The 72,089-nt window shown below is 46.7% G+C and overlaps 2 protein-coding genes across 3 annotated transcripts; both read left to right on the forward strand.

The window, feature by feature from the left end:
- Positions 1 to 2,524: 2,524 nt before the first annotated feature.
- LOC135918660 (uncharacterized) lies at positions 2,525 to 22,629 on the forward strand. 2 transcript variants are annotated; one of them, XM_065452298.2, is made up of 3 exons: positions 2,534 to 2,847; positions 16,739 to 18,593; positions 22,064 to 22,629. In XM_065452298.2, the coding sequence occupies exons 2-3, from the start codon at positions 16,801 to 16,803 to the stop codon at positions 22,359 to 22,361; spliced, it is 2,091 nt and encodes a 696-aa protein (XP_065308370.1). In that variant the 5' UTR covers positions 2,534 to 2,847; positions 16,739 to 16,800; the 3' UTR covers positions 22,362 to 22,629. The 2 variants fall into 2 exon arrangements, 1 of the variants encoding a protein (XP_065308370.1); XR_010569714.1 differs by lacking the exon at positions 16,739 to 18,593 and having other exon boundaries at positions 2,525 to 2,847; positions 22,064 to 22,202.
- A 6,242-nt stretch (positions 22,630 to 28,871) lies between these two features.
- Positions 28,872 to 29,474, forward strand: LOC139047022 (uncharacterized). Its single transcript, XM_070520958.1, has one exon. The coding sequence runs from the start codon at positions 28,872 to 28,874 to the stop codon at positions 29,472 to 29,474; it is 603 nt and encodes a 200-aa protein (XP_070377059.1).
- The last annotated feature ends 42,615 nt before the right edge of the window (positions 29,475 to 72,089 follow it).

The raw sequence follows: 72,089 nt of genomic DNA on the forward strand, positions 1-72,089 counted from the left end.
ACTTTCCAACGTTGAGGTGTGTTAAAAAGACGCCTCAAGCTGAAACGACAGACAGTGAAATAGTGGTCTGCTAAGCGTTGCGTAATCACGCATGAATGCAGATCATGATTAGGCGCCCGTGCGGCGATGTGGTCTAAACAAGAATGCGTTATTCGGCCATTCACAATTTCTTCACGTGTGAAGGTGGTGACCATGCTTTCGAGGCCAAAAGCAGAAAGGGCAGATAAATAGTCTGACACTTGAGCTTTACCTGGGCATAATACGTCAATATTTAAATCACCGGTGAGGCAAAACACCTCCTCATAACTGAAACGCTTCAAAACAGTCTCTAATTCTATTATAAAGCGACTAACGCTGTTTGCAGGAGGCCGATAGATCGCTAACAAAGTAAGAGTGGTCTGAAGAAAGCTTACATTTAAACACAGGCATTCAGCATGAGCCAGATCTACATCAATGCATGATACTGTGTACTTTTCATTCACAAAAACTGCAATTCCACCCCCTCGACGGTGTAAACGAGTGATAAATTTTTCACTATAACCTTTTATGACAAAAAATTGTGTGCTTGATTCGGGAATATTTATTTCGGTTAGCACAAATACATCTACAAAATTTCTGGCATCTTCTGCAATATGTTTAAACTCGTCCCAGTATTTACGTAGACTGCGAATATTTATATTGACCAAAGTAAAGTCTGATTCGGAATTCGGACCGAAGCTGTCCTTAAAAGCTCGAAAGCTCGGAAAATCAAGCAAAACAGACGGATACATATTCATTGGATTTTTTCAACATCCATTTCATTGGTAATGCGAATGAGTGGAGAGACTTCGTCCTTCTTAGCGAAGATTTTGCCTGCTCTCACCCACACGAACTTGTACTTGTGTAGCTTGCCCGCGGCCCGGGCAAGCCAGAACAGATGCCGATTTGCCTTGGTTAGATTGTCATTAAAGTAGAGCTTCGGAAGTACTTTGGATTCACAGAGCTGTCGAAGCTTAATAATAATAATAATAATAATAATAATAATAATAATAATAATTATTATTATTATTATAAGAAGAATAACCGCATAACCGATAGGCACCCGTGGCCTCAGGGTTAGGTGGTCGAGCTGTTGTGCTCATAGGTATCCTCTGTTGAAATCCTGACGTGTTGAACAGTTTTCTTTATGTTTATTTGGTAAAGGAAGAATGTCATATTTTTCATTGTCGAGTATATTTGAAACCTCTTTCGTGGGCCGATTCCGGAGAATATGCGGCCTGAAAGAACAGCGCAACTAAATTTACATCACTTTGAACTTTGAACTATCGTACTGTTTAACATTTTTAATATTTAATAGTTTCAAAATATTTAAGATAAAAAGCATCCGCTGCCACTGTTATGTTTTATTACATTTATTTTTTGCGCCGTCATTCTCGAAACTCTGAGGAATAATTTTGTAGAGAATGTAAGATCTTGTGCGACCAACTTTAGTGATAGGAACAGCATGGCTACGTAACTCTCATATACAGCACAAATATCTAAATATCTAAATAAATATGAGGACACTCATGGTAACGCCGACAGCGTCCATATAATTGTGATCGCAACAAAGCGTAGCTGGATGTTTTACCTTGCCGACATCAAGGAATGTTTCCTTCATCGATTTAGCTCAAGTTTTTTTCTTCCTATCCTAAAAGGTTTTCACATTCAAAAGAGGTAGTACGATAAGTCGGCGAAATTTGCAGGCATGTCTTGGAATTAGCCAGCGGAAGGCAGTGGTTATTACGGGCGGTGTGCCGTAACGTGCATGGCCGTCAAAAAATGACCACCAGCGACACAGCATGCGTCGGAGCCAGGAATTAACCTTGTGAAGTAATTCCCAGTCACCACGAAATAAAAGTCCCCCCGCGTCTACTTCACAGAGCAAGAGGCAACACGGGGGCGGAAACGAGAAGGCACAAGCGTGGGCTTCCAACTGACATATTTATTGGCGCGCACGACTTCTTTGCACACGCGTACACGAGATTACACGAAAAATGTTTACGCGATGCGAAAATTCAAAGCGTCACACAAAATGCCGATCGATCACTGGCGTCCGCTGCGCATGCTTCCTTCTTCGAAGAGTCACATTACTTTGTGAGATTGGACTACGGATGGCTTACTGACACGCGAACATCGCTCCCATTAACATTTGTGCTACTTCGCTAATTAATTGCGCGCGTCTTTTCGTTCTTCAACCCGGTAATCATAGCGGTAAGCTCGAAGCATCACACGTCTTCACCCGCTTGTTGCTCTTGCTCTGTTTACACACACAAATAAAGTCCCACGATTAGGATACTCCCTGATGCGAAATGTGAGCAGAGCACGATACGTCTTTTCATTTCGCGATGTATTGAGGCAAAGAATTGGAGACTGAAATCACCGCACCGACTGGCAGTGGGCCACTGTCGCCAGTGCCTCCGCAGAGGAGGAGGGGGGGGGGAGGCAGTATGGGAACGCTTGCGGGGTTAGCGACATCAGAGCCAGCTGTGGAAGAATGCGACGGTGAACGCGCAAACAGTGGTACGAGCGCGTTCGCGCGGTTACGCAGAGCGACGCCGACGCTCAACCCAGGCACGAGTACCTAAGAGCCGCGCTCTAAGAGGAGGACAGTATTAGCACGGGAAATCGAAACGCGTGATCATCTAATTTTCTGGCCAATCCCTTGCAGTGGGTAGGAGCCACACGCTCGATAGGAAACATCATCTCTCTAGGAGGCTTTGTGCTATTGCAGAAGGTATCGTCATCAACACTGCCAAGAAGCAGAACATCGCCGCAGCGAGCCCCGAATGGTGTGACCTGGTTGGCCCGATTGTGGTAGCTGCCTCGGTGAGTAATGAATGCACTTTCCACTTAACACAACTCAATTAGGTGTACTGGTATAACGCAACCTGCAGCAGGCGCGACGCGTTGTTGTCAGGGCATTAATTATTGTGGGAAACGTTTTTCTCTGTCGTCAGCCTATCCTGCAGCGGTAGTCTTAATGAACAGGTCAACTCAGGAATGCGAGAAAGCAGGTTGTTCGAACGCCGATGTGGAGCCTAGCAGAGCGGTTGGCTCTGCATGGAGCTCCGTGGTTTTCTATCTTTTGACCAGTTTTATGCGAAGCATACTAGCCGTACAACCACGCTCTTCCTTGCTGCGCCACGCGCGGCCGCGTAGCTACCATATGACGTCATAACAGCTGCAAAAGCGGAGGCTCAACTCGTGCGCTCGTTCGGCCGCGTAGCTACATAGCCGAGTATCAGCTCGTGCGCTCGCCTGCATGAGTTGTTTCTTCATCTAGCCGAACCAAATATAGCCAAGCAACAGCAGTTCACCAAGCTAAACTGTGGTTCAACAATTAAAATGAAGGCTAGTATGCTTCGCATCCTGGGCTTAGCCTTAGCTAAGCCACAGCCATTTTTTTCCTATTGTGTGCTGAATGTCGTGTGGAATACGCGATTCGGGAACATTTAAGGACTCTGCACATACCAGTGTTAGCGGTGAGCCCTTCGTCTTTTCGTAAATACGGGCCGGGACGCGCCAGCCACACGTGTGCGGATTGCTGGCTGCTTCGTGGGAGACGCCGTGCGCACTGCCGCAGCAGATGGCGACGCCGGCTGCGTCCGGAGCTGCGATGCCCACGGGGGCGACGAACGCTACGACGAGCACGCCTAAAACAAACTACATTGAAGCTTCAAGCTCGCACGAACCACTAAAAGAAGGAGCGATGCTCTCGGACCTGGACCGGGAACAAATAGAGTACAGAGGCACCGACGAAGGGGATAGTATCATCCTACAAGACACCGATATGCCCGTCACACGCGTCGGGCAAGAGGAGGAGAATGAAGGAGACTGGCAAACGGTGTTAACTGTTCGCCAGAAGAAGGCTCTCGCTAGAGTTGGAAGAAAATCCATGGGAGCAGGGGGTGCCGACGACTCGTCGAGCCAGCACCTCGGACCAGAAAAGAAACCGCCGATGAAGAAAAAGCCACGAACCCATAGACTACTTGCGCTACCAAAAGAAGACTTCAAGATAATAGTAGGACCACATTAAGGGGTACCAATGAATGACTTGAAGGCTCCGCTGATTTCCGAAGCGGTCATCGTGACCACACAAAGGAAGGTGAGAGGGGAACGCTTCCTTTTACGACTAAAAACAGGATCAAACATCCTTATCATATCTACCCCCGAACAAGAGGTAGTAGATATTGTCAGGAAGATAACGAGGCTACAAAGATGCAAAGATACAAAGAAAGGTGTAGTACATAGATTGGCACTGCACACGAGTCCGGAAACACTCCAAGACAAGCTGCGCATCAGAACGCAAAGAGTGGAAATACTACGAGCGCGCATGCTTGGGGAAACAAAGACAGTGGTCATTACTTTCTATGACCCCATGATACCACGTTTTTCCTACTGCATGGGAGGAGAAATGCCCTGTTACCCATGCAAGAACACTGTACAATTCTACAACGCCTGCATACAAATAGGCCACAGGATGGGCGTGTGCCCTCAACCCCGTACCTCAGTGGGCAGCAAATGTCGCACTAAGGAGCCAGAGCCAGAGAACGAATGTAAACCCACCTGATCCACTTGTGGAAAGGAACATCTTGCCGGTTCAAACGATTGCAATAAACGGTACAAACAGCCACGGTAGTACAACAAAGCGCATAGCAAGTCTTCCTCCTGACTACTGAAAACTCCGATCAAGGAGTCTGTACCAAGGCCATGGTGGTACGACACGGGTGGCCACCATTGGCCACCACGACGGATGGCCACCATTAAAGCGACAAGAAGACCTACAAGCGGCTTCGCCACGAGGACAGCGATCCCGATCAAGAGAGCGACGAAGGCGACATAAGGACTCTGACTCTTCAAACCACCCCCCTTCCAACCGCCAGCCCATTCTTATAGGATCCAGGCAAAGATCTCCCACTCCAGCAAGGAAGAAGGAACCCACCGACAACAAAGTGAGCTGGGCCGGGATGGTTCGTACCACGGCTCCCATAACATCGAACTCAGAATACCAAAAAATTGTATTAGAAAATAGGCAACTCATGCAAAGCTTAGAAGAACTTAAGCTGGAGATCCCCGCACTTAAACGCCACCTGGAAGAATGCGTGGAAGCCTGGAAGAAATTACAGACAAATATGATCTAGAACTAGGAACTCTCCCTGGGGATAGCCTGGGGATACCTGACCCGACCTAACCTTCACGCTAAACATAGTGGATGGGCAATGGAGAAATTTAGACGAAAACTTGGGAAGTGACCACTATGTTATTAGCTATTCAATGACCACACCCCGCCTCAAACTTCCACCAAAGCAGGCCGGAATCACAAACTGGACGGCGTTCAGGAAATATCCAATGTCCACAACACCCCCCAACACAGCTGAGGACTGGGCAAAGGAACTCAAAGTCGCAAACGAAGCCACAACACGAAACGTATCCATTAACGCGAAAACAGCTGCAGTCGACCCACATCTGCTGCACCTGTGGGAGGGCCGGCGCAGCTTAACCAAGCACTGGAAAACTCAAAGACTGAAAAGAAAACTGAGGGCAAGTATAGCAACGCTAACAGAGCAAGCAAATGAGTTTGCCAGAGAGCTGCAAGCGGAAAATTGGCTCCAATTTTTGCGATTCACTGAGAGGGACGTTATCCACCGCCAAGACATGGGCTATCTTACGTAGCATGATAGCCCCGGACTCTAGAAAGACGGCAACAGTGAGAACGATACGCACCCTTGTAGGTGAATACAAAGGTGATCCCGATGAACTGATCCAAGCGCTCAGGGACAAATACATTATAACAGGGAGCGATATCGTCGAATCTCTCAGCTAGAAAGGGCCGGCAAACAAACCTCTGGATGAGCCCGCTTTGGTTGCGGAACTGTATGCAGCGGCACATGACATCACACGAAACACAGCACCCGGAGGGGATGGCATCACCAACGCGATGCTGCGCAACCTCAGCAATAGGCAACGCGAACGACTAGTCGACTACTTCAACAAGGGCATATGGGGACCTGGTACCATTCCACAGGAGTGGAAGGAAGCGAGCATAATCCTAATCCATAAACTGGGAAAACAGAAAACTATTCAGAACTTGCGACCAATCTCACTTACGTCATGTCTTGGGAAGCTGTTTGAAAAAGTGATACTCACCAGATCAACAGAATATATCGAAAGTCACAACCTGCTATCGCTGTACGTGTACGGTGTCCGCAAACATCTTTCAACACGGGATGTTTTCAATAGACTAAGAGACGAAGTAATAAACAACGTGGTGACTGGTGCAGAAAACATGGACTTGGACTTAAAGAGCGCATTCGACACTATGTCCCATCAGCTCAACTTGGAGGAAATAGAATAAATGGGATGCGGAAAGAGAATTTTTGACTACGTCAAATCATTCTTAACTTGTGGGACTGCCACGATAGGTTTAGAAGATGTGCGATCACCCAAGCTCCTTCTCCCCAATAAAGGAACTCCACAGGAAGCTATACTCTCGCCATTATTGTTTAATATTGGCATGAAAAATTTGGCGAGAAAGTTGCATCAAATCCAAGATCTCGAATTCGCGCTCTATGCGGATGATATCTCCTTATGGATGCACAAAGGATCGTTAGGCCACAAGGAATGCACCCTACGAGAAGCCATCAACACCGTCCAACACTTCGTGGCAGAACAAGGCATGGCCTGTGCACCACAAATATCCGAATGGCTCAGAGTCCATGGACGAAACTACCGTAACAGGCCAAACCTACACCTCCAACTAGAGAACCAAATGCTTCCAGAAAACACCAAGGTTGGTGTCTTGGGCCTCTGGATCCGAAGCAACAGGTGAGCGGATCACACTATCGCGACCCTGATAGCGACAAAGATGAAAACAGCAAGACTAATAGGAAGAATCACAAAGAAACGGAAATGCCTACACGAAAGCGAAACGATACGACTCGTTCAAGCTTTTGTCATCAGCCGGATATCATATCCTCTACCCTATCAAAACTTAAATCGCACAGAAATCAAGATGGTGGACCAGACCATGCGGTGCGCGTACAAGGTGGTGCTTGGATTACCGGTGAACACCGGAAATGAAAGACTACACGACACAGGAGTTTACAGCACCTTTGAAGAGCTCAAGGCAGCGGTTATAATAAATCAGACAGAGCGCCCGTGTCTCACACAAGCCGGACAACAACTACTGACTGGACTAAGATATTCGGTGAAACCGCAATATTGTAGTGACCAAATCCACCAGATACCAGGCCACATCAGGAAGTAAATACAAGCCACACCTATACCAATGAACATGGATCCCGAGTACCAGAAAGGCCGAAGACAAGCCCGAGTCAAGCAACTTATTTTTTTTTATTTTATTTAACATACTGTCAGTCCCACTGGGACTGTTACAGGAGTAGATTTATCAGCAAGATACAGGAATACAGTATACAGTACAGTATACGCCAGTTACACATCAAGCGAGTAACAATACAAACAGTATACAGTACAGTACCATAATACGCCAGTTACACACGGAGTAGGCAACAACACAAAATCAATACAGTCTGAACATGATCATCAGGTCTGGTTTGTTGACAAGACTGACGAGGCTGCGAGCTCAGCGAACTTTTCCAAGGAATCCTGCGCAGTTATGGATTTGTCTAGGCTGTTCCATTCTCTTATGGCTCGAGGGAACAAGGAAAAGTAATATGCGTTGTTAGCACAAGAGTATTCATTAATCGTAAAGTCATGCTTGTGACGTGTTTCTCTAGAACTATTAAAACTAATGTAAGTAGCAGGACCCATGTTAAATGCGTTATGAATTAATTGATAAAGAAACTTGAGTCTATGAAGCGTGACGCGGCTTGATAAGGTGTCTAGGCTTGCGTAGGAAAGCAGCTCTGTGGGAGAATCAGTGCGCCGGTATCTATGGTAGATAAAACGAACAGCTTTTCGTTGAACTGATTCGAGCATGTGTACATCTTTTTGCATATATGGAAACCAGACGACGTTTGCATATTCTAAGATTAGACGGATAAGGACTTTATATGCGAGTAACTTGGTATGTGAAGTCGCAAAGCGCAAGGTGCGCTTAAGGAAGTATAAACTGTTCATTGCTTTTTTGGTAATGTTTTGTACTTGGGTTTTAGAGCTGAGATTATCAGAAATAATCACACCAAGGTATTTCTTTTCAGTTACTGTTCTGAGCACGCCGTTGCCAGTACCATAGGAGAAATTAAGTTTTGTTTTCTTGTTTGTGACAGACATCACTACAGTTTTTTTCCATATTGATTGCCATTTGCCATGTATTGCACCACTTTATGACGTTGCCCAAAGCTGTGTTTAACGGAGACGCACCTTCACATCAACGTGGTATGTTATGTCGTTTATGTATAAGATGAATAAAAAGGGTGCTAGCACAGAGCCCTGCGGCACGCCAGAAATGACCGGAACGATATCAGAAGCATGGTCATTGTATTGCACATATTGTCGGCGTTCCGATAAGTAGCTGGCTATCCACCTCGTAACGGGACCATCGCCAAGTATTTTGTTTAGTTTGAAATTCAATTTAGCATGTGCCACGCGATCAAAAGCTTTTGAGTAATCAAGAAAAATTATATCAGTTTGGCTTTGATGATTGATTCCCTCTGCGAGGTCATGAAAGATTTCTGCCAGTTGGGTAACAGTGGACAACCCTGCTCTGAAGCCATGCTGCTTTTGGTGAATGATATTTCTAGTCTCAGTATGTTCTTTAAGAAATTTTAATAAAATGTGCTCAAGAATTTTACAACAGGTACATGTGAGGGGTATAGGCCCAAAAGCTTTGGGAATAATCAAGAAGTGCAATACACGGACGCCGCTCTGACTGTTAGAGGACACGTCACAGTAGCAGTTCACAACGCGCAGCGGAAAAGAGCCGAAATAACGGCCTCAATAAACACAACATGCGCAGCCACTGCTGAAGCTTCAGCAATCGCGATCGCAATCAAACACAGCGACACCGCCGGGCACTCGGCACTGGTTATCTCCGACTCTCAAGCTGCATGCAGAATGTACATGCAAGGCAGATTGCCACGAATCGCGCTGAGAATCTTAGGCGACGTACTCCAAGAAGAACAAGCAATCATATGGTGTCCTGGACACGAGGGTATCCCAGGCGATGAGAGGGCACACTCCCTAGATCGAGAACTCACAAACCGAGCGGGGACCCTTAACCGACTAAATGTAAACTTATTTCCATTACTCGCCACAAGCACCCCGTTACATTCCCGTACAATATTGCTAACGAACCTATACAAGCAATAACATCGTTCAAATACTTAGGCGTTACTTTGTCCAATGATCTCTCATGGCATGCACATACTACAAACATCATATCATCGGCAAATAGAACTCTCGGTTTTCTGAAGCGTCACCTTCGCAACGCTCCCCAACACGTTAAATTACTAGCCTATAAGTCACTTATCCGTTCAAAACTAGAGTATGCGTCACCCATATGGTCCCCACATCAAGCATGCCTCGTAGATGACCTTGAAGCGGTACAAAATCGTGCCGCCAGATTCATTCACTCATCTTATTCTCACAAAATCAGTGTTACCGCCCTCAAAGCGGAATCTGGGCTGCAAGCTTTATCCCTCCGCCCACGCATAGCAACACTTTGTCTATTTTATGAGCTTTACCATACATCACTTAACAGTGCCCCTTACATAACACCACCCGCATACATATCTCCTCGCACTGGTCACCAACTGCAAGTTTCCCGTACACGTACAAGAACTGTTAATTTTTCAGCATCTTTTTTTCCTCGTGCAGCCAAAGACTGGAACAGACTTCCTCGCAATATCGTCGTTCTCACCTGTCCATCATCTTTTTCTACCAATATGACTGAGTACCTGTTGTCACAAATTTGAGTGTTATATTTTTATGTACACCCACCCCTTTTGTAATACCCCCTAGTGGGGTCTTTGAGGTAAATAAATAAAATGACATGAAATGAACCACAGCCCTTTCCAAGATAGTCCACTTACAGCCCGAGACATCCTCGAACACCAACGTCGGACGACAGAGCGCCTGGAGTTGTACATTTAACCCCACGTTCAGAAGTGCATCTGGACTCGAAGCTCGTGCTTGACTTATTCTGATGGACGCCTGTCGTGAACGTGCCGAAGTAAACGCAGTGAGCGTCTTCGGCATGTTCACGCAGGTGCCATTCAAGTCAAGCACGCGGGCTTCAATTTACGATGCAATCCCGAATACCGAGGTTAGACTATCGAAGTTCTTGCTCGAGACATAGGCCCCACAACTACCATGTATTTTACGCCACATTGTGTACTCCTTTTCACACACAGCCTGCAAAGCCATGGATGCTAGCTAGCCATGCTTCTTGCAGTAACTGCTTTCGCACTGCAATCACAAGGTTTCTCACGGCGTCGCACGCTGAGTATGAAACGGAGAACAGGTAGCTTCCTGTCCCTTCTCTGTCCGATAAAACTAAGATAATGTGCGCCCGATAGAGCAATTGAACCAGGCGTCGTCGAGTACAACCGCGCGGTGTCCTGACCATTAGCACGGCAGCCCTGGAACGCGAGCAGAGCAGCGAGGCTGTGCCCTTATATAAGACACCGACAGTACGCATACTTGCCTCTTTCCAGAGCGAGCCGGGCTTTTCGAAACATTTTTTCGGGTGTGCGTGCCTTGCTGCTTCATCGTCGTTGTTGCTCGGGACAGCTCCCGCTTCGGCAGAACGAAGCCACAGCTCGTATGCGCTCGCCAGATTCCGCTATGCAAATCGCATGGGAGCGGAACGCGTGAACAGCAGTCGTAATTATAAGTCCCAGCTTCGTGGCCGGCATTTGCGTATACACAACGGCGCATAGCAGCAAGTTGCCTATATGGCGAGTATAGGTGTGGCCGCTTCGGTTGTCCCCGTGGTACCTATAGGCGACCACTCAAGGCCCGTTTGTAGTCCGACGTTATCGGCGCGCGGGCGAGCGTCGTTAGCGGTCAGTCACGCTACGTCGGTTGCGCTGCGCCAGCCGAGATGCCATCCCCTCTATACTTCAACGCGCGCGCCGTAGGCTGCTATCTTCGGAGCATGCGCAGAAGGTTCGCCAAGTCGCGTGCCGTCCGCAAAAGCCTTCTGCGGAGTTGTGTTGGCGCCTTTTTCTTCGCGCGCAATGCATTGTGGTGCGAGAGTTCCGCCGACTTCGACGCGCGAATCGCTCCGGAGCCAAATCGGCGCCGGGCCCGTCGGGGCGCGTTGGAAGCCGCCGGTTACGTTAGCTGCGCCGGTGCGCCCGACTATAGAGGTGTCGTTTTCGCCGACGTGACGTAGCGGGCGCGTGCGTTACGTCGGACTATAAATGGCCCTTCAGTGATGGTAGGCACGCTGCGAAGCGAGGACCTACGCCAGTGCGCGTGCTCGCTCAAGGACACCGAGGACCACAGAGCGATGCGCGAACCACATGCGTTGCGTTGGCAAGAGGGCGTTTGGTACTTTTGGAATTTCTCGTATTCATTTATCGATATATACATATATGCTTATCGATTGACGCAGAAGGGACGCTTCTGAAAGACGTTCTTTCGTTTCATCATCTTCATCGTTTAAGGTTCAGTTTGTAGGCTTTGAACCACTCTCAATAGACTGGGCAACGCTTGACGGCGGAACTGCCGATCCGTCCTGCGCAGAAGCACTGCTGGAAATTGCCTTTAACTTTAGCCTCAAGCAGATTATACATGCACCAACACGTGTAACCACGAAAACCAGCAATATATTAGACCTCACCTTCTTAAGCGACAATATTCCCATAATACAATCTCTTGAGAAACAGTCAATGGCATTGAAGAATACAAAGCAACCAAATGTTCATTAAAATTGCTCAACTGGCCGCGAGCCCGAAAGAAAAAGACTCAAATATACGACTGGACAAATGCCGATGACGTTAGTGTTCTTGACTTCCTAGAAGAATCTTACCCAGAATTCCTTCGGTGTTTCCACGATGAAAGCATGCCAACTGATAACCTATGGGTGCTTTTCAGGGCCAATGTTGATCAGTGTCTCAGAAAATTCATTCCTAAGAAAATAAAAACCGTACGCAAAATGAACCCATGGATATCAAGAGAGATTATACATTTAAAACGCAAAATTGCAAGGCTCAGAAAGCTTAGAAACAAAAGAACTTTTTTATCAATTGTACAACGAAAATTAGCGAACTTTCTTACGCGTTGAAGATAGCAGTGAAAACTGCTAAACAAAAGTACTTAGATGAAACCTTAAATAACTTCATTAAAAAATCCCCTCATAAATTTTGGCACTATCTCAAATCTAGGGTTCCGAAGAAGAGCAACTTATTGCCAACAGAAGCCGTAACCAAGGCTACCCAATTTAATCAATTTTTGCAATCAGTTTTCACAGTAGACAATAACACTATCCCAGACAACATCGCACAGACAAGTGACATAGGTGGAGTACCATGTGAGCTAAATATAGCGGACGCGGGAATTCTTTCTTTAATACTTAATCTTGATATAAATACATCCAGCGGCCCAGATAACATTCCAAATACTTTTCTCAGAAGGTACGCTGATTGGGCTTCGAAATACTTATTGCTAATTTATACAAAATTGTTGAAAACTTCTGAGGTTCCTCAAGAATGGAAAATAGCAAAAATTATTCCGATACACAAATCAGGTGATGCTACAAATCCTTCAAACTTCCGTCCTATTTCACTCACTTGTACAGCAGGAAAAATTTTTGAGCATTTAATATAAAACACATCGTAACTTTTGTTGACAGTCATTCTCTAATTAACCCTAACCAACATGGATTTAGTGGTTTGTCTACAACAACTCAACTAATAGAGACTATTCATGACCTAGCATTAACAGTCGATAAGCGAGGACAGGTAGACATAATTTTTCTAGACCTATCAAAAACTTTTGATCGGGTATCGCATCCAAAACTAATCCATAAGCTGCAAGGCATTCTGGGACACGGTATTGTTACAAAGTGGTTAAAAGCATATTTGTCAGGACGTCAACAATTCGTTCATTTCGAAGGGCGATCCTCAGACTACGATGAAGTTTTATCCAGTGTGCCTCAGGGCACAGTTTTAGCTCCCATTCTCTTCCTTCTTTTTATTAACGACATCACAAGCGGCATTGATGCAACGGTACGCATGTTCGCAGATGACTGCATTATTTATAAACAAATACATACCAAGGATGATCAGGTTGTTCTGAATGACGCACTTAAAGATATAGCGAAATGGTGTCAAGACTGGCAGATGACGCTAAATGCAGAAAAAACTGTCTGCATGACAGTAACGAGAAGGAAAGAACCACTAACCTTTCCATACGAAATTCAGCAAAGAGAACTACACAGGGTAGAAGAATACAAGCATTTAGGTATAATTTTCTCTTCCGATCTAAAATGGAACAAACACGTGTCATACGGGGCAACAAAATCACTCTCAGCGCTTTTTTCCCTGAAACGGTCCCTCAGATACGCTTCACCCAACACCAAACTACTCGCGTACACGTCACTCATTCGCTCCGTTATAGAATACGGCGCCATGTGCTGGTTTCCTCACACTAAATGTGCCATAGCGAAGTTAGAGAACGTACAAAGAAAAGCAGTAAGATTCATTTGTAATAAATACCGTCGTCATGATTCCCCAACTGAACTTCTACGCTTAGCTGGACTTCCAATAATTAGCGATCGTGCTAGATATCTCCGACTAAAATTCCTGTTTATTCTCCAGAGCAATGCCCTAAAAATAGACAAAAATAAGTTTTTAGTACACTATAACACTAGAATTTCAAGAACGAAACACAATAAACAATTATCTGAGTATAGGTTTCACAATGACACCTTCAGATATTCATACTTCCCACAAGCTATCAGAGAATGGAATATGTTACCACAAGAAGTTGTCGATTGTACAACCCTCGATTCTTTTTTGTCTAAGCTGTCTAACCATATCTTTGTTGCTACATGATGAAATGTGGTTTTTACATTATGTTCTGTTGTCACCATCAATGTGCATTGTCTATGTCGCTGTACGTGTGTATGTATAAGCTTATTTTTAAACCAAAGCCAAGGCCTCTTGTAAACGATTATCGTTGAACCCTGTGTGAACGATGTATTTTTCCTTTTATGAATGTACCCTTTCCTGCCAAAGCATTCGTTAAGGCTAGCAGTACGTACCAAATAAATAAATAAATAAATAAATAAAAGTGATTTACTCTGTGTCACAGCCGGACGCAGTGCTGGCGCTTCCAAGTAAACAACCTTCTCCATGTGATATTCACGTGGTCCATGGGGCTTCACCTATTTTAGGCAAGACCGTTTGCTATGAAAGAAATGCTGACAAACCCGGTTAAGTGGAATAATTCGGCAATGTTTTTTATTCTTTCGCATCATTCCAACTGCCCTTAGTTGCCTGCTGTAGAAAGATACAAAGGCTGTTCTGGTTAGCTGTGACTTAGGTTGTGGAAGCGGTATTTTTTGGCAGAAAGATTTCACGCCCGCATGAACGAACGATTGATTCTGGTTCAGAAAAAAAGAAGTATGGCAAATGAAGTAAAAACAACAGCAAAAAAATTACTCATTCGGCGCCGTCTCCGCCTCTTCACATAAATGTGAAACACACAGAATTTTATGAGACTACAACTGGACAAACTTGAATAAAGTTTGCTGCATCTGAAACAGAAGTGTAAATTATAGTGACTGCACCAAAAGCTAAAGTTTAAGTTAGGGCATGGAAGTTTGTGCAAACGCTGTTGCAAATTGGTTATCATTACAAATATGGAAACGCGAAGTTAACAAATCCTCAAATGTGCCCGAACATTGTGGTTCCTTAAATTGCGTTTGTTAGGTCCTCTGATGCGGACAAATACAGGACCCTATGACGTAAAACTGTTCAAATTTATTTTAATTCCAATCTCTTGACGCCAAGTTTATGTAACCGCCAACGTGAGCATCAGGCGGTGACTCGCCGCGTTGTATGGACAGCCCAGTCAAACACCTTCCTTGTTCAGAGAAGGTTACTTTTGTTATTTTCCAAAAAGAATTGCATTACCTACATTGACAGGCTTTCTTGATTTCAAGAGGCAAGGAGCACGAAGCACTGTATAGAAGGTTTTGTTAGGGCCGAGCTAGAGCTGTGAAAATAGGTTACCGAATGACTAAGGTGGTGCTGGCATCAGCTACTGGCCCGCTTTCCCTTGCTTAGCTTTATGTGGCTGGTCGAAAATAGCGACGGTGTACAATGGAATGCCAAAAAAATGCCACTAAAAGAGATCCTCAGTGAAGAAAAGTTGGCAGAGAGACGCGAAAAATTTTACTTTGCGCAATTCGATCCATTTTCTCAGGCAGCTCAGAGTAGCCATGGTCGGAGAAATCGCGGGGCCGCCACCTTCTATTCCTTTAAGAACGGAGCAACCTCCGGCTATTCTGAAAGGAAAATTTAGTTTTGTTCGGCATATCAATGCATCTTTTGTGCGCAGACGTCAGTTTGATGTGGTGGTTTTTCGCTGTATTGTGGCGTCGCGTGACAGGCGGGCTAAGTACACGCAGCCAGAAAGCTTTTCACCAATAGCTCGGGAGCTAATCTGTCCTTATTTCTGGTTAGAGTTTTGATCCTCCCAAGTCGCGGCTTACAGTCTTGATTGCTTACATCTTTGCAAGAGGGGCAATGGCGAACCCCTCTTGAAAAGCAGCTACCTCTGATGGTTTAGCTTAATGCTCGCTTCAACAATTGTTAGGTTGTGCAATGCCACAAGCAGCCATCGCCGCCTCTTTTTAAATTTTCTTGGGAGACATTTCAAAAGCTGTAACCTTTAGGTTATAAATAAAGTGGCAGGGTTTGGCGGGAGAAAATAATAATAATAATATTTCGGGTTTTACGTGCCAAAACCACTTTCTGATTATGAGGCACGCCGTAGTGGAGGGCTCCGGAAATTTTGACCACCAGGGGTTCTTTAACGTGCACCTAAATCTAAGCACACGGGTGTTTTCGCATTTCGCCCCCATCGAAATGCGGCCGCCGTGGCCGGGATTCGATCCCGCGACCTCGTGCTCAGCAGCCCAACACCGTAGCCACTGAGCAACCACGGCGGGTTGGCGGGAGAAAACAAAACACGAGCAAAAACCTTTGGTGTTCGTGGGGTCACAGATCAGTTTAGGCTACCAGAGGCTCGTTACGCGTGTAACACCCAAAGACAGTGCCCAATCAAGAAAAACCGGAACAAAGTGTTCAAAACTGTTTCAAGTTATTGAGAGTGAATTTGTAAAAAAAAAGAACAATGAAATGTAATCGTATAGTAAATAATTATTCCGTTAAAGCATAATTCCAGAATCCACAGTTGCTTATTCGCTCCACAATCTTAAGAACGCAGCTGTGCGCTTTGTGTCAAGTTTCCCTCGCTTCCATCAGCATTTCTAGGCATCAGAGATAGATCAGCACATAAAATGTATTGGATGGTAAATAATTATGAGCAGTTAAATTTAACCACGAAAATGCTTTTTGCGTTCACTCGCAATGAGAACGCAGCCGCTGTGAACAGGCACAGAACCGCGACGTCAAGAAGGCAATACGGGAGGAGTTACTGCAGCGAGAGAACTGAAATGTCTAAATTTGAAAATTTTGCTTAAAAGGGGGGGGGGGCAAAAACTTCCTAATTATCGGAATAATGTTTTCAGCGCTTCTTCATCATAATATGTACGCAGTTGCTCTGGCAAAATCCGAAGCCTCCGCGACAGCCCTGCGAGACATTGCTGGCTACCCAGGAATGACCTCTGCCAGTATTCAAGGGACTGGCATGAACATCGACATGAACGGGTTCGAAGGTGACCTCACCGACCACTGCGTACCCTGCACGGGAGCCGCAAACCAAACGTGCCAGATTGCCGACAAGCTGTCCACCTGGAACAAGCTCCTTCTGGCATCCAACTTTGAGCTGCGAGAACAGGCGGACATGTCTGGCCAGCTGTGCCTAGGGAATTTTTCTGGTAAAGTTCACTTACGTCAGCTGCCAAAGAACCAGGACCGTCTTCGATGGCTGCTCAGGGCTCATCACTGCATTGGTTCCGTCCACCTCAAGCTCGACATTGTCACAATCCGAGACTTCTATGTACGGGAGGCTCTTCGTCATAGTTCAGGGATCAAGACCGTGAAACTATATATACAGGGACGGAAAGCATTAAATGTCGTTTCTGCATTCATACCCAGCTTGACAAACATAAAAACACTTCACTGCGAGGCCGACTTATCGCGCGAGGATTCCTCGGAAGGCTTTGTAGCAGCACTGTCGGCGCTTCAGCGGGCTTCATCGTCTCTGGAGAGCCTACATCTCAATGGGTTTTTGATACAAGGGCCGGAGGCGGAGACTTTCGTCAGAGAATTCTTAAGCAAATCCGCGCTCAAAAAACTAGAGTTGCAGAGTTGCGAATTCAAATGCGAGTCCTACTCACACGCCTTAGTCGAATACCTTGGCACGACTAGGTCTCTAAATGTAGTGACTCTTGACATGGTGGTGAATCAGGTAACCCAAATGGCCATTCTTGAGGGCGTGCTGAAAAACAGAAGTATCGAGAAGCTTTCCATGTATGTGTTCACTGGATACGAAGAAATCGCGGAGTTGGTTGCTGGGGTTATCAGCAAAAATCGGGTAATACGCAACTTGACCTTATCGACCTTCGTCCGACATGTGCCTGAAATGCACGACGTTTGCGACCGCTGGCTCCACGCAGTCATTCAAAATAATACGCTGGAAGAAGTGGGCCTTCCACTGCAGATATTCCACCCATCACAATGGGCCACATTCATCACGGCGCTGCCGCAAAATGGAAATCTAAAGAAGGTCCACATCGACGCAGGGTTTCACGGCGAACTGCTACGACCAGTCTGCTCGATGCTCATGACAACTGGCTCCGACAAAAGAGTTTCTATCGGAACCTGCGAGTACAGAGCCGACGTGGACTTGATACGCTGCAAAGCATTCAGGGTAATTTATTTCTCCCCGCAAGAAAACGACGACTTTTTAGGTGTCGCTTTGCATCTACTTCCAAGCTGTGAGCACGTGACAGTGTTGAGCATCCGCGTAGACATCGGCAACCGGAGGCTCTTTTTGCCACTGGCCGAATACTTAAAATGCATAACTGTGCTGCGAGAGCTCGAATTGATTGTTTCGTACGACGTCCAACTGGTCGAGGCCCACGGCGCCAATCCGGGGTGGCCGGTCGTGCTAGAATCCCTGTCTCGAAACAAGAGCTTGAGGAAGCTTATGCTGCATCATCGATGCCTGACCACTCGAGACATGGAGGGCTTGGCGGACGTACTTAAACGAAGCCGGAGCATCAGGTCGGTCGTCCTTGCGAACGAGACCGCGGCAGACACCACCGCCTTTGTGCGACAACTGTCGAAGGGCATTGCGGACAACTGCACGTTGCTGGAAGTGCATTGCTTGGCTCACGTCGAGGCCGATGCCGCAGGTGACTGGCTGGCTGTGCGAGAGGCGACGCTGCGAAACTCGGGTCTGGTCGCACGAGCTGCTCGAATAAAGCAGGCTTCAGATTGCGACAGGTACGTATAACAGGTTAACGACGTGGCACTTTGCGTTAGAAATTGTGTCGTCCCGTTCTCAGTGCGGTAGAATCATTTCCGTTTTCTCTCAGCCACATCTTCTGAATCTGCCACCTCGCTTAGCCAAATAGCGCTCACAACGTGACCTGGATACGGCGCCCATTAGGAAAGAAATAATTTAGCTACACTGTAGGCCCTAAAGAATGCACCGCTTTAGTAAACGGTATCCCGTTCAAAGGCAGCTGAAGCAGAGACGCTTCGAGAAGTACCACTAAAGACACTTACAAAAGTTAAATGTTGAAAGGTACATATGAGCTTTTTGGGTAAACCGTTCAATTTCAGCCGCTCCGGTATTGGAGCATCTACCGAGGGCCAGAGTTACACATGAAAACGATGGAAAACTTCGGCAACGCAGTGTTTGGGAGAGTAACCTGCGCCAAGTAATAATACCGTGTCCTGGCGTGTTCAGACAAATATATAAAAACTGTGTGATAGCTACCGCTATCATTTAAGTGCAATCGCATTAACGTGGTCATCGTGGTGAGTTCCTCATGATTGTTTTTTGCTCCTATTTGCGATTTTCAGCATTTCATGCAAAATAGTTCAGGTCCGAAGGGGAATGATTTTTCTGTAGTTTCAGGAATTTATTATATATTACATGTGACAAAGTAACTTCCAGTCTCTTCAGCAGTTATCTAATAGCCGTTCTGGGTGCTTTACGCACTTGAATTAAGGAACTGAATTTGGCTTCAAGCCAAATCTTGTTTTAAGGAATGTTTATCCCCGAAATTATTCGCGTATATGCGGTTGTCATTTTTCTCTCAAAGACCTGTGCGCAATCGGCTCGCTTTCAATTTAAAACGAGCATAACGAAACTCTGGCACTTGTTTCAAACCGTAATACATCGGAACATTTGAAGCACTGTTGCCTAAATAATGTCGCATTGCAGCGATTCCTTACAGACATATGTTCAATTTCCTATCTATGAAAATATATTTACCATAGAAATTTTGAATACAATGATAGTTTGCTTTTCTCCTGCGTGTATGCATTCTGTGTACACTCTATGCCCGCCAAGTGAAAGTGTATACCTATTATGATAGGTCCTGCGGAACTCTTTGCACAGGCACTTACAATACACAAGGTTCCGCAGGTACAATATAGCATCCTGAAAGATCGATCTTGAAGAGCGTAGTAGCTTAAATCAGATACAAAAGTGATGGTACTTGTTTGTTGATTATCATTGCAGTCGTTTTCTCTCGGAGCGTTTTTTTTTTCCTTATTTGCGAAAGACGGGGCTTCATAAGAACGTTCAAAAAAGTAAGTCAGTGTATTTCTGATGGGAATGGGCAATGCTGGGAACAGTTGCAACTGCACTTTAACAGTGCTCGTATCTGAGCCTGCTCTCACAATTACCGTGACATAGGTAACGCGCCGAGGAATGAGCCTAGTGCCTTTTCTTTCGCTCCAAAGTTTCATCCGTTATAAATGGGAACTTCTTCCTTAGGTTCACTGCACGGTGAATGGATTCCGCCAGTGATCAGGAGGTCCACATGCCTTCGTTAGCCGTTTCTATGGCATGTCTCCAAACTTTATTTCATGATAACTTCTAATCATTCACCCCATACGTCAGAGGTTCCTCCAGGTACGCTTTTTCTCACTGTAACAGACTACCGGATATCTATCTATTCTATGCGTGACACGGCCGAGCCACACCCCACACTCTCTCCTGTTCGCACTCTTTCCTGATCAAGCCAGCTGTAATATCAGCCACCCACTTTTTTTCTTTTATGGACACCCCCGTCTTCTCGCTCAGCAGTGCGGCATTTTTTTTTTCCGTGGAAAGTTGAGCTGCCCTTAGCGTGCTTTTTGCTATCATACGAGCCTCGGCTTCACAACTGAACAATCGCAATATGTACCGAATGCAACCGGTGCGCAATCTACCGGTAACATCCTTCACAACATGGTTTCCGCAAGACATTCTCGTGTGATACTCAACTCGTATGTTTCACTCACTGTCTTCATGCCATCCTCTAATCGTTCTTCTTTAGCTGACTGTATATTTTTTGAGATTTTTCAAAAGCATTCAATAAAGTATGCCATAATCTCCGTTTATATAAGTTGCAGTTACTAAATTTGGATTCCAAGCCGCTTGCGTGGCTCGAATGTTTTTTACTAAATCGTTCCAAGTTTGTCTCTGTTAATAACACTGACTCTCCTCCGAGTCCTGTTTCCTCAGGGGTACCACAAGGATCGGTGCTTGGCCCTCTCCTCTTTCTAATCTACATTAACGACTTGCCTTCCTGGGTATCTTCCCATATCAACTTGTTTGCAGATGATTGTGTAATATTTCGAGAAATAACTAGTCCTAACGATACTACTATTCTGCAGTCTGATCTTGATTCTGTGCCCGCCTGGTGTAAGACTTGGTGCACGGAATTAAACACCAAAATATGCAAAGTCATGCGTGTAAGTAGATCTACTAATGCAAATGTTTCATATCATCTTGATAACTTTCCTTTAGAAGTAGTATCGTCATATAGATATCTTGGCGTCACTATATCCTCAAAACTAACCTGGAATGATCACATTGAATCCATAATCGCCAGCGCCAACAAAACACTTGCTTATCTTCGCCGCAATTTCTCACGCGCTCCTCAGGCTCTGAAACTTTTACTTTATAAAACACTGATTCGTTCGAAGGTGGAATCCGCCGCCTCTGTTTGGGACCCTTTCCATGACAATCTAATCTACTCACTCGAAATGGTTCAAAATAACTCTGCACGTTTTATTAGGTCTAATTATGCTCGAACCGCAGGTGTGACTAACATGAAATCGAGCCTTGAACTACCATCACTAGCATCTCGCCGTAAGTTTTATCGCTTGTATCTTTTTCACCACATATTTCACCATCATTCACTACACGATGATTTCATCTTTCCTCCCTAGTACCTATTCTCACGCATTGACCACCGATATAAAATAGCCGTTCCTTTTTGCAGGACTTCTACTTTTCAGTATTCATTTTTTCCCTGGACTTGTGAAGAGTGGAACCATCTTGCTACCACTACTGCAGAAATTACCAACCATCAACATTTCAAAAATGCTTTAACAGTAACTAATTAGTTCTTTACCTCATGTTATTTCTCGTTTTTTCCTCTTGTTTGCTTGTGCTTACCTGTATCATCTACTCATTTTACATTGTTTTGTAGTTTGGTGATTTGTATTGATTTGCTTGTTAAATAGAGTACTTGTATTTGTATTGGCACATTATATAACTCCATGTATCAGTGTATCTTTTCACAGAAATGTTTTTTTTGCCCCTCCCCTCTGTAATGCTTCGGCCCTGAGGGTACAATAAATGAAAAAAATGAAATGAAACATCCCGTAGATTAGCTTAAAGCCGTATACACCACGCTACGCCATGCAAACATTTCAGTTTCTCCAAAGGCAGCACTGGTCATGTGCAGGTACGTCACCGGAGCCCTGGAGCGAGTTTCCCGGTATCCTGCCCTACTGGACGAGGTTGCCATGAAGGCCCGTATCGACAAAGCTGAGCTCACGGTCTTGGTGCAAGACCGCCTGAAAAGAACCGAAAGCATGGACGGATTTATGCGGGCCGCCGGAGTGGTCAGGCAGCGAGTCATTTGCCATTCACCGCCGAGCGACGACCGCATGCAGCTGGATGACCTGATCGAGGACTGCTGGAGGCACCTGCGACGATACCTCGTGATTGACGATGTGAAGGACAGCGTTTGCAGGGTCTAAAACATCTGGGCCGTGAAAAACTTTGTCAAGGATCCAGAGAACCTGAGCCTACTGTAACCATTGACAACCGCAGTATTGAGCACCTCGTGTATGAACATTGACGATGTCCAAAAAAATATTGCTGTTAGAATACACAGGCAGGCACGAACTAAATGTACCAGTGCCCCGACGGATTTTCCTCTTTGCTAAGAGTATGGTACAGATTCCATAGCAAATGTGCATTTGAAACAAGTTGAAGGTTTCAGAAATAACAAAGCTGGAACACTTTTCTGCTGTTGTTGAGTTCATTTTGCATAATTGCCGAGACTTCGGAGATTGTGTTTCTTCACTTAGTTGCGGTGACAAAGCTAAGCATGTTTCCAGCCTTTAAGTTTGCTTCGCGTGGATGCCATGTGAGAGCTGCTTGTCTCCTGAAGGTTACGCTGATTAGTCTTAGAGATATCGAATAGAGTCTTTCCGAACATTGAGACAACTTAACTCAGCGCAAATACCGAATTAACGAGTGATTGTTTCTTGTTCTATTAGGTAATACACACCATTTAGGGAACCATAACAGAAGCCGGTATATGCATGATTTCATCCCCAGCATTTTATTACCATACAGTTCTCAATTTCGAGATTCCCTCCAGCAGGGGTGGATAACCTTCGAGGGAGGCAAGTCATGCGTGACCGACGTCACAGGTTTAACGTAGAGCACCAAAGTGCGGGCGACAACAGACTCGTCGGTCGTCTGCTCGATTTCACACGGGCGCCCACGTTGTTCGACGACACGGCTGAGTGGGAGGTTCGCACCTATAGATACATACCTCTGCATATCGCGTTTCACAAAGCGCACGTACAGTCGTGAAAATTTCGTCGCATCAGCGTCATTAACGTCACACTATTTTGCTTTCCATAGTGACGTTTTCGGAATGGCTATGGTAACGTGTCCGTAGAAGGCAGCTATGTTTCAGGACATCAACGACAAAAAAAAACAAGCATTTCTAAGTTTCTACATTCGGAAACCGCGATATCATTACGAGGCACGCCGTAGTTGCGTACTCCGAATTAACTCTGACCAACCGGGATTCTTTAACGGGCACTGGATGCACGGTACATGGGCGTAATTGCATTTGAGCCCCGCTGAAATGAGGTCGCCAAGGCTGGGGTTTTAATGCCGCGCGCCCTTGAACTTACTAGCGCGACGCCCTAGCCACTACGACAGCATGGTGCATTTCATATCGGGTCATTGAAATTGAAGTAAATTACCTTTCAGCCGTCGGCTGTCTGTAACACTTCATGAAAGCGTCCACCATACGCATGCAAAGCTCATACTATTGAACATCGCACGTTTTAGGATGGCATCCACGCTCCATTAAAACCACGCGTTTTCTTCCGGTGTAGTAGATTCATCAAGCACATGACCAAAAGTTAAGGGCCGCATGTTCCCTGTTGTTAGAACCCAAATGTACGCGCGCTAACAAAGCTTTCACAGAAGCCCATGCGTTCAGAAAATGGCAGTTCATTAACGGTCTATACGTCTTAGCACCAACTGTGGGAGGAGGGAACACTTCCGGTGCAAAAGAAAGTGACGCCATATCCGGTGAAAAAAAAGGTGATGTCACTTTGGTTATTGACTTGAAATTTGGTTGTTTTTTCTACGGTTGCTGTTCGGGCGGTATTTTTAAACATTCTGCAATTCGACACGAGCTTGGTGCGAACTAAGCACTAAGAATATTCAGCTCCACTCGATTGGTGCGTTAAGTCGATGCCAGCTTTTTAAATCTAAAGCTTTATGAAATTCGGAATCATGTATGATGGAAAATAACATATACTTGCACGCACTTTGGTTCCGCCTTGGTTTCGCTGCGAGAATTAGTACTCTGCATGTTCGTTACCTTGGCCAATTAAATTGACCCTTAAATAATATTTTTTTACAGCAAGTTAAGCACAGCCGGCCAAGTATAGCTTATGTATCCACATTATTTCATTGTTTCTCAGGTAAGAGCTACGCATGCTTCACATTGCTAGTGAGTCTGCGTTGAAACGCAATAATTTCCTTTTTATGCCCGAATTTAAGTTAACGGTGGAGTTTTATTGGCTGAAAATCATGAAGGAAGAATCATACTTTGTTGAACCCAGGCCACACCAACTATGGCGACGAAAAAAATATGTTTCAGCACAAGTCGCTCCCGAAATCCTTGCGCATAACAATCACAGTGCGTGATGCACATATTGATGCGCAACTGCCTCGATATTAGCGAGAGTATAGCGAACGTACCAACACACCGTAAGTTGCTGTAGCAGCGCGAATCTAGATATAGTGCTTCCTCAAACATCAAAATTTAATTCTCCTTTCGCGTGTAATAATAATAATAATAATAATAATAATAATAATAATAATAATAATAATAATAATAATAATAATAATAATAATAATAATAATAATAATAATAATAACCACATAACCGATAGGCACCCATGGCCTCACGGTTAGGTGGTCGAGCTGTTCTGCTCACAGGTATCCTCCGTTGCTATCCTGACGTGTTGGAGAGTTTCCTTTATGTTTATGTGGTAAAGGAAAAATCTGTTTTTGCAACTTATCCCTATTTTTCCTTATCGCGTATATTTCAAACATGTTTCGTGGGCCCATTGCGGAGATTGCGCGGCCTAAAAGAACCACGCCACTAAATTTACATCACTTTGAATTTTGAACTATCATACTGTTTAACATTTTTATTATTTAATAGTTTCAAAATATTTCCGACAAAAAGCATCCGCTGCCACTGTTACGTTTTATTACATTTGTTTTTGCTCCGTCATTCTCGAAATTCTGAGGAACAATTTTGTAGAGAATGTAAGATCTTGTGCGACCAACTTTAGTGATAGGAACAGCATGGCTACGTAACTCTCATATACAGGACAAATATCTAAATATCTCAATATCTAAATAAATATGCGGTGACTCATGGTAACGCCGACAGCGTCCATATAATTGTGACCGCAACAAAGCATAGATGGATGTTTTACCTTGCCGCAATCGAGGAATGTTTCCTTCACCGATTTAGCTCAATTTTTTTTCTTCCAATCCTAAAAGGCTTTCACTTTCAAAATAGGTAGTATGAGAAGGCGGCGAAATTTGCAGGCATGTCTTGGAATCAGCCAGCGGAAGGCAGTGGTTATTATGTTGAGGGTGCTGTAACGTGCATGGCCAGCAAAAAATGACCACCAGCGAAACAGCATGCGTCGGAGCCAGGAATGAACCTTGTGAAGTAATTCCCAGTCACTATGAAATAAAAGTCCCCCCGCGTCTACTTCACAGAGCAAGAGGCAACACGGGGGCGGAAACGAGAAGGCACAAGCGTGCGCTTCCAACTGACATATTTATTGGCGCGTACGACTTCTTTGCACACGCGTACACGAGAATACACGAAAAATGTTTACGCGAAACGAAAATTGAAAACGTCCCACAAAATGCTGATCGATCACTGGCATCCACTGCGCGTGCTTCCTTCTTCGAAGAGTCACATTCCTTTGTGAGGTGGGACTATCGATGACTCATTGGCACACGCACACCACTCCCATTAACGTTTGTGCTGCTTCGCTAATTAATTACACGCGTCTTTTCGTTCCTCAACTTGTAAATCACAGCGGTAAGCTCGAAGCGCCACACGTCTTCGTCCGCGTATGGCTCTTGCTCTGTTTACACAGCCAAAAAAAGTACCACGGTTAGGATACTGCCTAATGCGAAATGTAAGCGCAGCTCGATGTCTTTTCATTTCCTGATATGTTGAGGCAAGGAACTTGAGACTGAAAACACCACACCGACTGGCAGTGGGCCACTGTCGCCAGAGCCTCCGCAGACGAGGAGAGGGGGGGGGGAGGCAGTATACGAACGATTGCGTGGTGAGCGACATCAGAGCAAGCTGTGGAAGAATACGACGGTGAACGCGTGAGCAGTGGCGCGAGCGCGTTCGCGGGTTACGCAGAGCGACGCCGACGCTCAACCCTGTGGAACGAGCACCTAAGAGCCGCGCTCTAAGAGGATGTTATAGCGGGACAATCTTGGGGCTAAGCAACCCTGTGTTATCCTGTGTCACGTGACGGCGGCTTCCCGTCAGTCTGTACCCAGCCTCCGGCAATAAAGGACGTAACATAATTGGCGACGAGGATCAAAAGTTAGGCCTGATTAGGCGTAGGGCTAGCCGAAATGGCAGCTTCACTGGGCACGATTGGGGAATTCGTTCCGACGGAGGCGCCGTCTTGGCCCTTGTATTTGGAGCGCCTCGAATTTTTCTTTCAAGCAAACGACATCGACGGTAACGAGAAGAAGCGAGCAACGCTCTGCAGCGTTTGCGGCCCAGCAACGTATGCCATCGTGCGTTCCCTTTGTTCTCCGGACGCGCCGTCGGCGGTGGACTACGATGAGATCGTCAGGCGTCTCTCAAACCACTTCTCGCCGCGACCGTCGGTGACGGTTCAGCGTTTCAAGTTTGGCACGCGTCAGCAGTAGCCCGGTGAGTCAATTGCCGACTACATCGCAGAACTGCGACGTCTCTCGGAACATTGTGATTTCGGTGCGTCGCTCGACGACATGTTGCGCGACCGACTGGTGTGTGGGGTGCGAAGCGAGACTCTTCAGCGTCGGTTGCTGGCGGAGCCGGAGCTTACGTTTGCGACAGCTCGGGAGAAAGCCATTGCCATGGAATCTGCGCAGCGACAGACTGAGCAAATTCGCGGCCGTGCCACATCGTCTGAAGTATGCAGCGTGAGCGGGAAGCGTTTCGACCCATGTGTTACGAAGGTCTCGGCGCCGGGGACAGCCAAGGAGGGTACCCAGAAGCAGGCGGGTTCGCCTGGGAGCACAAGTGGATGTTTCCGCTGCAAAGGTGCGCATTCGCCAAGCAGTTGCCCATTCATTAATGTGCAGTGCCACTTCTGCAAGCAACGAGGGCACATAGTAAGAGCATGCAGGAGGAAGGCTACAGCTCGCGCTTCGGCTGAACCGAACTCTCCGAACGGAAAACGGGCCAATGGAGGCCGTCACAAGAATGCTGCGTCGGACGTATACGACGTGTTCGTACTGTCTGGTGAGGAGCCAGCCGTGAGAGTGGAAGTGCGCGTCAACGGAAGTCCCCTAGAGATGGAGGTGGACTCGGGTGCAGTGTGTTCAGTCATCAACGACCGGACTATGCGGAAGCTGCGAATATCGAAAAGGGCGTTGCGCCCAAGTAGCCTTCACCTCCGAGCTTACAATAACAAGGAACTACGAGTGTTGGGTGAATTGACCGTGACGGTGGAATTTAGGGGGCAGGAACATCGCCTGCGATTGGTGGTGGTTAAGGGTGCTAGTATCGGACTTATCGGTCGAAACTGGTTCAAGTCCTTGGGAATAAGTCTGAGTGGCGTTCACAGTGTGTGCGAGCCGAGTAGAACTGGCAGTAAAGGAACAACGGCCTTGCTCAAGAAGTATTCTTCAGTCTTTGAGCCTGGACTTGGGACAAGTAGAGGGCCTCCTGTACACATAGGGGTGAACCCGACAGCTCCGCCGCGATTTTTGAAGCCACGGCAAGTACCGTTTGCATTGAGACCGAAGGTCGACGAAGCACTGGACAGGTTGGTGAGCCAAGGCATTTTCCAGCCTGTACGGCACTCGAAGTGGGCAACACCGGTCGTTCCAGTTGTCAAAAAAGATGGATCGATAAGGATCTGCGGGGACTACAAGAGCACCGTCAATCGTGTGGTGCAGTGGGAAACGTATCCTCTGCCAACACCAGAGCAGCTGTTTGCCAGGCTGGCAGGTTGCTCGAAGTTTTCAAAGCTAGACCTCGGACAAGCGTATCAACAGAAGACTGTTGATGAAGAAACAGCTGACTTGTTGACGGTGACAACACATCGGGGACTTTTCCGCGTAACCCGTCTTCAATTTGGCGTGGCAGTGGCAGTGGCTATTTTTCAGAGGTACATGGAAGAACTGTTGCATGGAATTGATGGTGTGCTGGTGTTCTTGGATGACATCTTGATCGGTGGAAGGGATGAGGCACAGCATTATGCTCGTTTGCAAGAGGTGCTCAAAAGAATCCACGAAGACGGTCTGCGACTGAAATTTGACAAATGTCAATTTTGTGTTGAGGAAGTGCGTTACTTGGGATTCATCGTGAACTCTGCAGGTGTGCAGCCGACAGAAGACAAGGTGCGTGCTATTCACGAGGCCCCGGAGCCAACATGCAAAAAGGAGCTTCAAGACTTTTTGGGAGCTCTGAACTTTTACAACAAGTTTCTTAAGGGAGCAGCACATACCTTGGAGCCACTTTACCGGCTGTTGGACAAGGGTCGCGAGTGGCGTTGGACGGGAAGCCGCCGTCACGTGACACAGGATAACACAGGGTTGCTTAGCCCCAAGATTGTCCCGCTATAACACTCCTCCCCCCTACGTCACGTAGTCCTTCAGATACGCAGGACGGTTGCGTTGGCGCTGTGGTCGCTGGACTTGAAGGGGTGCGCTCACTTCACTGCCCAGCCGAATTGCTAATGGGCAGAAAACTTTCAACTGTGTTAGAGCGTCTGCATCCTGACCTGCAGTCCATTGTGCAGCAGAAACAGGAGCAGGTGATGCAGCGCCGTAACCAGGCAGTGCGACTGTTTGAAGTGGGGGATCGAGTGTTTGTGCGCAACTATCTCTATGGGCCCAAGTGGTTGCCGGGCATTGTGGATTCTGTCACTGGACCAGTGTCGTACTTGGTCGTCACCAAGGATGGACGTCGGTGGAGACGGCATGTTGACCAACTCAGAAGTCGTTCTGCCAGCTACGCATTGGACACTGGAATGTGCGAGGAGGAGGAATCGTTGGTTGCTTTCCCGGCAGGGTGTTCCGAAAGCGGCATTCCTTCAAGCCCAGAGGACCCTGGAAGACGGAACCCAAGAGAAGTACCCAGTACCAAACCTGTTTCCTGTGGTGAGGACAGTGAAGTCAGCGCATCCCGGGACCAGAGAAAAAAACGAGAAGAGGCTGCAACACCCAGTGCCGAACCTGTTTCCTGTGGTGAGGACAGTGAAGTGAGCGCACCCCTTCAAGTCCAGCGACCACGGCGCCAACGCAACCGTCCTGCGTATCTGAAGGACTACGTGACGTAGGGGGGAGGAGTGTTATAGCGGGACAATCTTGGGGCTAAGCAACCCTGTGTTATCCTGTGTCACGTGACGGCGGCTTCCCGTCAGTCTGTACCCAGCCTCCGGCAATAAAGGACGTAACAGAGGAGGACTGTATTAGCCCGGGGAATCGAAACGCGTGATCATCTAATTTTCTGGCCAATCCCTTGCAGTGGGCAGGAGCCACATGCTCGATAGGAAACAACATCTCTCTAGAAGGGTTTGTGCTGCCTGCCAAGAAGCAGAACATCGCCTCAGCTAGCCCTGAAAGGTGTGACCTGGTTGGCCCGATCGTGGTAGCTGCCTCGGTGAGTAATGAATGCACTTTTCGCTTAACACAGCTCAAATAGGTGTACTGCTTTAACTTAACCCGCAGCAGAGGCGACGCGTTGTTGTCAGGGCAATAATACTGTGGGAAACGTTTTTGTCTGTCTTGTGAAGTTATCCTGTAGCGGTAGTCACCTCAGAAATGCGAGAAAGCAGGTTGTTGGAATGCCGATGTGGAGCCTAGCAGAGCGGTTGGCTCTGCATGGAGCTCCGTGGTGTTGTATCTTTTGACCAGTTTTTCCTATGATCTGCTGAATTTCGTGTGGAATACGTGATTCCGGAACGTCTAAGGACTCTGAACATACCAGTGTTAGCGGTTAGCCCTTCGTCTTTTCGTAAATACGGGCCGGGACGCGCCAGCCGCACGTGTGCGGATTGCTGGCTGCTTCGCGGGAGACGCCGTGTGCGCTGCCGCCGCAGATGGCGACGCCGGCTGCGTTCGGAGCTGCGATGCCCACGGGGGCGACGAACGCTACGACGAGAACGCCTAAACCAAACAACATTGAAGCTTCAAGCTCGCCCGAACCACTAAAAGAAGGAGCGATGCTCTCGGACCTGGACCGGGAACAAATAGAGTACAGACGCACCGACGAAGGGGATAGTATCATCCTACAAGACACCGATATGCCCGTCCCACGCGTCGGGCAAGAGGAGGGTGAAGAAGGAGACTGGCAAACGGTGTTAACTGTTCGCCAGAAGAAGGCTCTCGCTAGAGTTGGAAGAAAAACCATGGGAGCAGGGGGTGCCGACGACTCGTCGAGCCAGCACCTCGGAGCAGCCAAGAAACCGCCGATGAAGAAAAAGCCACGAGTCAACAGACTACCTCCGTTACCAAAGGAAGACTTCAAAATAATAGTCCGACCACATCAAGGGCTACCAAATAATGACGTGATGGCTCCGCAGATTTCCGAAGCGGTCACCGTGGCCACACAAAGGAAGATGAGAGGGGAACACTTCCTTTTACGACTAAAGACAGGATCAAAAACTGTTATCATATCTACCTCCAAACAAGAGGTAGCAGGTATAGTCAGGAAGATAACGACGCTCGTTATCAACAGCAAACAAGAGGCAGTAAACGCTTACGTGACGGCCGGACAAGAAACAGAGAGAGGTGCAGTGCACGGATTGGCACCGCACACGAGTCCGGAAACACTACCAGCCAACCTGCGCATCAGAACGCAAGGAATGGAAATACTATGAGCGCGTATGCTCGGGAAAACGAAGACAGCGGTCATTACTTTCTATGGCCCCATGATACCACGCTTTGTCTACTACATGGGAGGAGAAATTCTCTGTTACCCATGCAAGAACACCGCACAATTCTGCAACGCCTGCATACAAACAGGCGACACCAAGGAGGCAGAGCCAGAGAACGAATGTAAACCCACTTGATACACTTGTGGAAAGGAACATCTGGCCGGTTCGAAGGACTGCAAGAAACGGTAGAAACAGCCACGGTAGTACAACAAAACGCATACGAAATCTTCCTCCAGACTACTCAAAACTCCGATCAAGGAGCCTGTACCAAGGCCATGGTGGTACGACACGGGTGAAATGGACGATGACGGATGGCCGCCTATAAAGCGACAAGAAGACCTACAAGCGGCTTCGCCACGAGGACAGCGATCCCGATCAAGAGAACGACGAAGGCGACGTAAGGACTCTGACTCTTCAGACCACCCCCTTTCCAACCGCCAGCCCATTCTTATAGGATCCAGGCAAAGATCTCCCACTCCAGCAAGGAAGAAGGAACCCACCGACAACATAGTGAGCTGGGCCGGGATGGTTCGTACCACGGCTCCGATAACATCGAACTCAGAATACCAAAAAATTGTATTAGAAAATAGGCAACTCATGCAAAGCTTAGAAGAACTTAAGCTGGAGATCCCCGCACTTAAACGCCACCTGGAAGAATGCGTGGAAGCCTGGAAGAAATTACAGACAAATATGATCTAGAACTAGGAACTCTCCCACTAACACCTACTAGATTAGGAAATAGCGTGCGCGGGGATACCTGACCCGACCTAACATTCACGCTAAACATATTGGATGGGCAATGGAGCAATTTAGACGAAAACTTGGGAAGTGACCACTATGTTATTAGCTATTCAATGACCACAGCCCGCCTCAAACTTCCACCAAAGCAGGCCAGAATCACAAACTGGACGGCGTACAGGAAATATCCAATGTCCACAACACCCCCCATCACAGCTGAGGACTGGGTAAAGGGACTCAAAGTCGCAAACGAAGCCACAACACGAAACATATCCATTAACGCGAAAACAGCTGCAGTCGACCCACATCTGCTGCACCTGTGGGAGGGCCGGCGCAGCTTAACCAAGCACTGGAAAACTCAAAGACTGAAAAGAAAATTGAGGGCAAGTATAGCAACGCTAAAAGAGCAAGCAAATGAGTTTGCCAGAGAGTTGCAAGCGGAAAATTGGCTCCAATTTTTGCGATTCGCTGAGAGGGAGGATATCCACCGCTGAGACATGGGCTATCTTACGTAGCATAATAGCCCCGGACTCTACAAAGACGGCAACAGTGAGAACGATACGCACCCTTGTAGGTGAATACAAAGTTGACCCCGATGAACTGATCCAAGCGCTCAGGGACTAATGGATTAAAACAGGGGGCGATACCGTCGAATTTCTCAGCTACAAACCTCTAAATGACCCCGTTTCGGTAGTGGAACTGTATGCAGTGGCACAGGACTTCTGACGAAACACAGCACCCGGAGGGGACGGCATCACCAAGGCGATGTTGCGCAACCTCAGCAATGAGCAACTCGAACGACTAGTCGACTACTTCAACAAGGGCATATGGGAATCTGGTACCATTCCACAGGAGTGGAAGGAAGCGAGCATAATCCTAATCCATAAACTGGGAAAACAGAAAACTACTCAGAACTTGAGACCAGTCTCACTTATGTCATGTCTTGGGAAGCTGTTTGAAAAAGTGATACTCACCAGATTAACAGAATATATCGAAAGTCACAACCCCCTATCGCTGTACATGTACGGTGTCCGCAAACATCTTTGAACACGGCATGTTTTCAATAGGCTAAGAGACGAAGTAATAAACAACGTGGTGACTGGTGCAGAAAACATGGACTTGGACTTAAAGAGCGCATTCGACACTATGTCCCATAAGCTCAACATGGAGGAAATAGAATAAATGGGATGCGGAAAGAGAATTTTTGACTACGTCAAATCATTCTTAACTTGTGGGACTGCCACGATAGGTTTAGAAGATGTGCGATCACCCAAGCTCCTTCTCCCCAACAAAGGAACTCCACAGGAAGCTATACTCTCGCCATTATTGTTTAACATTGGCATGAAAAATTTGGCGAGAAGGTTGCATCAAATCCAAGATCTCAAATTCGCGCTCTATGCGGATTATATCTCCTTATGGATGCACAAAGGATCGTTAGGCCACAAGGAATGCACCCTACAAGAAGCCATCAACACCGTCCAACACTTTGTGGCAGAACAAGGCATGGCCTGTGCACCAGAAAAATCCGAATGGCTCAGAGTCCATGGACGAAACTACCGTAACAGGCCAAACCTACACCTCCAACTAGAGAACCAAATGCTTCCAGAAAACACCAAGGTTGGTGTCTTGGGCCTCTGGATCCAAAGCAACAGGCGAGCGGATCACACTATCGCGACCCTGACAGCGACAACGAGGAAAACAGCAAGACTAATAGGAAGAATCACAAAGAAACGGAGATGCCTACACGAAAGCGAAACGATACGACTCGTTCAAGCTTTTGTCATCAGCCGGATATCATATCCTCTACCCTATCAAAACTTAAATCGCACAGAAATCAAGATGGTGGACCAGACCATACAGTGCGCGTACAAAGTGGCGCTTGGATTACCGGTGAACACCGGAAATGAAAGACGGCACGACACCGGAGTTTACAGCACCTTTGAAGAGCTCAAGGCAGCGGTTATAATAAATCAGACAGAGCGCCCGTGTCTCACACAAGCCGGACAACAACTACTGACTGGACTAAGATATTCGGTGAAAGCGCAATATTGTAGTGACCAAATCCACCAGATACCAGGCCACATCAGGAAGCAAATACAAGCCACACCTATAGCAAAGAACATGAATCCCGAATACCACAAAGGCCGAAGACAAGCCCGAGTCAAGCAACTTATCAAAAGCTTTGGGAATAATCAAGAAGTGCAATACACGGACGCCGCTCTGACTGTTAGAGGACACGTCACAGTAGCAGTTCATAACGCGCAGCGGAAAAGAGCCGAAATAACGGCCTCAATAAACACAACATGCACAGCCACTGCTGAAGCTTCAGCAATCGCGATCGCAATCAAACACAGCGACACCGCCGGGCACTCGGCACTGGTTATCTCAGACTCTCAAGCTGCATGCAGAATGTACATGCAAGGCAGATTGCCATGAATCGCGCTGAGAATCTTAGGCGACGTACCCCAAGAAGAGCAAGCAATCATGTGGTGTCCTGGACACGAGGGTATCCCAGGCGATGAGAGGGCACACTCCCTAGATCGAGAACTCACAAACCGAGCGGGGAACCACAGCCCTTTCCAAGATAGTCCGAGACATCCTCGAACACCAACGTCGGACAACAGAGCGCCTGGAGTTGTACATTTAACCCCACGTTCAGAAGTGCATCTCGACTCGAAGCTCGTGCTTGACTGATTCTGACGGACGCCTGTCGTGAACGTGCCGAAGTAAATGCAGTGAGCGTCTTCGGCATGTTCACGCAGGCGCCATTCAAGTCGAGCACGCGGGCTTCAATTTACGGTGCGATTCCGAATACCGAGGTTAGCCTGTCGAAGTTCTTGCTCGAAACATAGGCCCCACAACTACCATGTATATTACGCCACATTGTGTACTCCTTTTCACACACAGCCTGCAAAGCCATGGATGCTAGCTAGCCATGCTTCTTGCAGTAACTGCGTTCGCACAGCAATCAAGGTTTTTCACGGCGTCGCACGCTGAGTATGAAACGGAGAACAGGTAGGTTCCTGTCTCGTCCCCTTGCGATAAAATTAAGACAATGTGCGCCCGATAGAGCAATCGAACCAGGCGTCGTCGAGTATAGCCGTGCGGTGTCCTGACCATTACCACGGCAGCCCTGGAACGCGAGCACAGCAGCGAGGCTGTGCCCGTATGTAAGGCACCGACAGTACGCATACTCGCCTCGGTCCAGAGCAAGCCGGGCTTTTCGAAACATTTTTTCGGGCGTGCATCCCATGCTCCTTCATCGCCGTTGTTGCTGGGGAAAGCTCGCGCTTCGGCAGAACGAAGCCACAGCTCGTATGCGCTCGCCAGATTCCGCTATGCACATCGCAAGGAAACGGAACGCGTGAACAGCATTCGTAGTTACAAGTCCCAGCTTCGTGGCCGACATTTGCGCATACACAACGGCGCATAGGAACGAGTTGCCTATGGTGAGTAGGTGTGGCCGCTTCGGTTGTCCCCGTGGTACCTAAAGGCGACCACTCAGTGATGGTGAGAAAGAGGCATTGAAAAAAAAAGCACGCCGAGCAGGCCAGGCTTGGGCACGCTGCGAAGCGAGGACCTCCGCCAGTGCGCGTGCTCGCTCAAGGACACCAAGGACCACAGAGCGATGCGCGAACCACATGCTTTGCGTTGGCAAGAGGACGTTTGGCACTTTTGGAATTTCTCGTGTTCATTTATCGATATATATACGCTTATTGATTGACGCAGAAGCGGCGCTTCTGAAAGACGTTCTTTCGTTTGGTCATCTTAGCCGATTTAATTTCAGCTTGTAGGCTTTGAACCAAAAGCGATTTACTCTGCGTCAGAGCAGGACGCAGTGCTGGCACTTCCAATTAAACAACATTCTCCCTGTGATATTCAGGCTGTCCATGGGATTCACTTACTTCTGGCAAGATCAGTTGCTATTAAACAGATGCTGACAAACCCGCTAAAGTGGAATAATTTGGCAATGTTGTTTTTTTCGGAGCATTTCTAACTGCCCTTAGTTTCCTGCTGTAGAAAGATACAAAGGCTGTAGAGGTAACCTATGACTAAGGTTGCGGAACCGGTATTTTCGGGCAGTAAGATTTCATGCCCGTGTGAATGAACGACTTATTCTGTTTCAGAAAAATGAAAGAATTGTGGCAAATGAAGTAAAAATAACAACAACAAAAATTACTCATTCGGTGCCGTCTCCTTCTCTTCACATAAATGTGATACACACAGAATTTTATGAGACTACAACTGGACAAATTTGAATAAAGTTTGATGCATCTGAAACAGAAATGTAAATTATAGTGACTGCATCAAGAGCTAAAGCTTAAGTTAGGGCATGGAAGTTTGTGCAAACGCTGTTGTAAATTGGTAATCCTTACAAATATGGAAACGTGAAGTTAAGAAATCCTCAAATGTGCCCAAACATCGAGGATCTGTAAATTGCGTTTGTTAGGTCATCTGAAGCGGACAAATACAGGACCCTATGACGTAAAACTGTTCCAATCTATTTTAATTCCAATCTCTTGACGCCAAGTTTACGTAACCACAAACGCGAGCACCAGGCGGTGACTCGTCGCGTTTTATGGACAGGACAGTCACACACCTTCCTTCTTCAGAGAAGGTTACGTTTGTTATTTTCCAAAAAGAATTGCATTACCTACATTGACAGGCTTTCCTGATCTCAAGAGGCAAGGAGCACGAAGCACTCTATAGAAGGTTTCATTGGGGTCGAGCTTGCGCAGTGAAAGTAGATGACCGAATGACTGAGGTGGTGCCGGCGTCAGCGACTGGCCCGCTTTCCCTTGCTTAGCTTCATGTGGCTGGTCGAAAATAGCGACGGCGTACAATGGAATGCCAAGAAACGCCACTAAACGAGATCCTCAGTGAAGAAAAGTTGACAAAGAGACGCGAATATTTTTACTGTGCGCAATTCGATCCATTTTCTCCGGCAGCTCAGAGTAGCCATGGTCGGAGAAATCGCGGGGCCGCCACCTACGATTCCTTTAAGAACGGAGCAACCTCCGGCTATTCTGAAAGGAAAATTCAGTTTTATTCGGCATATCAATGCTTTTTTTGTGCGCAGACGTCAGTTTGATGTGGTGGTTTTTCGCTGTATTGTGGCGTCGCGTGACAGTCGGGCTAAGTACACGCAGCCAGAAACTTCTCACCAATAGCTCGGGAGCTAATCTGTCCTTATTTCTGGTTAGAGTTTTGATCCTCCCAAGTCACGGCTTACAGTCTTGATCGCTTACATCTTTGCAAGAGTGGCAATGGCGAACCCCTCTTGAAAAGCAGCTACGTCTGATGGTTTAGCTTAATGCTCGCTTCAACAATTGTTTGGTTGTGCAATGCCACAAGCAGCCATCGCCGCCTCTTTTTAAATTTTCTTGGGAGACATTTCAAAAGCTGTAACCTTTAGGTAATAAATAAAGTGGCTGGGTTTGGCAGGAGAAAGCAAAAGACGAGCAAAAAGCTTTGGCGTTCGGGGGTTCGCAGATCAGTTTAGGCTACCAGAGTCTCGTTAAGCGTGTAACACCCAAACGCAGTGCCCCATCAAGAAAAACTGGAAGAAAGTGTTCAAAATTGTTTCAAGTTATTCAGAGTGCATTTGTAGAGAAAAGAACAATGAAATGTAATCGTATAGTAAATAATTATTCCGCTAAAGCATAATTCGACAATCCACAGTTGCTTATTCGCTCCACAATGTTAGGAGTGCAGCTATGCGCTTTGTGTCAAGCATCCCTCGCTTCCATCAGCATTTCTAGGCATCAGAGATAGATCAGCACATGAAGTATATTGGATGGTAAGTAATTATTAGCAGTTAAATTTAACCGCGAAAATGCGTCTTGCGTTCACTCGCAATCAGAATGCAGCCGCTGTGAACAGGCACCGAACCGCGACGTCAAGAAGGCAATACGGGAGGAGTTATTGCAGGGAGAAAACTGAAATGTTTAAATTTGAAAATTTTGCTTAAAAGGGGAGGGGGGGCAAGAACTTCCTAATTATCGGAATAATGTTTTCACCACTTCTTTATCATAATATATACGCAGTTGCTCTGGAAAAATCTGAAGCCTCCGCGACAGTCCTGCGAGAGAATGCTGGCTACCCAGGAGTGACCTCAGACAGTATTCAAGAGCCTGACAGGGACATCGACATGAACGGGTCCGAAGTTGACCTCACCGACCACTGCGTACCATGCACTGTAGCCGAAAACCAAACATGCCAGATCGCCGACAAGCTCTGCACCTGGAACAGGCTCCTTCTGCCATCCGACTTTGAGCTGCGAGAACAGGCGGACATGTCTGGCCAGCTGTGCCTAGGGAATTTTACTGGTAATGTTCACTTACGTCAGCTGCCACACAACCAGGACGGTCTTCGATGGTTGCTCAGTACTCATCACTGCATTGGTTCCGTCCACCTCAAGCTCTCCATTGACATACACCCAGACTTCTGGTTACTGGACGCTCTTCGTCATAGTTCCGGGATCAAGACCGTGAAACTGTATATCCAGGGACGGAAAGCATTAAATGCCGTTTCTGCATTGATACCCAGCTTGACAAACATAAAAACACTTCACTGCGAGGCCTGGTCTTTGTGCGAGCATTCCTCGGAAGGATTTGTGCAGCACTGTCGGTGCTTCAGCGCGCTTCATCGTCTCTGGAGAGCCTACATCTAAACAGCTTTTCGATACAAGGACCGGCCGCGGAGACTTTCGTCAGAGAATTTTTAAACAAATCCGCGCTCACAGAACTATATTTGCAGTGTTGCGAATTCGAATGCGAGTCATACCCTCGCGCCTTAGGCGAATACCTTGGCATGACTACGTCTCTAAATGCAGTGACCCTTGACAGGGTGGTGAATAACGTAAGCCAAACGGCAATTCTTGAAGGCTTGCTGAAAAACAGGAGCATCGAGAGGGTGTCCATCCGCGTGTTCACCGGAGACGATCGCGGAGTTGGTTGCCGGGGTGATCAGCAAGAATCGGGTAATACGCAACTTGACCTTATCGACCTTCGCCGTACGCGTGCCTGAGCTGCACGACGTTTACGACCGCTGGCTCCACGCAGTCATTCAAAATGATACGCTGGAAGAAGTGGGCCTTCCACTGCAGGTATTCCTCCCATCACAATGGGCCACATTTATCATGGCGCTGCCGCAAAAAGGAAATATAAAAAAGGTCCACATCGATGCAGGGTTTGACGGTGAACTGCTACGGCCAGTCTGCTCGATGCTCACGGCAACTGACTCGTACAAAAGAGTCTCCATCAGAGCCTACCCCTCTAGAGCCCACGTGGACTTGATACGCTGCAAAGCATTGCGCGTAATGCATTTTTCCCCGTGTGAACCCGACGACGTTTTGGGTGTCGCTTTGCATCTACTTCCAAGCTGTGAGCACGTGACAGTGTTGAGCATCCGCGTAGACATCGGCAACGGGAGGCTCTTTTTGCCACTGGCCGAATATTTAAATTACACGTGCGTGCTGCGAGAGCTCACCTTGGTTGTTTCGTATGACGTCCACCAGGTCGAGGCCCACGGCGCCAATCCGTGGTGGTCGGTCGTGCGAGAATCCCTGTCTCGAAACAAGAGCTTGAGGAAGCTGACGCTTTGTAATCAATGCCTGCCGACTCGAGACATGGAGGGCTTGGCGGACGCACTTAAAGGAAGCCGGAGCATCAGGTCGGTCTTCCTTGCGTACGAGACCGCGGGAGACACCACCGCCTTTGTGCGACGACTGTCCAAGGGCATTGCGGACAACTGCACGTTGCTGGAAGTGCCTTGCTGGGCTCACGTGGAGGCCGATGCCGCAGGTGATTGGCTGGCTGTCAGAGAGACGACGCTGCGAAACTCGGGTCTGGTCGCACGAGCTGCTCGAATAAAGAAGGCTTCAGATTACGACAGGTACGTATAAGAGGTAAACGACGTGGCGCTTTGCGTTAGAAACTGTGTCGTCCTTTTCTCAATGTGGTAGAATTCCTTCTGTTTTCTCTCAGTCACATCTCCTGAATGTGCCTCGCTGCTTAGCCAAAGAGCGCTCACAACGTGACCTACATACAGCGCCCATTAGCAAAAGAAATCATTTAGCTACACTGTAGGCCTTAAAAAATGTACGTCTTTAGTTAACGGCATCCCGTTCAACGGAAGCTGAAGCAGACACCCTTCGAGAAGTACCGCTGTAGACATGTACAAATTTTGAATTCCGAAAGATACATATGAGATTTTAGGGCGAACCGTTCAGTTTTTGCCGCTCCGGGTATTTGAGCGTCTACGGAGTGCCAGAGTTACCTATGAAAACGATGGAAAACTTAGGCAACGCAGTGTTTGGTAGAGTAACCTGCACCAAGTAAGAATGCCGTGTCATGGCGTGTTCAGACAAATATGTAAGAACTGTGTGATAGCTAGCGCTATCGTTTAAGTGCAATCCCATTAACGTGGTCATCGTGATGAGTGCTTCGAGACTGGTCTTTTTCCTCTTTGCTATATTCAGTATTTCGTGCAAAGTATTTCAAGTCCAAGGGGGAATAATTGTGCTTGCAGTCGCAACAATTTATTCTATGTTACATGTGACAAACTTATTTCTAGTCTGTTCAGCAGTTATCTAATAGCTGTTCTGCGTTGTACACGCACTTGAACTAAGGAGCTGAATTTGGCTTCGAGCTAAATCTTCTTTTCGGGAATGTTTATCACCGAAGTTATTCGCGTATATGCGGTTGTCGTTTTCCTCTCAAAGACCTGTGCGAAATCGGCTTGCTTTGAATTTAAAACAAGGATAACGAAACTTGGGCACTTGCTTCAAACCGTAATACATGGGGACATTTTAACCACTGTTTCCTAAATAATGTCGCCATGCAGGGTTTGCTTACAGACGTTTGTTCAATTTCCTATCGGTGAAAATATATTTACCATCGAAATTTGGAATACAATAATAGTTTGTGTTTCTCCTGCGTGTATTCAATCTGTGTACACTCTGTGCCCGCCAAGTGAAAGTGTATACTTATTATGATAAGTCCTGCGGAACTCTTTGCACAGGCACCTGCAATACAGAAGGTACCGCAGGTACAAAATAGCATCCTGAAAGCTCGATCTTGAAGAGCGTATAGCTTAAGTCAGATACAAAAGTTATGGTACTTGTTTGTTGATTATCATTGCGGTCGTTTTCTCTCGGAGCGTTCTTTTTCCTCATTTGCGAATAACGGGGCCTGATAAGAGCGTTTAAAAAAGTACGTTAGTGTATTTCCGATGTGAGTGGACAATTCTGGCGACAGCTGCAACTGCACTTCAACAGTGCTCGTATCTGCGCCGGCTCTCACAAGTAACGTGACATGGGTAAGGCGCTGAGGAATTAGCCTAGTGCTTTTTTTTTGCTCCAAAGTTTAATCCGTAATAATGGGAATTTCTTCCTTAGGTTCACTACACGGTAAATGGATTCCGCCATTGATGAGGTGTTCCCCACGACTTCGTTAGCAGTTTCTATGGCATGTGTGCAAACATTATTTCATGATAACCTCTAATCATCCGCCCCATTCTTCAGAGCTTCCTCCAGGTACGCTTTTTCTCACTGTAACAGACTACCGGATATCTATCTATTCTACTCGTGACATGACCGACCCAAACCCCATACTCTTTCCTGTTCGAGCCAGCTGTAACATCAGCTACCCGCTTTTGTTCTTTTATGGACACCTCCGTCTTCTCGTTCAGCAGTCGGCATTTTTTTTTTATTCCATCGAAAGTTGAGCTGCCTATAGCTTTCTTTTTGCCATCATCCGAGCCTCGGCTTCACAACCGAACACTCGCAATATGCACTGAATGCAACCGGTGCGCAAACTACCGCTAACATCCCGTAGATTAGCTTAAAGCCGTATACACCCACGCTACTCCATGCAAACATTTTAGTTTCACCAACGGCAGCACTGGTCACGTGCAGGTACGTCACCGCAGCCCTGGAACGGGTTTCCCGGTATCCTGCCCTACTGGACGAGGTTGCCATGGAGGCCCGTATCGACAAAGCAGAGCTCACGGTCTTGATGCGAGACCGCCTGAAAAAAACCGAAAGCATGGACGGATTTATGGGGGCCGCCGGAGTGGTCAGGCAGCGAGTCATTTGCCATCCATCGCCGAGCGACGACCGTATGCAGCTGGATGACCTGATCGAGGACTGCTGGAGGCACGTGCGACGATACCTTGTGATTGACGATGTGAAGGACAGCATTTGCAGGATCTAAAACATCTGGGCCGTGAAACACTTTGTCAGGGACCCAGAGAACCTGAGCTTGCTGTAACCACTGACAAAAGTAGTATTCAGCACCCCGTGTATGAATATTGTCGATTAAAAAAATATTTCTATTAGAATAGACAGGCAGGCACGAACTAAATGTAGCAGTGATCCGACTGATTTTCCCCTTTGCTAAGGGTATGGTACAGATTCCATAGCAAGTGTGCATTTGAAACAAATACAAGGTTTCAGAAATAACAAAGCTGGAACACTTTTCTGCTGTTGTGGAGTTCATTTTGCATAATTGCCAAGACTTCGGAGATTGCGTTTCTGCACTTAGTTGCCGCGACAAAGCTAAGCATGTTTCCAGCCTTTAAGGTCGCTTCGCGTGGATGTCATATCAGAACTGCCTGTCCCCCGAAGGTTCTGGTACAGCAACGGGGCCACAAAGCACTTTCTCTGTCCGCCGCTGAGTGGACCAGAAGATGACAACACATGTCAGCGCAGACAGTGGGGGTAGGGGTTCGGAATAGGCCACTCGGACGGCGAAACATAGCATGATAAACGCTTGTGCTTCTGACAACCAACCTTTTGCTGGCAGGTCTTGCCGCAGATCCCAACTTGCCCATACTATCTTTGTTGTTCACAAAGTTTCCGGTTTACACTCCGCCTAATTCGAGCTGCTATCACTCGCGGGAGACGATGCGAAGTGGCCGGCTCGACCTCGGGGAAGGGGAGAGGGGGTGGGTATGTCAGCACCCCGGCGCTAACGACACCAAACTTCCCGATAGTCGATTGCCGATTATTCCATCGGCCGGACACGCAAGTGTGCTCATGCGTTTACAGTCATCGCAAGGTGGGAAACCTTGCGATGACTGCCTCTGAGTAAAAAATAATAATAAAAAAATCAGGATAGCTAGGCTTTGCTTGCTTGCTTGCACCTGAAGTGTTTGCGGCCCCCCAAAGTGTCAAGGCTACCATATTTTAGACCACTTGTTATGTTACCAGCAGAAAAGTTTGCGCAGCAGACAAACATTGTGAATTTCTACTTGCTAAAATGTTATTGCGGCAGTTTTTAGGCCACAATCGCAGCCTTCTATAAAACAGCTATATATCCGCGTAACCAGCGCGTCTCTTGAATTGCTCAGTTTCTGTCACGTGCTGATCGCATTGATATTAAAGCTTTTGCCCGTGTCAGTACCATAATAAGTACAAGGTATATTCTACATAAAGAAATTGTGCCTTAACTGTTTGTACACCATATCTAAATGAACTCCTACAGGTGTAGATACTTCACATGGGCTTTCAATCGCGTTAAGAAGGAGAGTGCTTTAAAATTGATGTTCGATGCTTTTAATGTGGTTTGTTACAAACGCTAAGTTCTGCAAAGCAATACTGTTTCCATGCTTTGAACAGGCATCATTTCTGCTCACAAAACACGCCATGTCGCGCCCCGTCGCAATCCCTGCTATGTTTTAACTCGCAGATCTTAGGCGACCGTTTCTGCTGCGAGTGTTGGCGTTGTCCCTCGTAACCGAGTGAACGGGCACAGCGAAAGATGAAGGCGAACGCGGAGTGCAGCGGGAGCCGAAAGACTGCCATAGCGAAGAGAGGGCAAGGAGGAAAGTGGAGAAGGGTATGCAGCGCAACCATGAGGCGGAAAGAGTGGGAGGAATAAAGCGTAGTGCCGTGCAAGATGGGTTTGTGGTGACGATGACTGCGAGATGGCGCCTGAGTAGCGCGCGCTGTCTGTATGGAAACAAAGCACTGCATGAGCGGGGGTCTGTCTGCGGCGGCTTCTGTGAATCGTGCCCACACGCCGCCTCTCGCCATCTACTGATTAGCGAGGCAGTCGCGCCACACATCGCTCCGTTTGCAACGAGCCGCACGAGGCGTTCCGTCCGCTCCAGCCATTGCATATCGAAATGAAAATACGTATGCAGCTACGCTCTAATTTCGCATTCGGGAGTGTTGTAATAGTCGGTGAATTTTTTAGTACAGCTGTGGAAGGCACATTGCAATCGTCCATGGGCGCTAAAACGTAAAACCATTCTAACCTGTTCCTATTCTACTTCCGTTGTCGGCCTTCTGCAATCGGTCAAACAAATTTTGGCCGCGCCTATAGTTTACGTATCTGTCACATAACGTCACGGTAACCGCGAACAGTCGAAACCTCAGAATGACGTGTACACGCTCATTATGCACAATGAAGCCGATGAAACGACGAAAGGCAGATTATGTGCCTTAATGGATTTCATTGCGTATAAAAGAAAAAAAATGACAACGATTCCACTCTGTGACGATGGAATGGCAGCGAAAGCTGACGACAGTCAAAGCTCTCAAAAGAAAAGCAAAGTGCCTCTGGCGTGTTCAGTTTCGGCAGATGCTCCGGAATCCGAGAGCACACGTATCCGTTCGTGGTCGAGTACTGGGGCACCACACCTCCCAGCAGAGATTCCTTGCGCGTACCGCACACCATGAAATCGCCCACGTCGCCGTGAACGTCTCGTGACGTACGAGGCAGTACTCTTAGCGCACGGTCCCGATTAATCACGTCTCGTACATTTCCGATCCTCGTCAGGTCGTTCTAGAAGCGCAGAGGTTCGCACACTCTGCAATTAAATCCGTAATGTTTATGCAGAATGTCTCGTCGCAACTTGGCATCCGCACCTTTAAGGCCGTTAGCTCGGCCAATCCGCTACTTCTACCGCCGTATTGCGTTGCGAGTCTGGCGTCTTTGTTCGTTTGGAGGTGCCTGGGCTGGCGATTGTCGTTTTCGTTCAGCATCGCGGGAACGTTCTTCGTCGGTGGTCTTTTCGCGCCGGCACTGTTTGCATTCTCGTTGCTGTTCCCTCCGGCGCTCCTCGTACGCATGTTGTTCTTCGGGTGTACGAACTATACGTGTCCGCCCCATCGATGACGCCACCACCGAATGGCAGTAGAATTTGCAAGAGGAAATCTAGGCAATGGTTCACTTAGCAGTTTAGTGACGCTGATTCGACATAACGATATTGAAAAGATCCTTTCCAAACATTGAAACAACTTACCAGAGCGCAAATACCGAATTACCGAGCGACTATTTTTCTTTCTATTAGGGAATATACATCATTTAGGGAACCATAACAGGAGCCGGTATATGCATGATTTCTTCTCCAGTAATTTATTATCACATGACCTCCATCATCAAACAGTTCCCGATATCGAGATTCACTCCACCAGGGGTGGATAACCTCCGATTGAGGCAACTCATGTTTCACCGACGTCACACTGTTAACGTGAAGCTCCAAAGAGCGGGCGACAACATACTCGTCTCTCGTCTGGTCAATTTCACACGAGCGCCTATGTTGGTAGACGCCACGGTTGGGTGAAGGCGCCTATATTTGCGTCTCCATGCCGCGTTTCACAAAACGCTCTTGTAGTCATGAAAATGTCGTGGCATCAGAGTCCTCAGCATCGCACTATTTTGCTTTCCAGAGTGACGTTTTCCGGATGGCTAGCGTGACGAGCTACTTTCTATTTGAGGACCCTGGGAAAACATTTCTAGGTTTCTACCTGCCAAAACCACAATATCACTATGAGGCACACTGTAGTTGCATACTCCGGGTTACTTTCGGCCACCTGGGGTTTAACGCACACTGAATGCACTGTGCACAGGCGTATTTACATTTCGACCCCACTGAAATGAGGTCGCCGAAGCCGGGATTTGATGCCCCTTTGGACATTGCGACACCATGGTGGATTTCATTTCAGGACACTGAAATTGAAATAAACTACCTTTTAGCAGTTTGCAGTCAGTAACACTTCATGAAAGCGTCCATCGTAATACTTCGCGAAAGCGTCCATCATAAACATGCAAAGCTCATGCTATAGAAAATAGCGCGTTTAAGGAAGGTTTCTATTCTCCATTAAATCACGCGTTTTCTTCCGGTGTAGTAGATTCGTCAAGCACATGAGCATAAGTTTGGGGCCGCATGCTCGCTGTTGTTAGAACCCAAATGTACGCGCGCTAACAAAACTTTCGTAGAAGCCCTTGCGTTCAGAAAATGGCAGTTCATCAACGGTATGTACCTCTTAGCACCAACTGTGCTAGAAGGGAACACTTCCGGTGCAAAGAAAGTGACGCCATATCCGATGAAAGAAAAGTGATGTCACTTTTGTTATTGACTTGAAATTTGATTGTTTTTTCTACGGTTGCGATTAGGGCGGTATTTTTAGAAATTCTGCAAATCGACACGAGCTTGGAGCGAACTAGGCACTAAGAATTTTAAGCTCCACTCGATGGGTGCGTTAAGCTGATGCCGGCTTTTTAAATCTAAAGCTTTATGAAATTCGGAATCATGTAGAATTGCAGAGAACTTATATGTACATGTATTTCTGCCCCGCCTTGGTTTCGCTGCGAGAATTAGTACTCTGCGTGTTCGTTATTTTGGCCAATTACCATGGCCCTTAAATAATATTTTTTTACAGCATGTTAAGCACAGCCGGCCAAGTATACCCTATGTATCTGCATTATTTCATTGTTTCTCGGGTAAGGACCACGCGATGCTTCACATTGCTATTAGTATGCGTTGAAACGAAATAATTTCCTTTTTATGCCCGAATTTAAGTCAACAGTGGATTTTTATTGGCTGAAAATCATGAAAGAAGAATTATACTTTGTTTAACACAGGCCACACCAACTGTGGCAACGAAAAAGGTATGCGTCAGCACAAGGCGCTGCCGAAATCCTTGCGCATAACCATCACAGTGCGTGATGCACATATTGATGCGCAACTCCCTCAGTATTAGCGTGACTATAGCGAGCCTACGAAGATACCGTAATTTACCTTAACAGCGAGAATATAAATATAGTTCTTCCTCAAACATCAGAGGCTAATTTTTGCTTCGCTTATACCTCATAAGAACTGAAAGCAGCCCAAAGTGCGAGTATGTATCTCTCATAAGTATATGCTCTCTTTATTTTTTTTACCGGCAGACAGGTGAGAGCGGCCTAGATTTACGCTTAGGGTGGATGCATACTCCGGGTGACACAGTTTTACGGTTTTTCAAAAGGAGTGATGTCGGTTTCGAGCTACTTAAAGCACTTCATGTTTTAGCATTATTTCACGTCGCAAGAACGACGCGTCTGCCTGAACCTTGGAACAGACGTAACTTAGTAACCAATCTGGCGTTGTCCATAGCCTGTAGCCTGTTGTGCGTTTGAAAATGCTGTGATGGAAAGTAACACGGCGGCTGCGACAAATCAATCAATCAATCAATCAATCAATCAATCAATCAATCAATCAATCAATCAATCAATCAATCAATCAATCAATCAATCAATCAATCGCATGCAACATGTCATCGGAAAAGAACGAAATATTTACGAGCGAGCAGAAGTCTCACTTGCTTGTGGGCAAACGAGTCGCCTGGTCGCAAGCCTTAGGTAACCTGGGTAATCTCAGGTGCAGCTCGGGTGCCCAGTCGCAGCAGGCAGTTACAGCAGTTGCACGAGGACGCTGAAGTTCGACACATGTCCGCTGTTTTTAATCATTTCACGCGAAAACAATTCACTCAACACTTTGAACCACGATGCAACACACCTGACACCGCGCAAAATTCACACCACCGAAATTCGTAGCACTAAAGGAGGAACCAGCACCAAAACAACCGATGGGGGGCGTGTTCTAATTGTACTAGGCCAACTTTACAGGAGTGCCTTTTACCGCAGCGGCATGACCACCCTTGTTTTTCTATCAGGGGCGCTAACAAAAAATATGTTTTTTTTCATAACAAAATAAATTTCGCTGGTCTGGCCTTTGCTCATCGCATCTATATTTAAAAATAATTAAGGCTTAAATTTTGTTTGACGCACAAAACAAACAAAGTTTTTCATGTCTCTTTATTTCAATAGATGTTTTTATCAATAGTGTTTGTCCCCAACTCCCCTAGTCGCGCTTCAATCGCAACTACCATAAGCAGTGCCCTTGATATCGCTCACAACTGCTTCTGGACATGTTGTCGTCCTAAGCTACGCGACCACGTGACTGGACGTCGCTTGTTATCGCTCGCGTGAAACCGTCACACGTTCGATAAGCAGCGACGCCATCATGTGTGCGCACGACATTGATTGCAGTAGCGGAATACGGAAGGCCGGCTTGTATTCTTTTTCAAGGGACGAGGGGGGGGGGGTGCCCGAAACCTTCGAGGAGTTAATATGCAGGGATGCTGTATTGTGTCCGTGTTCACGACCTTCGTGCTAGTAGCTCTATACAAAACGCTGCACTCTCTACCCTGCGGAGCTAATTAACCGGAATTCGACGGTGTGCCCACCTGGTCTTGATCGTGTTTTTGCAGCCAAACACACTGCACGTATCTAGCTAGCCAGCCATTAAAGCGCAGCTGCGCATGCGCCGTCGATACCACGACAGAACGTCCATGGCGGTGCTGACGGAGCGAACACACTTTCAGTGTCCATATAATTGCTATCGGATTTAAAATCAAACGGCTTGTTTAGCTTCCACCTCAGCAACTAACATACGTATAGCAAACGCGTCGTAGAAATTAGCAGTGCCACTTACGAGCATTGATGCTTGGTAGTTATGTACGCAGTGTACCTTCGCACGCTCGGTAGTGGAAGAAGGAGGCTCTATTTACGAGACAACGTTTTGTTCATTAGTGGCGAGACGCCACAATGGAGTGGCAGGCTGCCGCTAGCTAACCTACCTCCTCGACTGGATTTAGCGCCAGGTTATGGTCTGGCTTCCTCAGCGAAGCCCATAGGGTCAATTTGAGACCTGAAAGACCGGGCGAGTTAGCAACGAAGAAAGTTCGCTTTTAAGACGCGGACGCGTGGTGGGCCACGCCACCAGAATTTTTGCCAGCTTTGGAAAAACCCAAAGGCCTCGTTTTCCCATCAGCAGAATAAAAATTTTTAAAAAAGTAAAAGAAGTTCTTTACAAAGGAGCGAGCGCAAACACTGCATGATGTATGCAGTGAAACTAAAGCCTGATAACGACCCAGGAGGTGATTTCTGAGGTGTAATGCGATCTATCCTGCCACATATTTTTCTTGGCAAGCAAGGAAACATTAGGCTTCCGCACTGGGATGACTTCACCACAATCCGGCAGTCACGATCTCAAGACATTACTGTGTTTTACGTGCCGAAACCGTACTCTGAATATGAGGCATGCCATAGTGGGGAGACTCCGGATTTTTTGCGCGTGATTGATTGTGGCCACGGGAGGTGAGCGTCGATACTTGGTCAGTCCACTCGCTTTTACCATAGGAAGCAGAGCCTAGCAAGTTCCTCGGTACCACATGCCAGGATGGCGTCCTGTCGACAATGGCGGTAGGCCTTGCGGCGGACGGCGCTGTCGGTGAAGCAGTGCTCCTGCAGGTGCTCCAGCTTGACCTCGAATGCGCATCCGATGCGTGCGCTGAATCAGAAGGCGACATGGCAGTGCCGCTCCCCTCGAGCACCGCAGCCAGCAGGCCGTCTATCAAAACTGTTTTCGTAGCAGCGGTTGACCCTCACGTGACAGCCACGTCAAAAGCGGCCGTGACAAACCACTTACCACCATCAGCGGCAATGACCATTTTGCATGTAGAAAGGTTGGACCAAGTCATTGTCGAAAGCATCAGCGGGGAGAGGGTCACCACCCGCAGCAACGAAACAACAATGGTGCCAGGCGCCATACGTTCTGAAAAGAAGGGGGGAGGCGGGGCATTTTCATCAACTAAAACAAATAACCTGTCACGGCGTCACAATATAGAGAGACAGACCGCAGCGTGCTGCGACGGCGAAGAGCTGATTTCTTCCCCTCTTTTTCCAAACATGACTAAGTGGCCTCGCGGGATCGCAGAATATGAACTTCATGCAAGATGGCGGCCGTGATACGTTCACCTTATTCTTCTTAAAAACTTATCTATCTACCTTGCAACGCTACGTACGTCTAAAGGACACGGACGTATGACTCTCGTCCCTGCTTTTTTCCAGCATTACTCTAAAGTTCTCTCGCTTATCTCAGCTGCTGACCAGTTGATGCTTCCGCTTCAGGAAGGTTTACGTTACCTACGAGTCTCACTGTGGCAATTCATTGGCATTCCTTTAGGTTGTGCTGAGGGATCTCCGCGATTTCTCTGTAGACACATGCATCGTCTTACAGCGAATACTTGCTCCAGTACGCTTTTGTCTTTAGGCAAGCAGCTTGAGCAAAAAATACCAAAGTACTGTCCTGTGTGTTTTCTTGCAGATTTTCCCTTCTAATTACTTCCTTTACCTGCTTGAACATCTGAATGGTATTTTCGTTCCCATTACATGCATCCAATTTACCCTGTGTTTCTCTCACTTTATTTTTTTATGCTTCCTGGTTGTCCATTATCATGTTCAATTACCCCTGTACTTGTTGTTCCCAACTTTCTTGGCCTCCATTCTGTGTCCTCGGGTTTAAGGCACGGGTGTTTGTGCAGTTTAGCCGCGCATTTATTTGATTGATGCTCCTAAGTCTTTCTTCAATACCAGTTTTGCTCTGCGCTTATCTGACTTCAAAAAAAGTCCTATCCCTTGTCGCCATGCATCTGCCTCATTTGTGGATATAGCGTGGGTTCCCAAGGCCAAACGATCTTTGATCAACTCCAAACCCCGACAAGATGTCCGATTTTAGGCACACGAGCCCCGTTTACATGAATGCGACAGTGGCGCATCGCATTTCCAAGCGCGTTTGGGAAAGGCGATGCGACGCCGTTTACATGTAGCGCCTTAACTCTCGCAAGAACGTGGCGCCACACGGTGTCATATAAGGGAAGTGCAGCCGACTTCCGGTGTAACTGGTTTCCGGTAGCGGGCCGAGCGCACGTTGGTGGCTGAGTGCCGAGAAATATAGTTTCGCGTAGAGAACGCTGCGGCGAGCGAAGTTGCCGTGGGGGATGCCATTTTGCTTCTGCTTCGGGCGTTGCTGTCTCGCAGCTTCACCAGCGCGGCAGTCCCGCAGCGAATTCCTTCCCATAATTCCTAACGCGACGATCCTGCGTTTACATGCTCCGCGAGAGTCGACTCGCGCTCTATAATAAATGTCTTCCGATCCGATCCGAATCTGTACCCTCGCCCTGGCGCATTAATGCGATGCGCCTTCTTAGCGCATTACCGTTGTTTACATGTATGCGATGCGCTAGAAATGCGATGCGACACTGTCGCATTCATGTAAACGCGGGTTACATGAATTCATGTTAGCGCTGGCACCATAACTGCAGTCTAGATTCCACTCACCACTTCATATTTATTGTGGCAGCAAAACGATTATAGCTGCGTTCCGCTTCTTTATTTTCATATTATTTCGGCGGGTACTCGACTAAGCCCTTCCTTTATTTATGTACACGCCGGTGTAATTATGTCGCTTGCCTTATGGTATGACTTGCTGTTTAAATGATACCGCGTAAGTACTCGTGTCTTCAATGAAAATCCCAATCACCAATTTCCCTGACCTAACTGAAAAAGGTTTGGATTGATGACTGTCGCCGCATTGCCCCGCCTACATTCGCAAGGCTCTGTAAATATCTTATATTGTCCACTAGTAGCATTATGTCGTACGCATACATTACGCATGACGGATCAACAAAACCATGATACACTGTTTTCGGTTTGCCTTTTTATGCTCTTAAAACAAAGCATGAACAACGATAGAGCCAGAGGGCATTCCTTCTTCAGTGCTTTGTGAATTTCCGCCCCACATTAGATTTTCCATCCTCGCATACAGTATGTACTTGGATGTGCCTATATGTACACGCCTTAGCAGTTATATTGCTGGGCTGTAACGACTATTAGCGCCTCCCGTCTTCTCGACACATTTGGCCGATATCTGGAAAATGGAGATCTGGCTGCGACTCGTGGCAGAAAAAAATCTTCCGTAAGAGCCTTTATTTTCATAAATTTCGTTTTGTTCTTGCAATGCCCGTAACTGACGCTATTCAAACCGCAATATAGCCGAAATTTCCTCAAGAGATGAACTACGTTTCATTCTTTCAGAACAGCAGCAAACATTCACAATGCGGCAAGCCAGGTAATGCTTACGCCTTGTATGTGAATGTTACAAAAGGGAAAGAAACGAGACTATGGCAACTTTCATGCGGCGCCTATAACACCGATATACATTAATACTTCTAAGCCCACCAGCCCTGACCATCCGCGACTATCCTCAAAAACGTTCGTGCTTAAAATGTCGCAGAAGGGTTCAAATCCCGGCCAGTTGGTACATAGTTGAAGGAAAAAAAACAATCAAAAATACAAAGAACAAGAGGATGAAATTTCGCTCTTCCGACACTGGTTACGCCACGCTCGTGCTCATGCCGTATCAGGCTGATCACAACTACGTGGAATAAATCACTCAAAGACTGCGTGAAATGAAATAACATTGATATTTATTCACAGATTGCTATTGTAAAACTTCAAGTGTTCTTCCTGGGAGTTACCGCTGTGCACTTGTGGTTGGTAACATTCACCTCTACAATGGCAAGCAGCGCCTCGAATGCTGCCGAGTGTCACACTGCAGGATGTTCTCCCGGCCACAACGGCGGCAGATCTTACGTCCGATGCAGCAGTCGGTCAAGCTGTGCTCCTTAATGTGTCTCAGCTCGGCTTCGAAAGCACAGCCGAAGCGTCTGTTGACGCAGAAGGCGCGTTCGTGGTGTAGTTCAACCAGAGGGAAGGTCAGTACGTTCACCTCGGATTCGGCAAAGCAGGTCCCGTCCACGGGACACAGGCCTCCGCGGTGCCTGGCTTCGGCGCTGGCGTCTCGGTGCAGCTGTGCAGTCGGACGGACGAAGGCGTCGTACTCGCATATCTCGCACAAGGTGTGCCCGCAGGGAAGGTGCACGGCCCTGGCAGGAACCACCGAGCAGCCGGCGCAAACGCGGACGCTTGGAAGTGGCTCCACGAACGTGATTGATCTCATGTTGAGGAAGTAGCAGTCATACCCGCGGAGGACGTGGGTAGCCGAGCCGCGGTTGCCCAGGTGGCGCTGCTCCAAGGACCGCGGAGGCCCGCGTACGAGATGGTTGCAGCTGTTGGCAGTGGTGCAGCTGAACTGTGGTTGTGCCATGATGACGCCGAATCTCGAGCAGCAGTGTCCCTTTGATCGATGTCGGTAGCAAGTCGATGATCAGCAGCCAGTCTCAGCAAGTCGATGATAGACAGTGATCGTTAAGGCACGTGGGCTGAGGATATCTACGACGTCTTGAGGCGGACAGATCGTCAATGTGACTAGAGCAAGTCTGGCTTCGGAGAAGGATTCGACGGTTTTTAAAGCCTGGCAGGACTCTCTGCAAGCGGCGATGTGAGGAGGAAAATTGAGGCGGGTCCTCGACAAGTTGTACCCATTGGCTATGTCGTCGTGGGGGAGGAGCTTCGAAACGGTCACGTGGTTGGAGGGGCTGTGGCTAACTATGCGACCACCGAAAGTGGCGGAGGCGAATGAAAATACGGTGTGAAAAAGCGGAGAGTTTTTGTAGAGGGCAAGTAAAAGAAAGCACTATCCTCTCCCTTACCCTGTTTCATTTTTTACATCTAGAGGTTCTTGTGACCCTCTCTCTACTTTTGGCAAAAATTAAGGTACAAAAAAAGCACGTGGTAATTTCCTTGTGTCCTTGTGCGGTTCTCCGTAGTTGTTTTATGTGACATTACTCTCAGCTGGCCATGGCGCAGTATTGGTGAAACATTGCCAGAAGCTGCCTTACAACCTTATATGGATTTTTTTTACGGCACATACAGCAGTTGACCAATAGCAGCCGGTGACGTTCAAGGGATGTCACCTTGGAGCTAATACTGAGGCCGACACCAGTTTGGCGACATGCACTGACCAAAAGGCGACGAAGCGGAGTCGTTCTATTTTTACTTTTTTGAATCTATATATCAAAATTATTTTGTTATTAAAGTAAATATTACATCACTGCATCGTGCATGGTTGCCCTTAGCAAACGAAAACACACGGAGAGCTTCGTGGAATACAAAACACGTGTCTGGTGTGTGGGGTGTTATGTTATTCGATATATATATTCTGGTAGCTGAATTTTCATGAAAGTATTGTTCCCGTATCTGAGTTTTCGTGCCAAAGACGAGATTTCGAGCATATGTCCCAGGTGATTTTTAACATGGACTAAGAAAAGAAATTTGGGGTGTAGGTAATTTTGTATTTTACGTGTTCCGTAAACGGGAAGCATATTCAGAACCTAATAAAATACCAAAACAACGTGTGTTCGTGGAGAATGCTCGCGTGCTCCGAGAGCCATGCATTTTACAATTGAAAGTGACCCTTGTACGCCGGTCCTGCAATCCCGCCATTAGTGTTGTCAAAGCAATTGAAGCCTCCCAAATTCCTTGACCACTCTCGCTCCTCCCAAAGTCATAAATTTTTAAAAGAAACCCTATTTTCTTTATTAGTGCCAGCGTTTCTAATACGCAAATTTTAACAAGGAAAGTCTGTTCTCTCGATGTGCGTTAAATATATAAAAATATATTTTCTCAGTCTGATTATGAAGAAAACAATGGCGTCGACGTGTCGCACTGACAACAAGTGACTCTTGATAAATAAGGGTCCAAAATTAGGTGTGACCATTTCAAGGGGCAGAGAACATTCAGAGAGGACCATGCATTGAGCACACGAATTTCGTCCACTTTCTATTTTCTTCGCACGCGCCCTCACGTTTATTATACACGTGATCTGGCAACGGCAATCAAATATTGTTTGATGTCAGTGCAATGCCGGTCGTCTCTCTGTCTTCGTCCATCGGGCTATGCGTCGTTCTATTATCATATCGATTCGGATGACCATGTGGTATATCAGCGAAAAAGCCAAAATAGCAATAGGCAGGCAGGTCGACAACAACTCCCCGAATATCACACCCTATGATAACGAGTTAGAAAACATTGATTGTGCTTTTTATGCCGAAGCTATACTGTTGTTTGTCTGTACTTTCATGTTTGTTTATTGGAACTTTATGTACACTATCAACTATTCATCTTTACCAAAAAGAAAACGTTAAGTTTAGAATTTAATCCTAATTCGTATTTATCTCGCATTAAAAAAAGAGATTGGTATTACGTGGCCTTGTGCGGAATGACAGCCTAATTTCCAGTGAAGCTGCTTCTTTTGAACAGTTGCATCGAGAGTCGAAGTGTAAATTAACCACAGTTTTCCGAACGTTGTATTGGGATATTTCTTTCGATAACTCGACTAAGAGATTGAGTACATAGTGAATTTGACTTAAGTTGTTTTAGGCGTCTTCCAGTTCAGGTCGGTGAATTATATGGCCATTTTAAATATCCTCAGTTACCCTCTGGAGTGCTTGCATTTGTAAGTTATTGCAAAGGACACATTTCACGAGAGTACGCTGACTTTTTAATTATGAGCATAATCAATAATGTTTTCAACCCGCCGTGGTTGTTTTGTGCCTATGGTAATGGGCTGCTAAAAAGAGGTCGCGGGATCGAATCGCGGCCACGGTGGCCGTATTTAGACGGGGGCGAAGTGCGAAATCATCGGTGTGCTTAGGTTTATTTGCACGTTAAAGAACCACAGTTGTTCAATATTTTCTGGGTTCCCAACTACGGCGCGCCTCATAGTCAGATCGTTGTTTTTACACGTAAAGACGCAAAATTCAACTTTTTTATCAGAATATTTTACTGAAACATAAACAAGATCTCTCGTGAAATTTTTGAAATAGAATATTCCGGGCCGGTGTTCGGTGCTTGGTTAACGAAAAAACCACGGGGCGACAATAACGATATTGGCAACGGCTGCAGAACGGCGCTATGAATCTTCACACGTGTCAAAACCAAGGTCACGGTTAAATTTTCACCCGCGCACTGAAGGGCCCGTGGTGTCTCACGAACAATGGATCACATACCACTGCCAGCGCTCGCAGGTGCCTACACGTTCTCGGAAAATAGAATGCACTTGGATTGGAACTATGGGATTTCTTTGACCCATTGTCTCCTGTAAATCCCAGCCCGCTTTTCCGGAATGCGAGGGCGCCTTGAGTGTTTCTGCTTATTCTAACGATATGCTGCCTGGGAATGGCAAGATGGGTGCATTCTGTGGAGAGTCATTATTTTTTGTCCTAAGGCATCCTGCACACTACTCAACTGCCAGAGCAGTCGACAAATCTCTTTCACAGTATGTACACTTCTAGGAAGCCCGTAGACCCCTGTTCCTAGTCAGGTTTTCTGGAATGCGAGGCCTTGAGTGTTCCTGCTTATTCTAACGATACGCTGTTTACGCCTCGTGATCATACCCGGGCGACCACACCACACCATGGAAATCCTTCCTGGGAAGACCGTGCCATTGTTCTGCCTGTGAATAGAAAGCTGGGCGCGCATTCAGGGAACTGCCACTTATTTTTTGTCCTAAGGCACCCTGCCCACTACTCAACTGCTAGAGCAGTCGACATATCTCTTTCACCGTATATACACTTCTAGGAAACCCGTAGCCCCGTCTACCTTTCACTGTCGTACACTGGTGATTTACTTACGACTAACGAGCGAGAAAGGACGTTTCTTCAAAGTATTCAGGATATATATGTGCATGCATATAGCAGAGAAAGCTTTTTTTCCTTTCTTCACCAGCACTATTTGCCGCAGGCCGGTGTCATATTCTGACTTTTAGCCTTTACGTTGTTTTCGATGGCAGCCTATGTTATCGCGTTGTACTTCCATGATTTCCTGCTGTCGTTAGCCTTTGAACAGTATCTGCCTAATAGGTTCATTTGAAAATTTGTCTCAACTTTCTCCCAGTCTCACTGCGTAAAGTAGAGTTGCCTTGGTGAAGAATGAAGATTTTCAGCAAGGCTTCTTCGATTTGTTTACTCATAAAGCATGTCGGAATAAAAAAAATACATGAGCACAAGTATGTTTACGTGGCACGATCAAGGAGACTATTAAATGCTAAATATGCCAGGGGAAATTTGGCTGCTTTTATATCTCTCTTCGTGTAAATTGAAACAGAGAAGGCCTATTCGATAAGAGCGCTGATGTGACCACGTGACTTAAATCTAAAACTTCATGGTTTTAGGATGGGGTTTGCTTTTGGTTATCGTTTTCTTATTTTTCCTCTCACTTAAGCGTACAGGGTCATTTGATATCCCGGAAAACAAAATATGGTGAAAAGCGTCATGAACCAGTGGTGTCAACGACGTTTGAAGGAATGCCGTTTTATTGAACGCATTTCCTTTAAGAGGTCGTGACGTGATTTTAAATACAGTGTCACCATGCTAATTTCTTCGAACGTGCTTTAACTACACATAATGCCCGCTAAACTTGCTTCTAGAAACTGAACCCAGAGACAGCTTTCACTTTTAACTATGACGTCACGGTAACACATTCTATTTGACAAACATTAAACAGTAGATCACAGTCGACGTTGTTCTGGAGGAAGGACATGTAGCTCATTAAAAATCAGGGTGCGTGCCTCGGCTCATGTTTTGTCCCAGTCGTCAGTGATAAGTTAACTGTTTATGACAGATGCCTGAATGCTGACCTTGGTGATATAAATACTGTCAAGCTATTCCAGTATGGTATGGTATGAAGAACTTTAATTAGGTCCTGAGGGATCAGTCTGGGACTGATGCGGGCCACTCCCACGTCGGTACAGAGAGGCCGAGCCCCTCTGCTATCACACGGGCCCTCTGGACAGCCGTGAGTTGGTCCGCCAGCACTTCACTGTGCAGCATTCGCTGCCACCACTGTTCACCTTGAGAACCATAACCGGCCAACGCCAAGCAGCGCCACAGCATGTGTTGTAAATCGAGCAAACCCCCACACTTACTACAATAGACTGAAACCCCGCAGTACGGATTAATTTTATTCATGATGACAGGGTTAGGGTACGTCCGTGTCTGCAGAAGCCTTAATGTTACCGCCTGCGGCCTATTTAATTTAGGATGTGGCAACGGGAATGCCCTGCGCCCTAAGTAATAGCAGAGTCCTTAATAGCAGAGTCCTTTAGTTAAAGACTAGACTTCGGACCAGTGCCAAAGACTATCTTTAACAATCCGGTTAATTAAAAAGTAAATGGCGGCATAAGCCATTTTGTATCCTTAGTGTCTGATAAACGAGGAGGATATTAGGAACATAATACAAGATAAAATGATTATGGATTCATAAGAAATGTTCTACATACTAATTCGCCTACTCTGGTAAGTATGCTACACGCAACTGGAACAGTTGTGCATCTATGCTGAACATGGAATCCGGTGTTTTGTTTCCTCCCCGCCCCCACCCAGTACCTGGCCACCAAGATGGAATCTACTGCTGCGATTCAATAAGCTTTACCATCGGGAACACTTCTGTCGGAAGGTGTCGTTTTTGCACTAGTTCGTACAGGCTTCGCACCTAATTCCCGCAGTAAATATATGCGTCTGCGTTTGGATATTCGATGCTTCCTATTCATATTCAATTCGTACTTCAAAAAAAGTAGATATTCACCCAGCCCTTGTTCTTTTTCCTTGCATTCTTCAGAATAGGAAACGGAAGGATTATTTCAAGGAATGAGCAATATACTTCATTTCTGGCTTGGCGTAAACTAAAGCGTGAGAAGACGGAGGTGCGGCTGTTGGCTGTTGCTATAGCAAGCTATGCTGCATTGGTCTTCATCTTTATTTGCTTTAGCCGTGTTTGTTATCACTGGCCTGCCTAAACGGGGACGCAATGCTCTATAGGAAAGAGCGTGGTGATGTTTGCTCGAAGCAGCAGGCATCAGCCATGCCGTCGCTTTGTCACATATTGGAGGTCACCAAATCAGGCACGGCGTGGTTTGAATTCACTTGAAACCAATTTTGAGAGCTCTGCCCTCGCGTTTGCGAGACGCAGTTGCCCGCTGTAAGGCGGCATCCTTTCTCACGTTTTGCGCGACTGGTTCGAATTGAACACGTATCTACTTTCACGAAATATGACTAGCTTTTGCAATAACGGAAAGGCGGTTAGATATTCAACTTTGCCGGCATCTTTTCAGTGCCTCAAAACGCAGACATCGCCGGTGCCTCGCAGTGGCCACTGGTCCACGACCCACGTACTAAGCACAAATGAGTTGCTGTTAGACGATCACTTCCGTACGCTTTTCAGTTTCTGCACCTTCGCCCTCGGCAACAAAAAGTGTTGGAAGCTAGCGCAGCAAGTGTTGGCTCTCTAAGTTCTTGTCCTTCGTGCTGTACGTCGTTCTGCTATCATATCGACTGGAATGACCACGTGGTATATCAGCGAAAAAGCAAGTGTAGGATTTCTTGGGAGGTCAACTATAACTGCTCAAAAGCACACCTTGTGATAAAGCGTTAAGACAAAGTTATTGTGCTTTTTATGTCGTAAAAGGTATACTTTTGTGTACCTGCACTTTCATGTATGTTTATCAAATGTTTATGCAAACTTTGATTTATTCGCCTTTATGAAGAAAAAATGTTTATCTGAGAATTTATCCCTAATCTGCGTTTATTTGGCACTTCAAAAAAAAAAAAGAATACGAGATCGCTATTGTGTGGCTTTGGACAGAATCACAGCCTAATTTCCAGCGAACCTGACTCTTTTGACCACATGCATCAAGAGTTGGAGACGAGTGTAAATAAACGACATGCTTGAAAACGTTAGTATGTCATACTTTTCTCGAAAACTCGACAAATGAATTCAGTACATGGTAGCGAATTTGATGGAAGTGGTTGTGATAAACGTCTTCCATTTTCGGCAGGTAAATTATATGGTCCTCTTAAAGCTCCCCAAAAACTCTCTGGATCGCTTACATTAGCAAGTTACTACGAAAACCGTATTTCACCAAGACATTTTGCAATATTTATAAGCTTCACCAATAACATTTTTCTCAAACCTAAACAAGGTACCCCGTTTAATTTATTAAATCAATCGTTGGTGAATGTACAAGCATAAGGGCCGTGGTTCCGTGCATGGTTCACGAACAAACCACGTGGCCACATCAACGTTGGTTGAAAGGGCCGCACTATATAGGCTGCAATTTATCATTCCATGCGTCAAACCATGGCCACGGTTCAATTTTCGCCGTGCTGTCAACGGCTCTTTACGACTCACGATGAAAGCATCGCACACGGCTACCATCTCTCACAGCTGTTTAAACGTTCTCAGAAAAGAGAATGTACTTGGAGTTGAACTTGCAATTTTTTTGACCCATTGTTGGTCTTGCCGATATCCATGCCAGGTTCACTGGAATGCGAGGAGGCCATGAGTGCTTCAGCTTATTCACACGATATGCTGCTTATCCCTCGTGATCAAGCCCGGTCGACCACACCATGGAAACATTCCCTGGAATAGCCGTGCCATTGTTGTGCCTGTGAATGGAAATGGCAAGCTGGGCGCGTATCCTGTGGACTGTAACCTTTTTGTTGTGCTAACGAGTCTTGCACACCAACCAACTCCTAGCGTAGCCGTGAATCGTCTTCCAGTGTACAGATATTTTTCGGAAACCCATTTCTACTCTGCCATTTACTTTCGCACACTGGCAATTTCCTGATAAGTAGCGAGCGAAAGGCACACGCATGTTCTTCAAACCCTTTAAGTAATAAATAGGTGTTCAAAATGCAGACAAAGCTTTTCTTCATTTTTGCACAACACTATTTGCCGTAGGCTGGTGTCATATTATAGATCTTGGCCGTCTCGATGTTTTGAAGGGGCACCTATATCGTCGCGTTTTATCTTCAAGAATTTTAGCTGGCGTTAGCCCATGAAACTTTATTGCTTAACAGCCTCATTTGAAATGTTATCTGAAGTTTTTGTCTGCCTCATTGCATAAAACAGAGTTGCTTCGATGAAAAAGTCATTCAGAAAGCCTTCTTCAGTTTACTTGCCCATAAAGGGCGTTGATATTTACACAAACAAATACTCAATAGAAATATGTGCACGCAGTAAGATGAAGGAGACTACGAAATGTTAAAAATGCCAGGCCAAATGCGACTTCTTTTATATCTAACTTTCCGTAAACTGAACCAGAGAAGTACCATTTGTTAAGAGAACTGAAGTCAGCACGTGACTCTGATGGTCTCCTGTAAAACTGTGGTTTTAGGATGAGGTGTGCTACTCATTATAATCTTTTTTTATTTTTGCGCGGAATTAAGGCTACATACAGATTTCGTATTCTGGAACAAGAAAAATACTGAAAAGAGTCATGAACCAAGGATGTCCTTGACGTTTCATGGAATGCCGTGTAACGAACGCAGTTTCATAGAACAGGCCCGGACGTGTTCTTAAAAATAGAGTTGCCACGTTAATTTTTGAGAATGTGGTTTAACTGCACATAATAGCCACGCTAAAATAGCATGCACAGTGTACAGTGCCTGGACTAGGAGTTTGCGCCTCCACCCATCTGGCAAAACTCCTAGTCCGCCTTCGTTTATGGCAGTGCCGAACATGCTAAAACTATCTATAGTAAGATACAACTTTAGAAAAAAGGGAAGGCCTCGCCCAGATGACCGAAGCGCGACAGCCGATTACCTCCGCGGCTAAAATAGTCCCGCTCGAAAAATCGTGCTCCTGAAACGCGTAATTCTCAGTATTCATAAAGACTTTTGTATTTTGATGACGGGATTAGTAGAGCTCTCATGTGCTACAGCACATGCCGGATAGCGACCGAAAAATAACGCCGTGCCTTCTACAACGCTGCCCGTCGTCGGCTCTTTAGCTTCATTGCAAGTCACAAAAGTATACGGAGAAGCTCTGCAAGGCTTTTGCGCTTGTTTACATGTACACGGCGTTTCTACTACTCGTTTTCCAAGCTTAAAATGAATCAGTTGCTAATGAAAAAGTACTCATATATAACAATGCACTTATCGCAACCATTACAAACCTGGGGCGAGAATACGGTCGAGGCAGGAAGGTACAAAAATGCTTTATTCATTGTTTTAAATATATACTCTTGGTTTTACATAACATAAAATTTACATTTCTTGGTTTTGTGTTTTCACAAATTCACAGCACGCATTCTACAGCTTGCGCGTGCAGTGAGCACTGGTGGACAGCAATCAATCGACGGTGCTACACAACGCTCGAACACCATCGCTGGACTCTCGGCTATCTCACTGCTGACAATGATCGTTCAGGCTAAGCTGACGGCGACAAATCTTTGCGTTGAAGGCATTAGATCGCAGCTCTTTGGCGTTCGTTCCTGGGTTTCGCGTCGTCGTCGTCGTCGGCGTTGTCGTCGGCCTCGTAACCAGCTCGCCGACGAATCTGCTGCTCCGCCGCCGCGCATGCGCGCTGTCGGCTCTCCGGGCGAGGGAGGATGATGGAAGGGAGGAGGAGAGACTGTGGAGGAGGGCTGGCTACACAAATGGCTCTTTGGCGTCCGTTCCTGGGTTTCGCGTCGTCGTCGGCGTTATCGTCGGCCTCGTAACCAGCTCCGCCCCCCTTTCATCCCCCCAGCGCTAGCAGCGACCGACTGATACCGCTTTCGTGAGTCCGCTACCGCACTCACGAAAGACGTCGTGCACTTCCTGCAACTCGCATTAACCGTCCATCGATCCACACCGATGTTAGTAGTGGGGACTTTAATGTTGACATAAAGACAAACAGCAATTTCCTAACACTTATGCGGGAGAACATCCCGTTCCTCTCGCTCGTAACGCGTCCCACGGCTGTGACAACCTCGCGAGGCACTTGTATAGATCTCGTCTTTGAGAATCAAGCATTGGTGTACCAAGTCGAACATATATCAGTCTATTTCTCCGACCACAAAGCTTCCTTCATGACTGTCAAGAACTGTTAGTGGAGTCTTTGTTAAAGGAATACGTGTGAAAAATAAAAAAAAAAATTCTGTGATAGCGCATACATGTGTTGCTCGATTTCTTTGCCTCAATCTATCGAAAAGGGGAAACAGCTTATTTGCTGCGCTCAAATTTCGCATTAGGAAGTAACGTAATCGTCGGTAATTTTTTTTTCTGTTGAGACGCTCGTAGGGTTTGTTTCGTGAGCGCACACTTTTCTTATTTCTCCTGAAAATGTTTTGCTCCATCACTTCAACCCGTCCGACGAAAAACGCAGCGACACAGTACACGAACGCACCCGCCGCTAACAGTAGGCACCAGTCTTTGAAAATTTTTTCTCGTCATAACTTCACTCGGGAGCACGCTCGGGAGCGAGATAAAACAACATGGAACAAACACGTGTGTTCGCAGCGTTCGCCGCGGGATCCTGTTTTCAGGCGAAGCGTAGTGCAGCGCCAGCGATGCTCGCTGCTATGTTCCTTCGCCGGATCACGGCTAAAAATAAACGCACGCGGCACAAATGCCGCATCGTAAGCCGCAGTAATATTTGCGGCACGATAGACCATAACAAACAGTTCTGGAATTCACTCTGACAAGGGGCTGAAGCTCACAGCTGACGCGACCTCGCCCAGTTCGAAGCGCGGGCGGCCATCTTCTCCGTCGGCGGAGTCACCGGCCATCCGGCTGATGAAGTTAGTCCAGAGTGCACGCCCATTGGTGGATGCTCGTGTGCCTCCGCCTCGGAGGAGTAAACGTACCCTTTTTTCTAAAGTTGTATCCGACTATAGCGTGATAGTTTTCCACCGGCGTTAATTGACGGCTACAAACGCGTATATGGTGCTTTTCAGATGGCGACATCCCGATGCGCAGCTGCCACTCCACTCGCATGCAGCCTTGCAGAGAGAATGATGTCGCAGGATGACATACCGCATATTTCTATGTTTGCAGCCCACAATGCATCAAGGCCGATCCATGGTGCTTGCGAAAACATGAGACCAACACTGACCGCAAAGCTCATGTCAATACGCAGAATGTTGTGACGCAAGAAGACGACACTTGCTTTGCACTGGAAACGCTTAAGTGCAGCGGTACACTGTTGTGTAGGCTCTTTCTGTTGCTTATATTTTATAACCATAAACTAATCAATACATCAGCTTTAGCAAACAACATTTGGTCACCTTAATGATAGAAATATTATCGATGACGCATGCTTGGTATCATGCCGGATAGCTCGCCCAACTGACGTCACTTGGGCGAACTCTGCCAATTGTAAGAGGGCGGCTGAAAGTATAAGTGTGCAGCGCCCCAGTGATTGGTCACGATGTACATTTTTAGAATGTCATAATACACGCTTCACCTGGAGCGTCTTAGTGCGTCAGTTGATGATAAAAGAGACCTACCCCAACGATTCACTATGTTTGTACAAAATCGTCGAAACCATTTCAGGGTCCGTGGAAATGTTCTGCCGGTAACGACAACCGCAACTATTTGATGAACAACGCCGTAACGTCGGTTGCTAATGCGAAACGTCGAAAATGGGACGTGCCACAACGCGACATCGGCTGACGACAAACCTCCCCATGCAAAAAATAAAATGCATGACCCGCCGTGGATACACTGTCGACTTTGTGCCTATCTTACCATTAGCCACACACTGGAAGAACTCTGCATGATTTATTTACGGGTTACTTATTAGGAATTTCCAAGTGTGCGGATCTGAAAGCCGACCTGGAAAAGAGTTTTCATGAAGTCCATTCTCATTTATCAGTCCAAGAGACGTTGGATTGTGTGCAAGCCACGTTGGAGCGAGCAGTTATATACAGTCGACTGAATGCGCATACAATTTGTTCTTGCCATGACAACTGCAACTATGACCACAGTGATTCTGGTTTACTTTTCCATGTTTTTTTGGCAGCAATATGATCACTACGGATGAGCAGCATTTTGTGTGAATAAGAAATAAGCAGCACTCATGGCCCTCTCGCATTCAGGGAAACCTGGCTTGGATGTAGAATAGACCAAAAAAACAGTGAAGAATTCCATGAGCTCCACCCAGGTTTCCCCCGAAGTTGGTTTTATTTTCTAAGAACGTTTAGAGCCTCCTAGTACACAAGCTCACTTTAAGTTTAGGTCTTTCCTGACTGCGTAAGACAGCATTACTGCGATGAACAGGTTTTTTCTACGAGCACTCTTCAATTTACACGAAAAGCACGGCTTATCGTCAGCCGATGCCACTTTCAGGAAAGCGACCCCTTGCCTTCTAGAAGTTGAGTGTCGGCAGTTAAAAAAAGCGAATAAAAAAGATGCAAGATTATCACGATAGTAAATGTCAATGTGCTATAAAATATCAAAATTCACATGTCAATGTAACATGTTGTCATGTCCCCGCCTACATTTCCAGGTCATCCTCCGTCCGAATCTCCTGCCGAACAGCCTGCTTTCTTGTATTCCTATTTTGCTTTTCCTCAACTTCGTTTGTTTAAAAAAACTTTATCGTTTGGGTATACTCTCGGCAGGGAAGCTTCGACTGGGGGTAAACAGCATGACATCTTTTTACAGCTCTACACTGTTACACAAAGGACAAAATAAGATGTTATGCAGCACCTGAGAAATCATGTGCGCGAAGTTCGTGTATTTTGCCTTTTGTTCTACAGTATAGCGCATTGAACAGAACGATGGACTCGCCACGTGAAAAACAGGCGAAGCAGCGCGGCGAGAGAGTTAAATGCTTTATGGAATACAAGCACAGCGATTCCGACAAATTGGGTGCGCATTCGCTTTCCCTTGGCAACGTTGAGCTCCATAGACAGCTCGTTCGCGCGCTATGAAACAACATATTAACTGGAACAACATATGTCACATCATTAGATTAGGCAGTAATCCTTTTCGACCGACGCGCGTCTTGTAAAGGGATGCGTGGGGAAGGTATACGAATCGCATAGCGTGAGTGTGACGTCACCGATGTAGTATTGCTGTGCTGGCTTCGTCACCGAACACTTCTTCATGAACGCCATCGGTCAGGAAATTGCTAATTATTCACGAAACACACGCCATTCGATTTGTATATGTGAACGACACCATGTGAACGAGACGTTTGGTGGGTTGGGAAAAGGAACGCTAACCACGTGACGTCCATGCTCTACGACGTAATAGAGAATGGGCAACGCCTACTGGATAACGCCTTGGCTTGCATCCTGCTTGGTGACGTAAGGCTAATTGGAGCGAAATTTCCATTGCCAAGTCGGGCGTGCCGAAAGCGATGACGTCATGAACAAGGCATGTTACTCGGGTCATCCCAAATTACATGATATGGCCGTAGTGCAAGGTAGTATGGCGTCGATGATTGAAGAGCACGGCCCTTGTGTTACCTAGGAAGCTTGTGGGTTGGCAAATTGTTACAGCACCGCCACCGTTTATTATAGCTTAGTTTGTCCCTAGATGTAGTGAGCGTTACGAAAAACCGAGTTATGGCGGCGAGGTGGACGTAGACGCGCCACCGCTTACGTTTATACTCATTCACAAACGTTCAGAAGAAGGTAGATGGAATGGCAGAGGACGCAGAGAATGGGTGCAAGAACCAACGCAGTCACGAAACGAGTCAATAACAGCCTTGCTACACATCGCTCGTGGCAGCCCGTATACATGGCGAGGGAAGGAAAAGCCGGCTTAATTAGTAAAAAAAAAAAATCGTACTTCTAGACACGGTGAAAGTTGCGGCCAAACTGAAAAAAAATGAAATTGAAGTTGCGGGAGGGTTTCCTCTATTTCCGAAATTTAAGGACCGTGCAAATGTGTTAAGAGGGCAACTGATGCAGGGCGTGTACACACAAAGCCGAATTAAAACACCGCTGATTGTAGACGGAAGCGGCCACGCATGAAATGGACACTTTTGCGTACCTCTGCAAACCTATGCGTATACCTCTGCGTACCTATGCGCGGCTCTAGTGTTTCTCCAGGTTGGGATACCAACCACAGCAGCCACATTCCGACTAATTTTGAACGCAAGGGCAAAGTTGAGACCTGCAAACACTTTACATGTTTCCCGTGTATATGAAATCGCTAACCGTCAATATAATTTTCATTTAAGTTCTTTGCACACTTGAGTGTACTGTACAGAAGGAACGTACACAAGATAAGGAAACTGGATTGTGTAATAGATGTAGCTAAACCTAATTAGCTGCGACACTGTAGGTCATCATCATTATTGAACGACACGGGAATCTCATTAGAGGTCATCTCCATTGCAATACCTCACACGGCATCAAACCTTAAAAAAATGGAGCCGTACTTTTCGAAAGCATCCGTATTTTACGATAAATATAAAATATATAAGATGCGCGCACCCTCAATACTATGTTGCCTGTAACAACCTGTTGTAATGTGTATACCATGCGCCATTGCAAACACACGTCATGTACTAGTTCAAGATGTCGTCGGCGACCAGAACATGCGTGCAATCATGACTCAATTGGAGTAAATGCAACAGAACATTTTTCGTTTATTCGCGGATTACCGCAAGTACTTGGAGGACACTGTTACTGAGGTGTTGAGTGCCGCGGAAAACACATTTTTACTGCAGTGACAACTGCTTCGTTCGTCACCTGTCGCATTATGCAGTGTGCCAACGGCACAGACAAGAGAATGCTGCTCCATCTTGGATGCCGGGATCTCGCGCATTCCGCATCGACGACAGGTCGTGGGGTTGAAGCGGCATTCCTATAAGCAGTGCGTCTTCATATGTCCGAGTTCGACTTTGAAGCGGCAGCCGTACATTCCATTCACGCAGTACACCAAGTGTCTGCTGACGGCCTTCGGACAGGACACAATCTTCCGGTCAGGATCGGCGAACGGGACGCCGTCCTTGGGACATGCGCTGCTGCGACACATGCGTAGGTCACCGTTGTCCTGGTGTGGTTTGTCCGCGTTCCCGTAGGTGACCCACCGGCATACCAAGCATACGGCGTGGCCACAGCGAAGCGATATCATCTTAGCAGGAAACGCACAGCAGATGGCGCAGACGAACGTTGTCGGCAAAGGCTCCACGAACGATACGCGTCGATTGTTAAGGAATGAGCACTCAAATGCTCTCAGCAAGTAAGTAATTGGGGAAGGGCTCTGCTTGCAGACGCAGCGAAAATCAAATCTCCACAATGACTTGCCTGTGCGACGGGTGTCAGTGTTTCTTGGAGAAGTGGTCTTTTATGAACAGTGTGCATAGCGGATTGGCGATGTTATACAGAAAGCTCCGATCCCGTACTCATCTGAGTGTCGTTGGACTTGAGGATGACGTCGCCGGGAGATAGCCCGGTCGTGCCTCATGCGGCCGAATAAACGTTTCGCGAAGTTCTGCTGGAACTTGGTTCCGTGCCGACTGCCGCCGTCTTTGTCAGCCGTCTTCTGCCCTGAGGAGAGCGCAGGGTGATTCGCCGAGGGGCCGCGGGCCACATAGTCAGACGTGGGATGCTTTTCTTGACTTGCGAAGTCAGCCTTGTCAAGGTTGCGCCTTGACTTTGATCACTCCATGACTGCAGGCTTGCGCTCGAACGTGGATGTGGCAGCGATGGGCTTCACACGCTGGTCTCAGCCGGTCAGACGTTGCTGCATGTCCAGTTGATGGCTTAAGAGACCCGGTGGAAATCCAGGCACATAGCGAAGAGACTTGAGAGCAGCGAATACAGCTGACTTGGCTTGGAAATCTCTGAGTGGTGAAACTACAGCTCGAGCAGGTCGGAGTAGCTTTTAGAGCTTGGAAGGCTCTCGGCGGAGCACCTCGAGGGCACCTGTGAGATGGAGGAGATAAGCGGGATTGGGTTAAGAGACGTTGTCTGATTGGCTCTTACGACATGCCGTGGGTGGCTCAAATTTCGTCACGTGGTTTAGTGTGTAAATGCGGGAGTAAGAAAGCTGGTGAAAGCGGGTAGGGAGAGGCTAAAGAGACACATGCTGGAACGTCTTTATTGTTTGCACGAAAGGAAAGCATATGTGACACATCCTGTTAACTTAAATTTTACTTCGTGTTAGCGCTCAAATCGTTCTGAAGATATACAAAAATAACTGCATTTATCGTATTTTCCAGAAGTGACAGCTACCTGTACACAAATGCTGATATATCCTCTTGTTGAATAATGAAGGTTATAAAATGATTCTGACCACTCACATGTCCACATAGCACAAGAGTGTCGAGTGCGTAACAGATCGTCTTGACGAGCTCGTATCAGCCTTGCCTTCCCGATTTTGAAGACGCTCGCAACAAAGAAATGCTGACGAGCCTCCTGTAAACATTTTATGGAAAATAATAAGGCTGACCGCGAGTGAGGAATTTGCTTGCATCGCCCTGTGTTTGTGTCCTTCGCATTCTTTGACCGTGTATTTGGTTGTTAAATTTCGTTACTTTTCCAACACTTTCTCTTATTGGGAAACTTATAAAATAAGTCGAAGGTACATGAAAAAAAAAAGAAGAATGCTCACGTATTTGGAGTAACAGACTGAAGTAAAGTGTTTGACTGAAGCCCGTCTGGCCGGGATGGAGCATGGTGAAAAGGTAGACAAAGACCAGGGGCACTACGTCGAGCTAAGTAAAATTTAAAAGAAAAGGCATTTCGGCTCTGATTGTGACTACGTGTGTATTGGCGAAATGGCGACTTTGAAAGGCGTCTTAAACAGCCAAATTACGACGCCAGAAAATAAAATGTGAACTCCCGTGCCTTGCCTGAGCAAGCCGCTTAGGTCGTCCACGCAATCGACTGACGGAAGGCGGGTGTATGTGCCATAGAAATAGGGCTATGTCGAGGCCTTTATCTTGAGTTGCTCATAATTCGGACTACGTCACACACTCTCGACTGGAGCGATGGCAATCTGCCGTCAGTGTATGCGCGCTGCCTGCCTCACGTGATCAAGACTGTTTAAGCCAGCTGCTCGAACACCTGTGTTTATTTTACCTGTGAACAAGGCTTCCTTCCGGGACCCGAAACGTCTTCCTTTCTTTTAAATGTCACTTTGGTGGGCATAGTGCCCTGGGTTTTTGTCTACCTTTTCACCAGAGTAACAGACTCGTAATGACTTGGTTCTCATTCAAACACATTGATCTTGGTATCTTGCCTGTCATTTCGTTATTTCGTGTTGATAAGTACATATTTTGTTGCATTAAAAGCAGAATTACTTTGTACAAAGGTTTTATCATAGGGTGTGTGTTCTTAGCCAGCTGTTCTTACCCTCCCCTCTATTCTATACTTGCTTTTTCGTTCATATACCACATGGTCATCCGAATCGAAGTGATACATTTGGAATTTCAAACAATAGCTGATCATCCCCGGCCTTAAAGGTGCGTTACACACATAATATATCGATAGTTGTGCGTTTTACGATTTCAACAATTAACAAGTACAGTGTTGGGCTACTGAGCACGAGATAGCGGGATTTAATCCCGGCCAAAAAAAATAAATAAATTATGGGGTTTAACGTGCCAATACCACTTTCTGGTTATGAGGCATGCCGTAGTGGAGGACTCCGGGAATTTCGACCGCCTAGGGTTCTTTAACGTGCACCTTAATGTAAATATATGGGTGTTTTCGCCTTTCGCCCTCATCGAAATGCGGCCGCAGTGGCCGGGATTCGATTCCGCGACCTCGTCCTCACCATAGCCACATAGCAACCACGGCGGGCGAGCCAGGTTATTGTTACGCCTTATATACAATTGCTACAAAACGGAAGGAAACGAGACTACGGCGTGTTTCACGCGGCTCCTATTGCAACGATGCACATGCACACTGCTAAGTGCACCATTCGTCACTTATTACCGCAAATTTCCTCAAAAACATTGGTTGTTGAAGTTGTGCTCTCCGGATACTGTCTAACCGAACAATTCGAGCCACATTAGCATTCAAGCAGAAACAAGCTACTTTACAGTGTTTCGAGTTCTACGCTACAGCAAACTACAGCAATTTTCATTTTAATTGTTTACTTTGACTTTCGAGCTATGTCGTTTCCCCTAGCTTTTCTGTTAATAATTATTGCTCATGTGTCGCTTTTATAGTATGCTGCAGTCTATATCGGATATGTATAGCATTAGGTGTTACCCCTGACAGTTTCATAGCAATGGCACCTCCGAATGTAATACCATTACTAATGCTGTTATCATGTACGCAAGAAAAATGTGAATAAACTTGAACTTGAAGACCTGTATATAAGCGATTTATCAACCAGACAATTTGAATTTATTATTTGCGTAACATAGAAGATTCTCCTGAAACATAAGCCAGATGTGTCGTTTTTTTCACCAAATGTATTCCGGGTGAATCGTGCGAGCCTCAGGGCCGGGGTAGAGTGCATGGTTCACGAACAAACCACGTGGTGACATCAACGTCAATGGCAACGGCCACAGAAGGGCGCAATTAATCATCACATGTGGCAAAACGATGGTCGCGTTTCAATTTTCGCCATGCTCCCAAGGGCTATTTTTGTCTGACAAACAAAGTAGCAAGCACCGCTACCAGCCTTTATTTGTGCGTAAGCATTCTCGGAAATAAGAATGCACTTTGAGCTGAACCTGGGATTTCCTTGACCCTTTGTTGGTCTCGCCGAAATCCAAACCAGGTTTCCTAGAATGCAAGGAGTCAATGAGTACTCCTCCTTGTTTACACGATATATGCCGCTTACACCTCGGGATCATACCCGGGCGACCAAACCACGGACACCCTGTCTGGTATACCGCGTCATTGTTGTGCCTATCGATGCAAATAACAGGCTGGGCGCACATTCACTGGACAGTAACTTGTTTTTTTTTTAACAAAGCTTTCCTTCTCTCTCCCTTCGACTTTCCCACTGCTTTCCCATACCACATGGGGTGAGGGGGGTTCCTAGCGTGTGTACACATGACAGTAGTGCAGGCGAGAGCAAAGGTTACGCGAGAAAATTGTTTGGGCCTTTGCACCGCGTCGAATGTGCGCAATGTCCTCCGGAGCTCCGTGGGCGTAGCAGCATCACCCTCTTGACAGGTGTAATTATCCTGGACACTCGGAAAAACACTGCAGAAATTGCAGAGCTTACTTTTCTACTAACGTGCGAATCCAGAAGGGATCTATATATATATTATAGATATAATGTCCGAGAGGAGGCACAGCATAGGTAGAACCTACGCAGTAGCGAAACGAATAATGACCCTTCGCTCGGTTTTGCCATACAAAAGGAGGGTTGTGTGTGTGTGGGAAAGCGGGGGGGAATCGGCGAACGGTGACGTGAGAAGGCAAGGAAGCGCTAATTATCTGACTGGAGGCCCGATAATTCTTACGCCTTGTATATAAATGCTACAAATGGGAAGGAAACCAGACTGGCTA

This window comes from Dermacentor albipictus, chromosome 6, assembly GCF_038994185.2.
Source record: "Dermacentor albipictus isolate Rhodes 1998 colony chromosome 6, USDA_Dalb.pri_finalv2, whole genome shotgun sequence".
NCBI classification, from domain to species: domain Eukaryota; kingdom Metazoa; phylum Arthropoda; class Arachnida; order Ixodida; family Ixodidae; genus Dermacentor; species Dermacentor albipictus.

What these genes read in the sequence shown, in the direction of transcription:
- LOC135918660 (XM_065452298.2), top strand. Translation starts at nt 16,801, where the DNA reads ATGACCTCTGCCAGTATTCAAGGGACTGGCATGAACATCGACATGAAC. An exon ending in CAGGCTTCAGATTGCGACAG is followed by an intron (nt 18,594 to 22,063) that starts GTACGTATAACA and finishes GGTCATGTGCAG; the next exon opens with GTACGTCACCGGAGCCCTGG.
- LOC139047022 (XM_070520958.1), top strand. Translation starts at nt 28,872, where the DNA reads ATGGGCAGAAAACTTTCAACTGTGTTAGAGCGTCTGCATCCTGACCTG.